Genomic DNA, 72,089 nt, shown 5'->3' on the forward strand with positions numbered 1-72,089 from the left:
GAGGATTTATGTAAACCTGTTTTAGGCAAACATTGCTGTTACAGATATTTTTCTCTACTGTTCAAAAAATTATTCAGTGTTATTTAGGAGAAGAAGAAACTCTGAGGAAAAGCAAAAATGAAACATAAAAAAATAAACCATTATTTTTCGAGGATGTTTTCGTGCTATTCTCAAACAGAGTACATGAGGGTAGAAAGGGAAGATCACTGCTTTAGGGGAAGCTTGAAAAAATTTTGACTTTTATTCTTAGAGGTAAAATCATCCATGGCATGTTGGCTTCCTCTCAGAAAAAATGCCTCAAGAATATGTATCAATTTAAATTAAGTCAATTGAACGATGAAAGTAGATTTAATGTTTTTCAGTAAATACTTCATTATCCAGCAAAGATCTTGTATTTACCCAAAATGAGTATTTCTTCCAAAATTTAGAATATGCTTTCTAATGTAATTTTTCTGGTTTATTATTATTAACATCATTAGCACTATTAATAACACTGTTATTTTTTACATTATTTTTACTGTATGTAATAAGAAAGGAAACTACTATCAATTTTTCTGAAGATCTTGTGTTTGTGTCTCAGTGTTAACAAAAAATAGATGGATAATTTGGGTGTAATAAGAAAGTCTAAAATAGAACTAAAATAGGACATTAGGAGTTTAGCTTTTTATAGCTGTTGCTGTTTTTAGTGTAGCCAGGATACAGCATTTGCTTGTTGTTATTCCTCTGCAGGTATGATCACTGATCTGTCTAATGCCTTGAAGCTCTTCCCACCTACTCTACCATGTCTGACACTTTCTACCTTTAATGTCAACAGCTTGACCAGGTGAGTTTTATATACAACATTTCCTGGGACATGGCTTACTATAATTTTGGACCACTTGGATTTTATAATTTAAAATTACTTTCTACATTTTATAGGGATGCATTACATTTGCTTAATTCTAGTGCACATTTTAATTAAGTTAAGACAATTTTTTATTATATCACAGTTAACAAAACTAACACTTTTTATATTTTAGACACGTTCTGGGCATGGATTTCAAGGGGAGACTGTCAGATGGAAAGGATGAAGTCAGTGAGAGGAATTGGTTCCCCAAGTCTCTGTGGGGGGTTGCATGTTTACAATACTTTAATGGAGCTGAGTGGAAACTAGAGCTGTCATATCTGTACCTTCTCTCTGGGATCTCCAAAAACTCTCTTTCCTGGAATTGTAAATTTCTTTCAGGTGTTGCATTTTCCTAAAAATCTCTAGCGCATTTAAAGTTCTTCCTTGAGAGTTTTCCTTTTGAAAGTCAATTTTTTTTTTTTCTAGGCTACATTTCACAATATTTGAATCATTCTTAGTTATTTCCAGAACTATTTTCTGTTGCCCTCCCTGGATAACACAAGTGTATTTAACACAAAAGCAACTATGTAGATTGAAATTCTGAAATTGAAACATAAACAAACATTTTCTTCTTAATATTGTCTTTTTCTAGAAGATGTAAAGCAGTTAGATCAGAAAGAAAAATACTATTGAAATTTGAAAAAATACTTTTTGTCTATTTAAGTTTTTTAATAAAACATTAAAATATAAATTCGCATCTGCTCATGGTAGGTTTCTTGATGGCTAAAATTTGTTTGTTCTCAGAAAGAAAAATAAAAGGCATGGATAAGGTGGAAAACAAGAATAAATATACATAAAATGAAGTATTTTATTTATATCCAGGCAACCACAAAAATGGAGAAAGAATTGCTTCTATAATCACCAGCTGAGATCATAGGGGATTTATTTATGACACATGGTGGCAGTAAATCTTACCTGGTTGAATGTTTAATAATATATATTACAGAAAGTCAAATCAATCTCTTTCGGTAAAAATAGCCATATATATTACAACGTGAGTAGAATTAACAAGTAGATTTTTTTTTTATTCTTTGTTTACATAATCTTGTAATTTTTTTCTAAAGTTAGAGATCATATAGTAATAATCATAGCTTTTAAAATGTCCTATATTTGTTGACAAGAATAGAATTATAAGTTTCAAAAAGTATTCATTTGCACAAGAGCAAAAATCTCTAATTGTTTGAAAAGCACTCAGCAATGAATAATGCCATTGTCCTTGGGTAGCCCATTTTCAGATCAACGTTTGCTGGCAGAGCGAAAGCTTGGGAAAACATGATGAGAGTAACTGAAGTGACTATTAATAGATAAGGCCAGGAGCAATGACTGAGCTCCTAGGAAGTCAGGACATTGTGCTTCTTCCACAAACAAGTATCAATTGCATTATTTCAGAAAACTGTCATGAAAATTTAATTAAAATAAGCTTTGAAAAGGGGGAGGGTTATTTTTCACCTATGACTATTAAATATTTTCTTTTTCCTTATTTTTTTATCTGTTGATAATTATTAACAATGGAACATATTAGGAAAATATCATTTTTAAAACAGTTTAACAATTGCCTCCCCTCATCAGAATATCCAGCACATTTCCTAGTTGGTGAAATATTTTTTTTTAAGAAAAAAATTTCATAAGCTTTTTAAAGAAACTCTATTTGCAACTCCAGTTAAAATCATATAGCAGAAATATACAAAACCAATAGCTTCCTAAAAAATTTTTGTTCATGCACCGAATATATTTTAAGGCTAAATTTTGGTCTGAAATAATTAAGCCAAATTATAAAGTAGAGAAATTCAATACACTACCATTATGTTACTAAATTCCATCATTTAAAAATTATTTATAAATAATTCCATATTTGAGATTCTTTAAGAGACCATTCGAAAGGGGTGAGAAAAAAGATTTAAATATTATTATAATTTCATCACAAATATAGTATTTAATTATAGTAATTGTCCAGAAAGGATGAATTGAAAGTTCACTCATTGTAATAATAATAGAATTAAGTTCTCAGAAGAGAAAATTATTTCCAAACTTTCTAGGAGAACAGAAATGTCTCTATTATTTCTTTAACAGAGCAGACAAATGTTATCTTCTTCTACCTGACTTCTACATGACTCAATTTAACAGTTAATCTCAGCTAATTCATTAATTTTTACTTAAGGAATACTTTGGAAATATTATTTTACAGATAGACTTGTTTTTATTTCATTAAGAAAAGTGAAACTATCAAACTCATATTCATTCAAATGCCACATACTTTTTCTAAATGCATTTACACCCTCCTCAACTTTGTTTTCTAAAACAAACAAATCACAGGCATTACATTTTATATGAGCTAAAATGACTTTAAAAAATTATAACTTAGCCCTGAAGACTGTAAACCAAAAACATCAGTGATAGGTCCTTCATTAGAGGATACGGAAAGTGTTTTGAAGCAATCATCTACCAATGGCTGTTTTAGAACAGCATCCGAATAATGAAGAAAAATTAAGTGTTCTCAAAATATATTTAAGAAAGGACAGACAGATTGGCTTTTAATATAAGGTTTTCAATTTTTTTTATTTTGGTGTATAAATCTTTTCATGAGTTTTTTTTTAATACTGCTTTAAGTGAAAGTTTACAAATCGTCAGTCTCATACAAAAACTTATACATACCTTGCTATGTTCTCCTAGCTGCTCTCCTGCTAATAAGATTCCCCCTCCTCTCCACCCCGTACGCCCCATGTCCATTTAACCAGCTCCTGTCCCCCTCTGCCTTCTCATCTTGCCCCCAGACAGGGGCTGCCCACAGAGTCTCATGTGTCTACTTGAGCCAAGAAGCTCACTCCTCACCAATATCATTTTCTATCTTATAGTCTTTTTTTTTTTTTTTTTAGTCCAGTGCAATCCCTGCCTGAAGAGTTGGCTTCGGGAATGTTCCACTCTTGGGCAAACAAAGGGTCTGGGGACCATGACCTCCGGAGTCCTTCTAGTCTCATTCAGACCATTAAGTCTTGTCTTTTTATCATAATTTGACATCTGCATCCCACTGTTATCCTGCTCCATCAGGGATTCACTGTTGTGTTCCCTTTCAGGGCAGTCATCAGCGATAGCAGGGCACCATCTAGTTCTTCCAGTCTCAGGCTGATGTAGTCTCTGGTTTATGCGACCCATTCTGTCTCTTGGAGTCATCTTTACCTTATGTCTTTGGTATTCTTCATTCTCCTTTGCTCCACTTAGGTTGAGACCAACTGATGCAACTTAGATGGCTGCTTGCTAGCTTTGAAGACCCCAGATCCCACTCACCAAAGTGGGATGCAGAATATTTTCTTAACACATTTCCTTATGCCAGTTGACCTAGATGTCCCCTGAAACCATGGTCCCCAGACCCCTGTCCCTGCTACTCTGGAGTATGAAGCATTCGGTTGTATTCAGGAAACTGCTTTTGGTTTAGTCCGGTTGTGCTGACCTCTCCTGTATCGTGTGTTGTCTTTCCTGTCACCTAAAATAGCTCTTGTCTACTATCTAATTTTTTACTATCTAATTAGTGAATATCTCTCTCTCTCTCCCCCGACCCTCGTAACCATCAAATAATATTTTCTTCTGTGTTTAAACTTTTTCATGAGTTCTTATAGTGGTCTCATACAATATTTGTCCTTTTGCAACTGACATAATATCACTCAGCATAATGCCATCCGGATTCCTCCATGTTATGAGATGTTTCACGGATTCATCATTGTTCTTAATCATTGCATAGTATTTCCATTATGTGAATATGCCATAATTTATTTATCCATTCATCCATTGATGGGCACCTTGGTTGCTTCCATCTTTCTGCTATTGTAAACAGTGCTGCAATGAACAGGGATGTGCACATATCTGTTCATGTGAAGGCTCTTATTTATCTAGGATGTATTCTAAGGAGTGGGATTGCTGGATCAAGTGATACTTCTGTTTCTAGCTTTTTAAGGAAACGCCAAATTGATTTCCAAAGTGCTTGTACCATTTTACATTCCCACCAGCAGTGTATACATGTTCCAGTCTTTCCACAGCCTCTCCAACATTTATTGTTTTGTGTTTTTTGGATTAATGCCAGCATTGTTGGTGAGATGGACTCTCATTGTAGTTTTGATTTGCATTTCTGTAATGGCTAATGATCCTGAGCATTTCCTCATGTATTTGTTAGCTGCCTAAATGTCTTCTTTGGTGAACTGCCTGTTCACATCCTTTGCCCATTTTTTAATTGGGTTATTTGTCTTTTTATTGTTGAGTTTTTGCAGTATCATGTAGATTTTAGAGATCAGACACTGATCGGAATTGTCGTAGCCAAAAACTTTTCCCAGTTTGTAGGAAATCTTTTTACTCTTTGGTTAAAGTGTTTTGATGAGCATAAGTGTTTGATTTTTAGGAGCTCCCAGTTATCTAGTTTCTCTTCTGATGTTTCTGCATTATTAGTAATGTTTTGTATACTGTTTATGCCATGTATTGGGACTCCTACCATTGTCCCTTTTTTTTTGTTTCATGATCTTTATCATTTCAGATTTTATATTTAGGTCTTTGATCCACTTTGAGTTCATTTTTTTGCATGGTGTGAGGTATGGGTCTTGTTTCATTTTTTTGCAGATGGATATCCAGTTATGCCAGCACCAGCTAAAGAGACTGTCTTTTCCCCATTTAACATACTTTGATCCTTTGTTAGATAACAGCTGCTCATATGCAGGTGGATTTATGTCTGAATTCTCAATTCTGTTCCCTTGGCCTATGTATCTGTTGTTGAACCAGTGCCAGGCTGTTTTGAATACTGTGGCAGTATAATATGTTTTAAAATCAGGTAGTGTGAGGTGTCCTACTTTGCTCTTCTTTTTCAGTAATGCTTTACTTCACTGGGGCCTCTTTCCCTTCCATATGAAGTTGGTAATTTGTTTTTCCATCTCAATGAAAAATGTCCTTGGTATTTGGATCTGAATTGTCTTGTATCTATATATTGCTTTGGGTAGAATAGACATTTTACAATGTTGAATCTTCCTATCCATGAGCAAGGTATGTATTTCCACTTATGTAGGTCTCTTTTGGTTTCTTGCAGTAGTGTCTCGTAGTTTTCTTTGTTTAGGTCTTTTACGTCTCTGGTAAGATTTATTCCTAAGTATTTTATCTTCTTGGGGGCTACTGTAAATGGTACTGATTTGGTGATTTCCTCTTAGATGTTCTTAGATGTTCCATTTATTAGCATAGATGAATCCAACTGATTTTTGTATGTTTATCTTGTATCCTGATTCTCTGCTGAACTATTCTATTAGTTTCAGTAGTTTTCTTGAGGATTCTTTAGGGTTTTCTGTGTATAAGATCATGTCATCTGTAAATAGAAAAATTTTTACTTCTTCCTTGCCAATCTGGATGCACTTTATTTCTTTATCTAGCCTAATTGCTCTGACTAGGCCCTCCAGCACAATGGTGAGTAAGAGTGGTAATAATGGGCATCCTTGTCTGGTTCCCATTCTCAAGAAGAATGCTTTCAGACTCTTTCCATTTAGTATGATGTTGGCTGTTGGCTTTGTATAAATGCTTTTTATTATGCTGAGAAATTTTTCTTCTATTCCTATTTGCTGAGAGTTTTTTTTTTTTTTTTTATCATGAATGGGTGTTGGGCTTTGTCAAATGCCTTTTCTACATCAATTGATAAGATCAGTGGTTCTTTTGTTTTATTTATACAATGGATTACATTGATTGTTTTTCTAATATTGAGCAATCCCTGCATACCTGGTATGAATCTCACTTGGTTATAGTGAATTATTTATTTTGATATGTTGTAGAATTCTATTGGCTAGAATTTTGTCAGGGATTTTTGTGTCTAAATTCATGAGGGGCATAGGTCTGTAATTTTCTTTTTTTGTGTGGTGTCTTTACCTGGTTTTGGTATCAGGGAAATGCTGGTTTCATAGAATGAGTTTGAAAGTATTTCATCTTTTCCTATGCTCTGATATACCTTTAATAATAGTGGTATTAACTCTTCTCTGAAAGTTTGATAGAATTCTCCAGTGAAGCCAACAGAGCCAGAGTTTTTTTAGGGGAGAGTTTTTAAATTACCTTTTCAATCTCTTCTTTTGTTATGGGTTTATGTAGTTGTTCTACCTCTGTTTGTATTAGTTTAGGTAGGTAGTGTTTTTCTAAAAAATCATCCACTTCCAGGTTTTCAAATTTGTTAGAGTACAATTTTTCATAATAATCTGATATGATTCTTTTAATTTCAGTTGGTTCTGTTGTGATATGGCCCATCTCATTTCTCATTCAGGTTATTTGCTTCCTCTCATGTTTTTCTTTTGTCATTCTGACCAATGGTTTATTGATTTGTTAATCTTTTCGAAGAATCATCTTTTGGTCTTGTTAACTCTTTAAATTTTTTTCTCTGTTTCATTTAATTCTGCTCTAAGTTTTATTATTTGCATTCTTCTGGTGCCTGACAGTTTCTTTTGTTGCTCTCTTTCTATTTGTTGAAGTGGTAGGAATAATTCCTTGATTTTGGCCCTTTCTTCTTTTTGGGTCTGTGTCTTTATTGCTATAAATTGACCTCTGACCACTGCTTTAGCTGTGTCCCAAAGGTTCTGATAGGAAGTATTTTCATTCTCCTTTGATCCTATGAAGTTCTATATTCTGTTCTTAATTTCTTCTGTAACCCAGTTGTTTTTGAGCAAGGTATTGTTCAGTTTTCACGTGTTTGATTTCTTTTCTGTGTTGTTTCTGTTATTTGATTTCTAGTTTTATGGCTTTAGGGTCAGAAAAAATGCTTTGTAATATTTCAATGTTTTGGATTTTGTTAAGGCTGCTTTATGACCTAATGTGCAGTCTTTTCTAGAAAATGTTCCATGTGCATTGGAAAAGAAAGTATGCTTGTCTGCTATTGGGTGGAGTGTTCTGTGTATGTCTGTGAGGTGTAGTTGGTTGATTTTGGCATTTAGCTCTTCCATGTCTTTACCTAGCTTCTTTCTGGATGTTCTGGCCTTCACTGTAAGTGTTGTGTTGAAGCCTCCTACTGTTATTGTGGAGCTGTCTACCTCACTTTTAAATGCTGTTGGAGTTTGTTTTATGTGTCTTGAAGCCCTGTCGTTGGGTGTGTAAATATTTAATGTGGTTATAGTCTCCTGGTATATTGTTCCTTTAATCATTATACAGTGTCCTTTCTTATCCTTTGTGGTGGATTTAACTTTAAAGTCTATTTTGTCAGAAATTTATATTGCCACTCTAGCTCTTTCTTGATTGTTGTTTGCTTGATAATTTTTTTTCCATCCTTTGTGTTATAGTTTGTTTGTGTCTTTAAGTCTAAGGTGTGTCTCTTGTAAGCAAGAAATAGATCATTTTTTTAATCCATTCTGCCACTCTCTGTCTGTTTATTGATGCATTCAGTCCATTTACATTCCATGTAAGTATTGATAGGTATCTTGTTGGTTGGATGAGTTTAGTGATGTCATTTTGATGTCTTTTTTTGTGTTGTTGACAATATCATTTTTCCGCTTAATTTTTTGTGCTGAGTAGTTTTTCTTTTATATAGTCTTTGATTTTGTTTTTGCTGAGTCTTTATGTTTTTCTTTTGTTTTGATATGTAGGATTGTTAGTCTCCTTTATGGTTACCCTATTATTTACCCTTGTTTTTCTAAGTTTAAATAAACTTTTTTCTCTCTATATTGCCTTGACTTCATCTGCATGTGAAAGATCTATGACTACATTTTTTTAGTTCCTATTTATTGATTCAATTTTTCGTCTTTTACATAATGATATAGCTGTTTCCCACCTTTGAGATTTCTTTTTTTTTTAATCTTCATTTATTTTTCTGATTTTCTTATCTGGGTTGATATCTGGTTGCTCTGTCCTGTGTTCTAGTCTTGGGTTGTTATCTGATGTTATTGATTTTCTAATCAGAGGACTCCATTTAGTATTTCTTGTAGTTTTGATTTGGTTTTTGCAAATTTCCTAATCTTCTGTTTATCTGGAATTGTCCTAATTTCACCTTCATATTTGAGAGACAGTTTTGCTGGATATATGATTCTTGGCTGGCAATTTTTTTTTTTTCCTTCAAGGCTTTAGATATGTCTTCCCATTGCTTTCTTGCCTGCATGGTTTCAGGTGAATAGTCTGAGTTTATTCTTATTGACTTTTCTTTGTGGGTGACTTTTCGTTTATCCCTGACCACTCTTAAAATTCTCTCTTTATCTTTGGTTTTGGCAAGTTTGATTATAATACATCTTGGTGACTTTCTTTTGGGATCTACTTTGCGTGAGGTTCAATGAGCATCTTGGATAGATATCTTCTCATCTTTCACAATATTGGGGAAGTTACTTCTGCCAAGAAATCTTCAACAATTCTGTCTGTATTTTCTGTTTTCCCTCCCTGTTCTGGAACTCCAGTCACTTGTAGGTTATTTCTCTTGATAGAGTTCCACATGATTCTTAGAGTTTCTTCATTTTTAAAAAAAATTCTTTCATCTGATTTTTCTTTGAATGTATTGGTGCTGATGTTTTATCTTCAGTCTCACTAATACTGACTTCCATTTTTTCAATTCTGCTCCTCTGACTTTCTATTGTGTCTAATTCTGAAATTTTATTGTTGATGTTCTGAATTTTTGACTGCTTTCTCTATGGATTCTTGAAACCTATTAAATTTTTCATTATGCTTTTAAATAACCTTCTTAATTTCCTCAACTGACTATTTCTGCATCTTGCCTGCCCTCCTTCCTGATCTCTTGAAGAGTTCTGTATATGAATCTTTTGTACTCTACGTCCGATAATTCAAGGAAGATGTCTTCTTCCTGAAGATTCCTTCATTTTTTGTTTTGGGAGCTTATTGAAGCAATCATGGTCTGCTTTATGCGATTTGACACTGACTGTTGTCTCTGAGCCATCTATAAGTTACTGTATTACTTTATTTTATGTTTGCTTACTGTGTCCTAGCTTCTTGCTTTGTTTTGTTTTGGTATACCCAAATAGGATGCTCACGAGAGCTAGCTTGTTTATTAGTGCCTTGGAAGCTCTAATGTCTTGTCACCAGATGGCTAGAGCTGTTACCAAGTATATGAGCTTAGGACTCCATTAACTTTTCTTGTATGGATTTGGCTTAGGTGTCCAGGTAGTTGACCACCAAGTGTGTGGTGCAGGCCTCCTTTACAGTCGTATAGGAGCTGTGGTGGTTGGTGTTTGCACAAACATCTGGTTGCAGCAGAGGGTCACACTCTGAGCAAGGCAGGGTGCTGACACCTGTCTGCCCAAGTATCTGTAAGGAATGTGCATCCTTATTCCCTAGAGTGCACAGGTGGGTGGGCTCTGTACCCAGACCATGGGCACCCAATGGTTTTAGCTGTTAGAACTGAGAGACACCACTTATCCTCAGACCCCTGTAGTGAGCCATTAAAGAGGCAGGGTACTCCCCAATCAGCGAGAGTGGTGTCATCAAGCTCCTTCCCCAGGAACTACACTTAGTATTTCAACATCAAGCCATCACAGATTTGAACTGTGTCTGTAAGCATTTGTCCTTCATTTCCATTTGTTTTAGGTTTTACATGTTATTTGGTATGATTTGGTAGGTTATTTTTGTATCTGGGAAGGCTCAAAAACTCTTCCCATATAATTTAGTGGTGATTGCTTCATCATTTTACACCATTTTAGTTTACAGACAGTTTCATAGGAATGCTCTATTTTGGGAAAGAGAGAGAAGTCTATATATTTACATTATGACTACTTTTAAAAATGTTTGCATTATTTTATTCTAGAGTAATTACATTTTAGATTTATTCAGACGTTTAACTTATATTTTGTGATTTATGATCATCTTTACCTTTCGCATCTGGATATTTCCTCAAGATTCAATTTCCTTCTAAAGTCAAATAAAAATGTTTTATTGGAATATTAGCTGAAAAACTCTCCCTAGAGAGCTCTGGGTTTTAGGAAACCTGGGTTCAGCAATTGAGACAGGTCTGTAGAGTCCCTTCTTTGTCCATCTCTGCTCTTCTCTGTAAGTTCTTCCTTTTCAAAACCATGCTCCCTGAAAATGAATGAATGGTGAAGTCCAGTATCTTCAGGATCATTTCTGTCTCATGACAATCCCAGCAGAAAATAGGCTTAAAAATGACTTAGGCCAGAATCTTACTGGATCAATTTAATCATTTGTTAATTCCTGATTTAATAATGTGCTAAAGAAAATGAGATAACTGAGGTGGAAGCAGCATTAAAACTGTATGTACTGGAATGAGTTAGCCTTGGTTCTTCTTTTATTAAGAAGAAGTTGAGAGTATTTTTACTGAGAAGACAAAACCAGCAACTGTCAACTACAGTTAGTAATATTACTTAGATCATCGGACAGTCTGAAAGTCACACCTATACAATCAAAAACATTTCTGGAAATTTTTCAATCCATTTACACACACATTAAAAATTTATAAGTGACATTTACATTAAGGTACATAGTTATTAGACATTGTTAAATACATAATACCATTGGGATTCAAATTTTTCCTATGACATGGCTAGTGGTTGTGTTAATTTATCTTTATTTTACTGGTTTAGAAACGAATCACGTGACTAGTTACCATATTTTTACACAAATAACGTGCACCTACTACATTTGTTTGCCAACTGCACCCTCCCCCTATAAGATATTTTTGAAGTTCTCTATGCTAATTATTTTTTCCAGCAACATGAAAAAAATTAACATAGCAGAACTTACAAAAATAGCTCAAGTAGGGAGGGCTTGATTGGTAAACAAATGTAGAAAGTGTTCATTATTTCCATAAAAACACAGTAGTGGGGAACACTATTTTTAATTTTGAATGCAGGTCTTCTAATTAAAAAATTATGTAATTACAATATGAGTATCTATAATGCACATGTTTTTTCTATGTCTCTAGTGGAAATAACATAAAGACATTTATTTTAATTATGTTAAATTATAATAGAATTGAAACTGCAAGTCAATCTTTTTGTAACATCATTTTTGTTGTATGCTGTCAAGTCAATTCTGACACATAGCAACTGTATATGACACAGTAGAACTACCTTACAGGGATTTCTGGGCTGAAATCTTTATTGAAGCAGATCACAAGGTCTTTTTTCCCACAGAGGCACTGGTAGGTTCAAACTGTCAACCATTTGGTTAGCAGCTAAGCACTTAACATTAATTATGCCCCCAGGGAATGAAACAATTTGATTATCCATTTGCAACAACAAAATATATGTTCTATTAAAATACACTGTTATTTCTCCAAAAATATATACAAATGGAAAAAGAGTGAGTGAGTTAGTGAGTGTGCATCTGTGTGTGTATACATGCAAACTAACAAAGATGTTTTAACACTATATTCAGTTTTTTTTTTTTTTTTGGAATAACCTCATTCCCTTGGAAAGGTAAAGAATATATTAAATGTTTGTAGGTGTAAAGAAGCATTTTTTGTGCAGAAAGAGACATTAGAAACAAAAAAAGGTAAATAATGCAGGAGATAAAACATCTTCCAGGGGTGAGGGGAAAAAAAAAAAAAAACCTAAAATGGAACTCCTTTATGGAAGAAAGGTAATTTAGCTTTATGAATAGCTGTACCTCAGAGGGCCAGGCATATGAGCAATTAAAATTACCGTAATCAATAAGGCAATTTTAATATGCCTTAGTAACTCTCCTTGACCTTATAGTGCTTTTGTTGTCTATACATCAAGAAACAATTTAGAATCTAGCTTAAAACAAAGTTTATAATCCTTTTTTAATGGATTTTTGGCACTTCAGGCAGTATAGTGCTGTGAAAATGATTAAAATGTGCCCTGTATCTGTGTAATCAATAAAACCTCTCTCTAAAATTGGTTAGGTTCCAAAGATTCCTCAGCAGGCTTGGCAGTGCTGCATCTATAGAATTCCAAGTAAACCATCTATCATTATTCCTATACGTAAGGTTCATTAGACATCTTATGACCAGCTTATTAGCATTTAAAGTAAGTTAAACAATCAAAGAAGTCACCTGGTGACAATATGTAGTTAAACCAAAATCTTAATAGAAATATATCAAAATGCAGTGTTAAAGAAAGGGCTGGAAAACATAAAACAACAAACCCGTTGCCGTTGAGTTGATTCAGACTTAGAGTGATCCTATAAGACAGACTAGAACTGACCTATAATCTTTACAAGAAGCTATAATCTTTATAAGAAGCAGACTGCCACATATTTCTCCTGTGCAGTGGCTGGTAGGTGGTGAGTTCAAACTGCTATCATTTTTGTTAGCAGGCAAATGCGTAGCCACTGCTCAACCAGGGCTCTCTTTGGAAAACATTCATATGTATAAATGTAGGGTAATAACCACATCTTTTTACAGTGAGAGGTTTACATTCTGAGCCGCTAAACAAAAGGTTGGAAGTTTTAGTCCACCTTGAGACACCTTGGAAGAAAGGCCTGAAAATACACTTCTGAAAAATCATCTATTGAAAATCTATGGAGCACAGTTCTACTTTGATAAACATGGAGTAGTGATGAGCTGGAGTCCACTGTATGGCAACTATTTCTTTTTTTTTTTTTTTTTTGGTATCAATTACTGCAATCAGAGAAATATAGGAGAATAATGATCCTTACTTGCTATATTACTTAAAGGCACTAATTCTTTACTTACTATGAAATTCAGTTTCTAAATATTTTTTAATGAGAGGATAGACCAAATACTAACTAAATTTTAATTTCCCTTAGAAATTCAGGGATAAGTCGTATATACTTTTGCAAATTACCATAAAAATTTCTGAATTCATTTAGGCATTTTTAAAAGCTTATTTTTTTTTTTTACCAGTGTAAAAACATGTGGTCTTTTTCTCAATTTTGCAGTTCTAATTTTTTTTTTATTATAGACATGTAGATAGATTTTTGATTCCATGAAAGAGCTCTCATTGTGTTGTAAATATTTTAAGATTTTATAATAAAAATGATTTTTAGTTCAAATTTTACATACATCAGGTTATTACAGAGCTATAAAATTTTGATAAATTTCTGGGTTTTAGTGAACCTAGTGAAAAACACATATGTGCTATAGAAATGTGGCAGTTGTAATAACTGCTATAACTTAACGAAAATCAATAATGTGTAAACATCTTTTTAAATAATTATAACTCATTACTTAATCCACTACCTATTTTTCTTAGTTATAATTATAAGTAAGAAGGTTAATTTAGTGGCCAATAATTATTGGATTTATTTTATGGCATATATGTGTAAGTATGGGTATGAGTGTATTCTTATTAGAATCTGGGGTAATCTTTGTTATTTTTCTACATATTTAATGAATAAATGTATGAGAACCTGTTTATATCTACTTGGTGCCTATTTTAGAATATTTTCATAATCTTTAACATAAACAAAGAAAAATAAACCTACTGAATGCTTTAGCATTAATATGCACCTGAAAAATAGAAGTGCTTTATTGGGTGTTCACTATTCTAAGAACATTATATGGATTATAACATTTAACGTTCATAGAATTTCTGCTTTAGATTTTATTATCTTCATTTTATCAATAAAGCGACTAAGGCAAAGATTTTAAGCAATTTGCCCAAGGAAGCACAGCTGATTCATAGTGAAATCCAAGATATAAGCATAAGCTTTTGGACCACAGTAGTTACAGTCTACCTCATGACTGAACTGGCGATATCCTGAACTGCTTCATTATATCCTAAAAACCACAAAAGAGAAGAAGGAGTAAGTTGGGAAGTCTCAGTTTCTATTATTATTATTATTATTACTGCCATCAAGGTTAATTGAGCAGAGTAGGGTGGAAGCAACATCATATTAGGTGACTGATGTCTATGGCCTGTGTCATGGCAGGCTGACACATATTAGATATTTTAGGATCTCTAATAATTGCAAATGAGTTTAGATGCAATTATGTATGTGGAAAGCCTATGGGGCAGTTCTACTCTGTCCTGTAGGGTCACTATGAGTCAGAATCAACTCATTGGCAACGGGTTATATGTGTATGCCAGCAGTTGTAACTTAAATTCAGTAAAATGACCTGATTTTATGCATAAAAGGCATAAGGTATACCCTATTGCAAGTCAGAATATTAATTTATTCTTATTTTCAATGTGTTCGTTATTTTTAAAAGACCAAGAAAATCAGTAATGGCTTTGAGATTAAAAAAAAACAAAAAAACAGGAAGACAAAGTTATGGTGAATAAGTGGGATTAGTACTTTCATCTTTCATTTTTTCTCCAAGTGTACTTACCTGTCCTAGTTGCTGTTGTTCAGTGGTGTCCAGTTGATTCTGACTCATAGCAACCCTAGGTACAAAAGAACGAAACACTGCCCGGTCCTGCACTACCCTCACAATTTGCTACCTTAGAGCCCATTGTTGCAGCAACTATGTCGATCCATTTCATGAGGGCCTTCCTCTTTTTTGCTGACCTTTATGAGTTGGAATCAACGCGACAGCAGCAGGTTTAGTTTTTTTGGTCTACTTTACCAAGCATGATGTCCAACAGGGTCTGGTCCCTCCTGATAACATGTCCAAAGTATGTGAGAGGAGGTCTCGCCATCCTGGGTTCTAAGGAGCTTTCTGGTTGTACATCTTCCACGACATATTTGTTCATTCTTCTGGCAATCCATGGTATACTCAATATTCGTCACCAAAGCCATAATTCAAAGGCATCAATTCTTCTTCAAGCTTCCTTATTCATTGTCCAGCTTTCACATGCATATGATGCGATTGAAAATACCTTGGCTCGAATCAGGCACACCTTAGTCCTTAAAGTGATATCAATGTTTTTTATCATTTTAAAGAGATCTTTTGCAGCAGATTTGCCCAATGCAGTGTGTCTTTTGATTTCTTAACTGCTGCTTCCATGGCTGTTGATTGTGGATGCAAGTAAAATGAAATCCTTGACAACTTCAGTCTTTCCTCCGTTTATCATGATGTTGCTTATTAGTCCAGCTGTGAAGATTTTTTTTTTCTTTATGTTGAGGTGTAATCCATACTGAAGGCTGTGTCCTTTAATCTTCATCAATAAGTGCTTCAGGTCCTCTTCACTTTCAGCTAGCAAGGTTGTGTCATCTGCATATCAGAGGTTGTTAATGAGTCTTCCTCCAATCCTGATGCTGTGTTCTACTTTATATAGCTCAGATTCTTGGATTATTTGTTCGGCATACAGATTTAATAAGTATGGTGAAAGGATACAACCCTGACATACACCTTTCCTGACTTTAAACCACACAGTATTCCTTTGTTCTGTTGGAATAACTGCCTTTTGGTCTATATATACGTTCCTCATGAGCATAATTAAGTGTTCTGGAATTCCCATTCTTTGCAGTGTTATACATAATTTAATATCATTCACACATTTGAATGCCTTTGCATAGTCAATAAAATACAGGTAAATATCTTTCTGGTATTCTCTGCTTTCTGCCAAGATCCATCTGGTATCAGCAATTATATCCCTCATTCCATGTCCTCTTCTGAATCTGGTTTGAATTTCTGGAAGTTCCCTGTTGATGTACTTTTGAATGGTCTTCAGCAAAATTTTAGTTGTGCTTGATATTAACAATATTGTTCAACAATTTATACATTCTATTGAATCACCTTTCTTTGGAATGGGTGCAAATATGAATCTCTTCCAGTCGGTTGGCCAGGTAACTGTCTTCCAAATTTTTTGTCATAGATGAGTGAGTACTTCCAGCTCTGCATCCATTTGTTGAAACATCTTAACTGATATTCTGTTAATTCCTGGTGTCTTGTTTTTCACCAATGCCTTCAACGAAGCTCGGACCTCTTCCTTTAGTATCATCAGTTCTTGATTATAGTCTACCTCCTGAAATTCTTGAACGTTGACCAATTCTTTTTGGTACAGCACTATATGTATTCTTTCCATTTTCTTTTGATGCTTCCTGCATCATATAATATTTTCCCCAAAGAATCCTTCAATATTGCAACTCGAGGCTCTAATTTTTTCTTCACTTCTTTCAGCTTGAGGAATATCAAGTGTGTTCTTCCCTTTTGGTTTTGTATCTCCAGGTTTTTGCACATTTCATTATAATTCCTTGTTTGTTTTCTCGAGCCACCCTTTAAAGTCTTATCTGGTGTTTTACTTCATTTTTTCCTTTCACTTTAGCTATTCTACATTCAAAGGCAAGTTTCAGAGTCTCTTCTGACATCCACTTTAGTTTTTTCTTTCTTTCTTATCTTTTTAATGACCTCTTGCTTTCTTCAAGTACGATGTCCTTGATGTCATTTCACAACTCATCTGGTCTTGGATCATTAGTGTTCAATGCGTCAAATCTATTCTTTAGATAGTCTCTAAATTCAGGTGGGATCTATTCAAGATAGTACTTTGGCTCTTATGGACTTGTTTTATTTTTCTTCAACTTCAACTTGATCTTGCATATGAGCAATTGATGGTCTGCTCCACAGTTGGCCCCTGGCCTTATTCTGACTGATCATATTGAGCTTTTCCATCGTCTCTTTGCACAGATATAGTCAATTTAATTCCCTGTGTATTACATCTGGTGAGGTCCACGTTTATAGTCACCATTTATGTTGTTGAAAAAATTTATTTGCAATAAAGAAGTGGTTGTTCTTGCAAAACTCTATTCAGCACTCTCTGGTGTCGTTTCTATTACTAAAGCCATATTTTCCAGCCACCAATCCTTCTTCTTTGTTTCCAACTTTCTCATTCCAAGCGCCAGTAATTATCAATACCTCTTGGTTGCATGTTTGATCAATTTTGGTCTGCAGAAGTTGGTTAAAATCTTCAATTTCTTCATCTTTGGCCATAGTAGTTGGTGTGTAAATTTGAACAATATTAGTATTTACTGATCTTCCTTGTAAACTTATGGATAGTGTCCTATAACTTACAGCGTTGTACCTCAGGATAGATCTTGAAATGTTCTTTTTGGTGCTGAATGCAATGCTATTCCTCTTCAATTTTTCATCCCCAGCATAGTAGATCATATGATTGTCTGATTCACAGTAGCCAATAGCAGTTCATTTCAGCTCACTAATGACCAGGATATTGATGTTTATGTGTTTCATTTCATTTTTGATAACTTCCAATTTTCCTGGTTTCATACTTCCTACATTCCATGTTCTGATTATTAATGGATGTTTGCTGTTGTTTCTTCTCATTTTGAGTCATGTCTCGTCAGCCAACAAAGGTCCCTAAATCTTGACTCCATCTGTGTCATTAAGGTCAACTCTACTTTGAGGAGGCAGAAGAGACTCTGAAACTTGTTTTTTAACTTAGAGTAGCTAAAGCAACTTGAGGGAGTGATGAAGTAAAAGTATTGAACAGAAATTTTCAAGGGACAGCTCTAGAAGATAAAGTATTAAAGTGAAATGTGTGAAGACTTGGATTTAGAAAACCAAAAGGGAAGAACATGTTTGGTATTTTTCAACTGAAAGAACTGAATAAAAAATCAAGACTTGAGTTGGAATATTGAAGGATTCTCCTGGTGGTACAGTGGTTAAGAGCTAAGGCTGCCAACCAAAAGGTTGGCAGTTTGAATCTGCCAGCTGTTCCTTGGAAACCTTATGGGAAAGTTCTACTTTGTCTTATAGGTTCACTATGAGTCAGAACGACTAGACAACACCTAACAACAACGGTATCTTCAATAACAAATTAGTACAAGCTTAATTGCATAAGACAATATATATTTATTATCTTACCATTTGGAGGCTCCAGAATCCACTACCTTGCTTTTTGCAGCTTGTAAAATCTACCAGCATTCCATGACCCATAGCCCTTTCCTCCACATTCAAGGCCAGCAGAATGGCTGGAATCTTCCAATCTCTCTCACTTGTGCTTCTATTGTTACCTGTCCTTCTCTGACTCTGCTTCTGCCTCCTCCTACTGTGCTTCCATCATCACATTGCCTTCTCACTCCTCCTGATCCTATTGGTCCCCACTTATAAAGACCTTCATGATTACATTGGGCCCACCTGGATGATTCAGAACATTCTCTTCATCTCAAGATTTTTAATTTAATCACACCTACAAAGTCACTTTTACTATATAAGTTAGCTTAATCATAGATTCTGAGAACTGGGGGGCATCTTTTTTGGGGGAGAGAGGAGCATTATTAAGCGTACCACAGGCAGTCTTTTATATAGCTGCAGATTACATTCAGCAGCAAAAATATAAGTCCATGGTGGACACTCACACACATGTCAGCAATAATTGGGACATTTTGGCTTTCTCCTCTCATTGACCCCAAATACAAATAGTTTTTCCTTGACTGGTTAGAATTTCTGTTTAAATTTACCTATAAGTGGGGTAAGAGGATTTTCCAGTTTCATTGAAGCTGTTTTTAAGATAAAGACCTTGGTTTTCAGTTGAAAGTAAGTTCAAAATCTATTATAAATAAGATGTGGTTGTGGAAAAATACTGTTAAAAAATTTTAGGATGCAATAGAATTATGCCACCTAAAACAACAGAGATTCTATATAGACTTTCCAGAAAAATCTAGATAATATTCGTATGTACCACACGCCTTTGTATTTCTGGGCTTTAAAAGAGCACTGTTTTTAAATTGAAGTTTTGGTGAAAAAGGAAGATGAAAGATTTGGAGAAAAAAATTGAATTCTCTCAGAGTTGTTGACACAAAGAAGAAATAATGTATTTGGTACATGATTAGGAAGATATATTTCCATTCAGAAGAATATTCTAAAAAGAGTTCTTTTCAAATGGATTATCTTGATAGAAAGAAAGAAAAAAAAAGACCTTAAATTGTTGTCACTATTTATAGCTCCAATGCATTTTACATCAAGTGCCTCACTGGATGTGTACAACTTTCCTGAAAAGGATACAAGACAATTATTGTATTTCAGAGACAAGGGAACTGGGGTTAAGCATGGTTGAATGACTTATGTAAGGTCACGAAAGCTAGTATAAAGTCAAATTCAAACACTGATTTACTATTCCAAGTCCTATCTTCTACACAAACATCAAACATCATAATGTTGTACTGTTGAGAAAATCAAACTACATAAATATGCAAAAACGCAGAGCAAAGCCTAAGAGGCAATATAGCAGAAAGAATAATATATGGATACTGGAGACAGATTACCTCAGTGCAACTTCCAAGTGTACCAATTATTAGTAGGTTTCTCATTTGTAAAATGAGATAATTAAAAGCAACTCATATTTTTTTTTGTTTGTTTTCCCTTGAGAAGTAAACAAGTTTATAAATGTAAAATACTTCGAAATGGGTAAGAACTCTTTGTTATCTAATGTAATAATAATAATTATTCTCTGGTAATGGAAAGGAATTAAGGAATCTTAGCTCTTTCTAGTTCCAATAAAGAAAATACTACTTAATGAAAAAATTAAAGTGCACATTAATATATATTAATTGTAGAAAGATTTAGACTTCCTTGTGTTATTATTATTATTATTATTATTATTATTATTATTATTATTATTATTATTATTTGTGTTATTAGGAGGGACCAGTCCCTGGAGAAGGACATCATGCTTGGTAAAGTAGAGGTCAGTGAAAAAAAGGAAGACCTTCAACAAGGTGAGCGAACATAGTGGCTACAGCAATGGGCTTAAACACAGCAATGATTGTGAGGATGGCACAAGACCAGGCAGTGTTTTGTTCTGTTGTACATAGGGTTGCTATGAGTCAGAACTGACTGGACTGCACCTAACAACAACAGAAGGACTCGTAGATATTCATTGATTAGAAAAGATTAATTTGAATAAGTTATTAGCTTGAGTTTTGTTTATGATGTGAAAAATTTTCCTATTTATTTTTTCAAAATAAAGTTAAACAGAAGTCTTCTCCCAAACCAGATATTTCCTTGATTTTTTTCTATAAACCTCAATTCCAGGTGCTTCTAAACTAGGTTTTAAATGGAAGAGTTAGGGTTTTAATGCTAGTATGTGTTTTAATGCTAACACGTCTCAGAAAAAAGGACGACAATGGTGGCTATGAATGGATATTTTTAGTGTATTACCATAGCAAGTACAATACACTCGTAATTTATAAGAATGTTTTGATATCTTATTTTGTTCTTGAATAATGAAATAATTTTACCAAAATATTTAATTTTGTTCTTAATATTATTACCAGACTGGAAGAATAACAACTTGGTGAAAAGCAATTACTTGTATTTGCCTATTGTTTGCAGATACTAGTATTCTCTGGAAAATAATTAAATTAGCACATATGACTCATATGCTGTAAATCAACGTGAAGTGAATCTATCTTTTCTTAAAAAAAAAAAAAAAACAAACCAGTGCCATCCAACACTGGAGAAAAAAAAGTTGTGATTTAGTTACAGCACAAATATAAAGAGTTTTAATTTGCTAAGATGTAACCATTTAAGAAAATGTCAATTCACTCACTATACAAATTTTACAGCTATATTAGTATTTTCTGTGTGCTCAAATTTATGAACTAAATGTACTGTGATGAATCATTGACCTTATCTGTACTATAAATGTATTTCTACCAATAAGACTAAAAAATGATTAGAATCTGTAAATATAATACATCCATCCATTATAATCCGAGAAGCTGGACTATATGAAGAATGGGGGATCAGAACTGAAGGAAGATTCATTAACAACCTGCATTATAAAGATGACACAACCTCGCTTGCTGAAAGTGAGGAGGACTTGAAGCACTTACTAATGAAGATCAAAAACCACAGCCTTCAGGGTGGATTACACCTCAACATAAAGTAAGCAAAAATCCTCATAACTGTACCAATAAGCAACATCATGGTAAAAAAAAAAAAAAAAAAATCATGGTAAACGGAAAAAATTGAAGTTGTCAAGGATTTCATTTTAGTTGGATCCACAATCAACAGCCATGGAAGCAGCAGTAAAGAAATCAAAAGACGCATTGCATTGGGTAAATCTGCTGCAAAGGACCTCTTCAAAGTGTTGAAAAGCAAAGATGCCACTTTGAAGACTAAGATGTGCCTGACCCAAGCCATGGTATTTTCAATGACATCATATCCTTGTCAAAGCTGGACAATGAATAAGGAAGACCGAAGAAGAATTGACGCCTTTGAATTGTGGTGTTGGTGAAGAACATTGAACGTACCATGGACTGCCAAAAGAACGAACAAATCTGTCTTGGAAGAAGTACAACCAGAATGCTCCTTAGAAGCAAGGATGGCGAGACTGCGTCTTACATACTTTGGACATGTTGTCAGGAGGGATCATTCCCTGGAGAAGGACATCATGCTTGGTAAAGCATAGGGTCAGCAGAAAAAAGGAAGACCCTCAAAGAGATGGATTGACACAGTGGCTCCAACAATGGGCTCCAACATAACAAAGACTGTAAGGATGGTGCAGGACTGGGCAGTGCTTTGCTCTGTTGTGCATAGGGTCACTATGAGTTGGAACTGACTCGATAGCACCTAACAACAACGACATCCATTATAAGCCATTACTAAATATCCATTTCATTTTGTAAGTGTTTTGATACTTATGCACATATTTTTTGAAATTGGTTTAATTATTCTGAATAATAAAGAATTTAATATTTTAGCTAAGTTAGAGAAAAAGATCTTACAAAGTATTGAAAATAGATTGTATCTGTATCAAAAAAAATTCCTTGTTGTCAGAGAATTTTTTCCCCTATAGTTTTTTCTTCATGGCTAATCATGGTAAATTAGAATTAAGTGATTTGTTTCAGAATTAAGTGTTAGTCTTCCGTAACTTAAGAAAAATTTTCTGTTGGTTAAGTAGTAGAATTTATGTCCAGATATTTCTTATTGGCTTTGTGTGATGTTTAAGTGGTGAAGTAATATAGAATTAAAATGATTAGGACTACGATTATTCAAACAATGCACCTTTTGCAAATTCTTTTGTAACTTGCTTCCATCTCCTAAATCATTTCCAGTTATGAGTACATAGTAATGGGTCAGGTATCTTCTGTTTGTCTTTCCAGAGTCACTCTTGATCTTGCTTTACACAGTTCTCTTGACTTGGAGACCAATTTTTTTGACTAAATCAATAAGCTCACTTTCTGTGTGTCTTCAAGTTGAATTTAGACATTGTGAAAATCAAGCACAAAAAAAGGCAGTAGTTTTAATAATCATTAAAAAAAAAAACTCAGTAGGATGAATAGATTTAAAATTCTCATTTACTAAATCATGAACTAAGAAGACAATCTTTTTGTTGTCATCAAAGTAGTGGTTTGAGGAAGTACTACTGGAACCTAGTGGATAGAGCCCAGTGAATTAAATGGTTAAATATCCCACATTGTGTAGGACATTTCCATACTACAAAGAAGTATGTCAATAGTGACAAGTTAGACAAATTGTGACTTAAATAGATAATTTCAGTACATTAAGATCAGTGAAAAGATGGAAATAAACACTTCGGAGCAGGAAAAAAGGGGCATTTGACCCAATTTGGTACTTCAGGGCAGGTTTCCTGAAAGAAATGATGCCTTAGTCAGATCTAGAGTAGCTGGATATTAGCAAGAAGGCTTCTGCGGTTTAGGTGAGAAATGCTGAAAGCCTGAACAAACAGAGTGGTGGTAAGAATTGATAGAGAAGAGGAACTTAAGAAAAAATTAGTGGATAAAATTAATATTACTTTAAAATTAATAAAACTTTATGACCGACTTATTATGGGAAGAACAGGAGAAGAGGGAAGTAGAATGGCTCTTACATTTTTCGCTTGGTTGACCGGGTGCTGCTAACTGATCTGGAGAGTACAGGTGGAAGAGCAAGTCTGTAGCAGAGGAAGATAATACCTTACATTTTGTAGATGTTAATTTTGTGTGAAATTTACTCAGGGAGTGTCAGTCAAACAATTGGTTCTATGAGATTGAATGAAGCCTCAATAACTAACTGAAGTGGCTAAACACATGAGCGAACATTTAACCTACGGTGACAGTTTGGAAAGAAGAACAGTCCCAACTGGGACTCAGGAAATCATCTGAAACTCACGTAAAGCTTTAGAAAAAAAAAAAAAAAATTTTTTTTTTTTCACATAAAGCTTTAAGGGTATTGAAATTAGACAGTTTATAAATAAGAATGTTTTTGCACAAGAATGTCAAGCAAAGTCAATATATAATATTAAAAATCACCTAATATCAAAACAAAATAGCTAAATTAATATATCAACTGGATAGAATATTATAGTCTTTAAAATGTTTATGAAGCATTCACAGTACTATTGACCATGTTTACTATAAAATACCAAGTGTGTTCTTATCTTTTAATAAATAAATGTAATTTTTATAATGTAAAAATATTTATAGCAAAGTCTAGGAAATATATATCAAAGTGTTGATAGTAATTGTCTTCAGGGTAGTAGTCTATGCAGTTCTTCTTTCTCTTCTTAATTATATTCCAAATTTGCTATATACTACTTTTATAATGGGGAAAAAGAACTGTTAAACATGGCTCAACCTCTGTCCTTCAGAAGGACACCTTATCCTTGGTTACTGGCCCTATATCCTGGTGGACCTTTACCTGTGGCTATCACCAGTTATTGCTGGTGGGTGTCAGTGGGCTTGGCACTACTTTTCAGGTCTCCTGAAAGCTATTTCAGCAGAATTAGGGCATCTATTTCATCTTATAGAAATCAGCCTTTTTTAGAGAAATTGAGATGTTGACCCCAAAATTTAGTCTTGGGGTTCATGAACAGTTTTGACATTTCTAGTACATTGGGCTTTTCAGGAGGAGAACTGAACAAGGTCCCTTACTAAGCCTATGTGTTGACGGCAGTAGGATACCTGGCAGGAAATTTAATTCTTGCACTTGTACAAATGCTTTATTTTCTTTCTATTGTTCGTTGGACAATCTTATTAGGTAGATATTAATATACCTTCATTTAACAGATGGCATCTAGGATTTAGTTGTTAATTCCGAAGGTCAGGCAGACAGTATAGGGCTTATCTGAAATAGACAGCAATTATTATTATGTTTATTATTGTTATCATCGCCATTGAGTCCTGTCAGAAAAGGTGAGTCATGTGTCAGGAAAGGCAGGCCAAGGGTCATATGCATACCTCTAAAGATACTCTGAGGTCAGAGGCCACATATGAGTCCCTAGACCACTCAAAGGACCATCCCTAGGGCAGAGGGGTCATGGAAGAGATACAGCAAAAGTGAAGAGTAACTTAAAATTTCTAAAAATAATAATTTCCGACTTCAAATTCTCTATTCTGACAAACTGTTAATGGGGCAGTTCTACTCTGTCCTGTAGGGTTATGAGTTGGAATCAACTTGACTGCAATGCTTTTTTGTGTGTGTGTATATATATATATATATATATATATATATATATATACACACACACATATACACACACACACACGTATGTATTACCTCCAGATTACAAAATTTGGCATATTTTGCAAGCCCATTACCACTGCTCATCTTAGATGATTTATGTAGTCTCTGACGAATTTTTATTGTTGCTTGCTAAATGATTGCCTCTAAAGTTAAGTTTGACTTGAATTTTCTCCAACTTATGAATTCCTAATAAAAATTCAGGCATTACCAATTACTTAGGTCCATAGATTCTTTGTATGAATGAACCTTTGTAGTTTTTTTACCTTTTATTTATCAACATTTGAGCTTACTGTTATGGTGAGAATAAAACAAGAACAATGTTTTATATTTATAAACCATATCCTTTTCAAGAAGCCTTCACTAACTATGCATTGTGGTTTTGTGATTTATTAAATTCACATTACTAAAATCTTTCGCTATGCTCAAGTTATATGAAGAACTAAGTAAAAATATTTGGCTGCTTTTATCATGGTCAGTTTATATATCCAATTAATGGCACAAATATTTAGAGTTAAAAACAAAACAGCAACAACAAAAAATAACAAACTGATTAATGTAGTTAATATCACTAAATTATACACTTGAAAAATACAGACTTGACAAGTAATGTTATACATATTTTTACAATTAAAGCAACAATGAAAGAAACCTTGCCTATTGAGCTTGAATTTACTGCAACAAAAATTAAATCAGATATTTAATATTTTCCTCATTATAATACATTGTTCTAGTAATCAACAGATTTAAGGACAGCTGGAACGTTCGATGGAAGCCAATAAAATACATCTTAGGTTTACTATTTTTCTGCAGTTCCTGGTTCTTAAACACAATTTTTTTAAAAATCATTACTTGAATATTATTTAAATTTCTTTCAACATTCAAATTCCCATGATCTGTGTAAAGTCTGTCTTTTCCTAGTTTTTTGTAAGTCCGATATCCTGTCACTCTTAGAACAGTTAAAAACTGTTAGTGAGTGTTTGCCTTTGAAGAAGTTCACAAAAATGCGAATAAAGGAGGAAAATATTCATAATAAATTTCAGGCAGAATGAATTGATCTGAAATGCAAATTGAATTTATCTCAACAGGTGTTCAGTTTTATTCAGGAACACCACTAATATCAATCAGGTAATTTGAAAATAAATATAAAAGCTACTTCTCTTTTTGATGGAATGTATATATTTAAGAAAGCATTGGAGACAATGGGAGGCCGTAACTCCACGGTTGTGACAAAATCCGACAAAATGGAAATAATTCACTCAGTGCACTTGCTGAACCAGGACACAATTCAGGTGTGCATATGAACATGAATATACACTGTTTAATTGCCTTCTGGGAGGCAGAGAATTAAAAGACTGATTTTGCTATGATCCTACAATCTTGTCAAAAGTTAGAAGATACTAGTCAAAAGTTAAAAGATGCTATACAGGTCCAGGCAGACTTTCAGAGTTTAAATTTGTTGTTTTTGGTATAGAACTATAATATTCATTGTTTGGGTAAATCTCTTGCAATTACAAGTTTCTGGTTTCTTGGTGATGTGTATTAATTTTGGTATATCCTACCCAGTATGCTTCTGGGTAAAACATATTTTGGTTTTTTAAAGTATGTTTATTGAAAGGAAGATAGAAAATATGCATTCTATAGATAACATATTTTACTTTATAAGTAAAATAACTCATATTTATTGAGTTCTTATGTACCAGGCATTTTCTCTCTGGCAACCTGCTTCTGAAAGGTCATAGCCATGATGGCAGTGGGTTTGTTTTTTTTTTTATAGTAAGCATAGTGTGATAGACTATATAAATTAAAATATTGAAAATCAATGATTGGCAAAAGCTCATATGGTATGACTTTTTTTTTGATTTGGAGGAGTTACTGTGTTGTCAGATTTTTAGGTCTATAGCTTCCAAAGTATGAGAGTTTTGCAAGTGTGGATACAAAATTATATAATGTAAAATGTAGGAAATGTGATCTTAAAATCTATTATATTTACATAAAGATGCACACATACTACCTGTGTGTGGATGTGTGTGTACATATATCTATCTCTGAGTGCCTTCTCTCTCTCTCCCCAGTTGCCATTGAATTGACTATGACTCATAGCAACCCTATAGGACAGAGTAGAACGCCCCGTAGGGTTTCCAAGGAGCAACTGGTTGATTCGAACTAAGGGCCTTTTGGTTAGCAGCTGTAGCTCTTAGCTACTGCACCATCAAGGCTCTTCTGAGTGCCTTAGGAGGTGTGAAAGGAGAAAGAGGACTCAAACATCCCATTCTTACAGTATTTTTACCCAAACTGCTACTGCAAAAAAGTTATTTAAGGTTTTAAAATGAATAGAACCTAAAATTTACCAGATTGAGAGGTGGAATTATACATTAAAATCCTGTGAATGGACTACCTCTAATAAGAGTAAGAAATAAGAAAGTACTTACATACCAACAGATATCAAGCTGTCTAGAATGTCCCTCAAGCACACGTATAGCAGTGGGTTTGCAGAAGATTAATTGTGTGTCCTGCGAGAGAGCAGCTGGAGTATATTCCGATTCTCTCTGGCTCTTTGCTTCCAGGCAAGTGCCATATGGATTACATTTAGATAAGGTTATGTTTCTGGAACTCTTCCAGATGTCTTTGTCCATAGAATTCATGAGTCTTCACTGCAGCACTCTGTAGACAGAATCCTTTGTGGAACTAGAAAATGAAATTTTAAAAGTATTTGTGAACACAAAAAATATGATGGGAATACATTGGGGCTGAGAGAACAGTTTTTTGTTTTTTTTCTTTTTTAAGAGTTGTTTGTTTTAGTGCTTCTAATCACCATATTTTGGGAGTTGCGTAATAAATACTTAATAAGGCTTCATTTTATTTATAATTGAACAGTAAAATATTCTATATTAGCAACATCGATTGCAAGAGAAATCCGTATTTCTTGCCTGGAAAGTGATAGAGCCAAAAGACATTGATTCTGGCATAATGTAGTATAGCCCTCATCCATCTGTTCAGCAACTGATACAAAAATCAATATATTCTTGCCTAGGGAAGCCCAAGGCTTTCCCTGCATTTAGTCAGAGTGCCTCCAGATTGCTGATGTGATTAAAGAGTAATCAAGGTCCTTTTGAAGCTTTATTTTCTAGCATAGTATGGAAAGAAAGTTTTTCCTTCAAAGAGTTTTTGCTGATCAGATTTTGTCTTTCAGCTTGTTGTTTCGGTTTTTGCAATTCAATTATAAACAATTCTAGGGTTGTATCCTTTGAGACCCCTTCTAGGTGAGTTCAACAAAGGGCATGTGCTGACTGGTTTAAAAGTGATCGCTTGTATAATACATCTTAAAATGTCAATGAATATTTATGATAAATTATTTCAAAGCACTTAGAAGAGTGTGCTATGAATTCTGCTTTCAGAAGCAGAGTTTTTAGTTGCTTCTAATGACTTTTATAGATTTTGAGATTGTTTCAATATATTTGTTGATAAATTTTTTTATGACAAAAATGATTAATTCTACATTCCAATTCCAAAATAGTTTTATACCATTAAAAAATTTTCTTGCCTAAATTAAATTCATGTTCTCTATTTTTACAATCTGAATCATAAATGGTTCTTTAATTAATAAACTTCATATAAAATCGCATAATTAAAGACTTAATGTAAATGAGGAAAAATAATACTCGCATCATGATGTGATGTGAAAACTTAATGGGTTTTATTGCCCTCCCTGACCTAAGTGGAAAGGAGCCTTGGTGGCACAATGGTTAAGGGCTCAGCTGCAAAGCAAAAAGTGGGCTGTTCAAATCTACCAGCCTGTACCCAGAAGAAAGATGTGGCAGTCTGCTTCCATAAAGATTACAGCCCTGGAAACCCTGTGGGGAAATTGTACTCTGCCCCATAAGGAATCGACTCGATGGCACCAGGTTTGGTTTGGATATAAGAGGATGCTAGGAATATGACTCTTAAGAATTTGGGAGACAATAACTCCAGAAGCCCATTCCCTACTTATCTGTTGTTTAAGACGCTTTCTCTCCTGTTACAACTTCCAGTTTTTAAATCATGAAATAGAGATGAAATCTTTATGCAAAAATGAATATGAGTTGAGAAAGGTTGATGATGCAGTATATAGGCAAAATAAATTGCTGGAAGTTAATTTAATTTGGAATATGAATATATGAATTGGAGGTTCATGTGGTAATAAATTATAATCTTAAAAAAAATGCAGACTATTGCCCAGAACATAGATACTTACGGCCCAAGTAAATCACCTGTTTGAATTAACATTTATTGCACAGTAGTATAACCTCAAGAATTAAGAAACATAAACATATCCAGAATGAATGCATTCTATTTTTTGGAGAGCTGGCAGAGGCAGTTAATAGGTGACTGGCTAAGTCGCCTTCCCTCCCTCCCTCCCTCCCTCCCTCCCTCCTTCCCTCCCTCCCTCCCTCCCTCCCTCCCTCCCTCCCTCCTTCCCTTTCTCCCTCCCTCCCTCCCTCCCTTCCTTCTTGTTTTTATTTTTCATTATTTTACTTTTTCTTTCACTATACAGTAAACCCAACCCAGTGCCGTTGAGTCGATTCTGACTCATAGCACCCTACAGGACAGAGTAGAACTGCCCCATAGAGTTTCCAAGAACAGTAATGCCTTGCATAAATATATATGTATGTGTGTGTATATATATACATATATTTACCACAACTTTGTCAGTTTGTCACGCTGTGGTGACCCACATGCTGCTGTGATGCTGGAAGCTATGCCACTGGTATTTCAAATACCAACAGGATCAGCCATGGCTAACAGGTTTCAGCAGAGCTTCCAGATTAAGACAGACTAGGAAGAAGGACCTGGGGATTTGCTTTTCAAAAAATTGGCCAATGAAAACTTTATGAATAGTAGCAGGACATTGTCTGATATAGTACTGGAAGATGAGCCCCTCAGATTGGAAGGCACTCAAAAGACAGTTGGGGAATTGCTGCTTCCTCAGTGTAGAGTAGATCTTAATGACTTGATGGAGTAAAGCTTTCAGAAGCTTCATTTGTTGATGTGGCACCACTTGCAATGAGAATAAACTTCTGCAAACATCCATTAATAATCGGAATGTGGAATGTAAGAAGTATGAATCTAGGAAAATTAGAAGTCGTTCAAAATAAAATGAAACACATAAAGATTGGTATCCTAAGCATTAGTGAGCTGAAATGGACTGGTGATTGGAATGCAAAAGTCGGAAACAAGAAGGATCAGTAGTTGGAAATTATGTCCTTATTGATAGAAATGATGTGGGAGATCGCATGATAGAATTTTGAAAGACCAGCGACTTATTCGCTGCAAATACTTTTTTCAACAACATAATTGGTGACTATAAGTGTGTACCTCATCAGGTGGAATATACAGGAATCAAATCAAATACATCTGTGGATGGAGACAATGGAAAAGCTCAATATCAGCAGTCAGATCAGGGCCAGGGGCCTCTTGTGGAACAGACTATCAATTGCTCATATGAAAGTTCACATTGAAGGTGAAGAAAATTAAAACAAGTCCCTGAGAGCCAAAGGACAACCTTGAGAATATCTCACCTGAATTTAGAGATCATCTCAAGAATAGATTTGAGGCATTGAACACTAATGAATGGAGACCAGATAAATTGTGGAATGACATCAAGGACATCTTATATGAAGAAAGCAAAAGGTCATTAACAAGATAGGAAAGGAATAAAAGACAAAAATGGGTGTCACAAGAGACTCTGAATCTTTCTTTTGAACATAGTATAGTCCTCTCATGGATGCTGGGATATATATGTCCCTATTAGATTTTCCGCTTCCTGAAATTTATTGGCATGCATTTGTTCCACTTTAGTATGTTTTGGCATCATGGTGGATACTGTATGGTGCAACTGACTAAAAAAACAAGAAAGTTTGATTGTGCCACATTTGAATGTTATTTTTCAGGTGAAAAGAGTTTGTGATGCACTTCCTGGTCCATGATACTGATGTGTACTGCTTTTGTGATATACTTCATGGAATATGGTACCTGTATGGCCCACTCTAGATCAAACTGATAACACTTAAATGCAGCAAGTGCAATCTTTATTTAGTATTTCATGTATATTTTTGGAAATTTGAGTAAGATAATCTATGGCTCAATTGTAACCAGGAATTGTGATGTACTTCCTGGTCCATGGTACTGATATACCCCATTTTCAATGTACTTCATGGAACACGGTACGGATATGACCCACTTGCATTTGTCATCCCATTTTTTAATAATAAAAAAAGACCAACAAACAATGTTTTGGCATCCATTCAATTAGTAAAATTGCATGGCATAACTAAAATCTCAAAAAAAATTTACTCATGATGAAGTAAAAGAGCTTAACAGAAGGTTTCAAAGGATGCCTTGAGAAGACAAAAAGAAGCATTATAATAAAATGCATAAAGACTTGGACTTAGAAAACCAAAAGGGAAGAATATGCTGTACATTTCTCAAACTGAAAAGGCTGAAGAAAAATTTCAAACCTTGAATTGCAATACTGAAGGATTCTATGGGTAAAATATTGAATGACACAAGAAGCATCAGAAGAAGATGGAAGGAATACATAGAGACACTGTACCAAAATGGTCAATGTTCAACCATTTCAGTAGATAGCATATGATCAAGAACCGATGATATTGAAAGAAGGAGTCCAAGCTGCACTGAAGGCATTGGTGAAAAACAAGATTCTGGGAATTGATGGAATACCAATTGAGATGTTTAAATGCATGCAATACTGGAAGTGCTTACTTGTTTATATCAAGAAAATTCAAAGAGAGCTACCTAGGTATTAAATGGGAAGAGATCTATATTTGTGCTCATTACAAAGAGAGGTGAGCCAGTAGAATGTGGAAATTATCAAATAATATCATTAACATCACAGGCAAGTAAAATTTTGCTAAAGATAATTCAAAACGGTTGCACCAGTACATCGACAAGGAACTGCCAAAAATTCAAGTCGGATTCAGAAGAGAATATGGAATGAAGTTTATCATTGCTGATGTTAGATGGAGCTTGGCTGAGAGCAGAGAATACCAGAAAGATGTTTACCCGTGTTTTATTGACTATGCAAAGGCATTTGACTGTGTGGATTCTAACTAAAAAGAAGTAGTCATTTAAACAGAACAAGAGGATACTGCATAGTTTAAATCAAGAAAAATGTGTGTCAGGATTGAACCCTTTCACCATACTCGTTCAATCTGCACGCTGAGAATTAATACAAAAATCTAGGCTATATGAAGAAGAACACAACACCAGGATTGGAGGAAGGCTCATTAACAACTTGTGATATGCAGATGATACAACCTTGCTTCCTGAAAGTGAAGAGGACTTAAGGCACTTACTGATGAAGATCAAAGACTACAGCCTTCAGAATGGATTACGCTTCAATATAAAGAAATAGAAATCCTAACAGCTGGAACATATAGCAGTGGTCAACATCATGATAAATGCAGAAAAGACTGAAGTCAAGGATTTCTTTTTACTTATATCCACAATCAATGACCATGGAAACAGCCAGCGAAGAAATCAAACGATGCATTGCATTGGCAAATCTGCAGTAAAAAACCTCTTGAAAGTGTTAAAAAGCAAAGATCTCACCTTGAGGACTAAGGGGCACCTGACCCAAGGCATAGTATATTCTATTGATTCCTCTGCATGTGAAAACTGGACAACGATTATGGAAGACCAAAGAAGTATTTATGCCTTTTTTTATTATGGTGTTGGTGAAGAACATCAAATATACCATGGACTGTCAGAAGAATGCACAAATCTGTCTTGGAAGAAGTACAGCCAGAACACTCCTTAGACGTGAGGGTGGTGAGGCTTCGTCTCAATGACTTCAGATATGTTACCAGGAGGGACCAGTCCTTGGAGACAGATATGCTTAGTCAAGTACAGAGTCAGCAAAAAAGAGGAAGAACCTCAGTGAGATAGATTGACACAGTGGCTGTAACACTGACCTCAAACAGCAACAATTGTGAGGATGGTGAAAGGTCGGTCAATGTTTTGTTCTGTTGTACATAAGGTTGCTATGAGTCAGATTTGGCTGGACAGCACATAACAACAACAACAATATATTTGTAATATTTTATATCTGAAGAGAAAAGTATGTCTAAATACATCATTTCAGAATGGTAATCGAAAGTAGAGGTATCAAATGCCTTTCACGCTATCATTTTATTTTTGATGATTTTAAATAATTATACCAAAAAATGATTGCCATCTAGTCAATTCCAGCTCATATGGACACTATGATTATACTCAAAGGAAATTATCTATTAAGCAGTGTAATTTTCTTAAAATATTTGTCCGTTCTGCTCCATTTCTGGATCTCTTTCCGCAGATTGTAGTTTTATAGTTGTGGGTACCCTATTGATCTCAATGAAAAGGTATATCAATCATAAAATCATTGTGTGGGGTCCTGAATTCAAAACAGAGGCACCTAGAGATCATCAAGGATATATAATGAAATAAGCAGATTTCCACATTTAATTTGCTAGTCTCAAACTAGTCAGATTTACAGAAGAGAGAAATTACCGGAAAGAAGAAAAATTTGACTCAGAAAATGATGGATATTTTCTCACAATAAAAGCAAACATCAAACTGCAAATCCAAGAAACAGTAAGCTTTTTATTTTAAAAATGTATTTTTATTTTTATTTTAAACTTACAGTAAAGTTGCAAAGATGGTAGAAAGCTTTCACCTTCATTTCTCACTCTAATTTCTTAATGTTTACATTTCATATAATCACAGTACAGTCATCAAAAATGGTAAATTAGCATTGATACAATATCACTAACTAAACAATAGACTTTATTCAAAGTCTTCATTCAAAATTCACTGTTCTTTTTAAGTGCAGGCATCCAATCCAGAATCCTACATTGCATAGAGTTATTTCTGCTTATTTTCCTTCTGTCTGTAACCATTCCTCAAATTCTCAGTCTTTTCCTATCTTTCATGACCTTGATATTTTTGAAGATTAATGTAAAATATTTTGTAGAATGGCTCTCAGTTTGCTTTTATACAAGTTTTTTTTTTTAATGTTTCTAGTAAGGTTATGGTTTTTGGCAAGAACACCGTAAAAATGATATTGGAATCTCAGTGCATCATTTTGAAGGTTTTATGGCGTTGATGTATTTTATTATTGGTGTTTACCTTTGACTTTGGCTTACTTTTTTTACTTTTGTGTTGCTGAGTTTATCCACAAATTTACTGTTCTTCCCCTTTTAGTTAGTAAACATCTTGAAGGGTATATGTTGAGACTGTGCAATCCTCTTTCTCTTGAACTTTGAAACACAAATTTTTGTATTCATCAGTGGATCTTGTCTGCAACAATTATTACTTTGGTGTTTAACAATGACTCTTATTTCCTTCTACCTTTATTAAATGGGATTCTGCTGTGAGGAAGAATTATTCTTCCTTTGCCATTTATTTATTCATGTATTTATTTGTTTATTAGTAGGGATTCATGGATATTTATTTACTTATTTTTTGTAAATTAAAATCTAATACTACTATTATTTATTTTGTTGCTCTAAGTTTTCTAACTTTGGCCCCCATGTAGACGACTATGCTTGTTTTTTTTTTTTTTAACAAGATTCATTTATCTTTTTATTATTATTACTTTTTAACATTCTCCTTACCTTTTTTTTTTTACTTTATAGCACAACAAGATATTTCAGGCTCATTTGTATTTTCCTTGACTCAGCCTTGGAATCAACCACTTCTCCAACGAACGTTATTCTTTTGGGGTGTGTGTGAATGGCATTTACAGACAAAGATCTGGACCTCTATTGTGCTCATTGTCCTTAGGCTGTTTCTAGTCTTGTCAGTGGACAAAGCAAGAAAATATATGCATGCATACTAATCCACACATGCGCACATATCTGTATAAAAATAAAATGTAGATTATACTGATTCATCTGATTTCAATCCAACAAAGTTAATTTTGACCTTCCTCCTTACCTTATGTGCAACTTCTTCCTCCAACAGGAAGAAACATGGCTGTCGGTATCCACAGGTCTATTTTTTATTCTGGTGAACACCCAACATAGTGTCAGAATTGCTAATTCATAACTGTGAAAACACTATGACTACTTAGATTACAGCATCTATGGACATTATTTTGTCTTTATCCTTAAAGTATACTGTCACAATCATGTTTTCCCCAGTTACTTACTTTAGTTCTTCTTAAACTCCTTCTGTGTAGTTACATTATTTACTAGTAATACAGTTAGATTCATTTCCTAGTGTTTGTATTCGATTTTATGCCCCCCTTTCCTGGTTGTATTGAATTGTTTAATTTTTGAGCATTTGAAGGATATGTAAAATACTACTAGAGTTCTGATAGGCAAAGTTATAAAAAAAGATTTTTCTCAGAGAAGTATCTCTTCATCCATGCTACCCTGTTCCATAACCTTTCTTCCCACCCTTTTCCTGTCCACATGTTATAGGTAACCAATCTCTTCAGTTTTTGGTTTATCCTGCCTGTATTTCTTTTTTCACAAATGAGCAAATACCTTTGTATTTTCTTATTTCCATTATTTCAGCATTGTACTTTTTAATAGCCAACAATTAATCCTTTTAAGAATTTCAAACAACATAGAAGAAAAGTATGAGGTAAAAATAAACTCTCCCATCCCAGCCCTTTTTTTCTCCTCAATCCCATATCCTTGGGTTGTTACTGTTAACTGTTGTACATATAAATTTAGACTAGCTCTTTAAACATACAAATATATAGTGGGTACTGGTTTTGTGTTGTATGAAAGTGGTATCATATAAAACATTCCACACTATATCTTGTTGTTATTGTTGTTAGTTGCTGTCAAGTTGCCCCTGACTCATTGTAAGCCCACACACTATGAAACAAACAACTGCATGGTCCTATGCTATCTACAATGTCAGTTGCTATTGGACTCTTGCAATTCATAAGGTTTCATTGGATGGTTTTTGGAAGTAAATCTCCAGGTCTGTCCTCTGAGGTGCCTCTGGGTGGGCTTGAACCTCCAACCTGTTTGTTAGCAGCTAAGCACACTAAGCACTTTTGTACCACCCAAGGACTCCCAGTATACTTAAAAAAAAAAAAAGGCAACTTTAATTTTTGAAGTCGAGTTGTGTAGAGATTTCTGAGGTTTTGCTGTTCCACATATTCAGTGAATGAGGAAAAAAAAAAGTAATTTTATGAGGAATCACCTTGAATGAAGCTTTCTCTCCAAGTGATTTTGAAATTCTAGGCCAGCACCAGCAAATGTAGAGCTGTTTTATGTAATTATTGGTTAATTAGTTGGAAAGAACTGGCTAATTTGATAAATTGCTGATGATGATAAATTGCTCAAAATGGCAATTTGGTCAAAAATGGATATTTCTAAGCAGCGTTTTTCAATTACTTGTCAATTTATTCTCTGCACCACAGGATTGATTTTGCAACTTTTATGTTGCTTAAAGCATTTTTTTTTTCATTCTTTAAGCAGAAGTGGAAGGTATTTTTGGTAAATTTGGAGGGAGTTTTGAAATTTTGCACGTGTTTCTTAGCATTTGGTTCAACTTTCTACATCTAAACATGTCACTGAATATACACTCAGATTGTACTTGCTTCTTTCTATAGCTTTAATTTTGAAAGCAAAAATTATTTTAAATTGTAGCAATATAATGCCATGGAGTGCTAGAAATTATACTTAATATGACACTGGAAAATCTCTTAAATTCCAAAATAAAAATACTTAGAGAATACTGAAAATATTTAAATAGGTAGTGCAGGCATCAGAGATGGATATGAATTTTTTCTTAAAAATAAAAATAACTAAGAAAATGTAAATAATTACTTTAATAGTTTTTAAAAATCTTAAATGAGAAAAAGATGCTCTTTATCACCACTCTTTCAACATTGTGCATGGGGTACTAGCCAGAAAATTAGGCTAGAAAAATAAATAAAGGGCATCCAAATTGGTAAGGAAGAAGTGAAAGTACCCCTACTTGCAGGTAATATGATCTTCTACACAGAAAACTCCAAAGAATCCATAAGAATACTACTAGAATTAATAGAAGATTTCAACAAAATATCTGAATACAAGATACACACACAAAAATCAGTTGGATTCCTCTACATCAAAAAAGAGAACTTCAAAAAGGAAATCATCAAATCAATACCATTTACAGTATCCCCCAAGAAGATAAAATACTTTAGAATAAATCTAACCAGAGATGTAAAATACCTATACAAAGAAAGGTACAAGACACTAATGCAAGAGAGCAAAAGAAACCTACATAAGTGGAAAAACATACTTTGTTCATGGATAGGAAGACTCAACATTGTGAAAGCATCAATAGTACCCAAAGCAATATACAGATACAATGCAATCCCGATCCAATATCCAATGACATTTTTTAATAAGATGGAGAAACAAATCGCCAGCTTCATATGTAAACAGAAGAGGCCCCAGATAATGTAAAGCATTACTGAAGAAAAACAAAGTGGGAGGCCTCACACTACCTGATTTTAGAATCTATTATACTGCTATGGTAGTCAAAACAGCCTGGTACAGTACAACAACAGATACATAAACCAATGGAACAGAACTGAGAAACCAGATGTAAATTCATCTATCCATGAGCAGCTGATATATGACAAAGGCCTAAAGTTCCTTAAATGAGGAAAAGACAGTCTCTTTAACAAATGTTGCTAGCGTAGCTTGATATCCATCTACAAAAAAATGAAAGAAGACCCGTACCTCACATCATGCACAAAAACTAACTCAAAATAGATCAAAGACCTCAATATAAAATATAAAACTATAAATATCATGGAAAAAAAAATAGGGACAATGTTAGGAGCCCTTATACATGCCATAAACAGAATGAAAACCATAACCAACAATGAACAAACACCAGAAGAGAAACTAGATAACTGGGAGCTACTAAAAATTAAACATTTTTGCTCATCAAAATACTTCGTCAAAAGAGTAGAAAAGGCAGCCTATGGACTGGGAAAAAAATTTTGGCTATGACATATCCAGTCAGTTTCTGACCTCTAAAATCTACAAAATACTATAACACTTTAACAACAAAAAGACAAATAACTCAATTAAAAAATGAGCAAAGGATATGAACAGACACTTCACCAAAGAAGATACTCAGGCAGCTAACAGATACATGAGGAAATGCTCACGATTATTAGCCATTAAAGAAACGCAAATCAAAACTACAATGGACACCATGTCACCCCAACAAGATTAGCATTAATCCAAAAAACAATATAATAAATGTTGGAGAGGTTGTGGAGAGACTGGAACACTTACACACTGCTGGTGGCAATGTAAAATGGCACAACCACTTTGGAAATCAATTTGGCACTTCCTTAAAAAGCTAGAAATAGAAGTACCATATGATCCAGCAATCCCACTCCTTGGAATGTTTCCGAAAGAAATAAGAGCTGTCACAAGAATGAGATGTATGCACACCCATGTTCATTGCAGCACTGTTCACGATAGCAAAAAGATGGAAACCACCTGGGTGCCCATCAACAGATGAACGAATAAACAAATTATGGTATATTCACACAATGGAATACTATGCAACAATAAAGAACAAGGATAAATCCCTGAAATATCTCTTAACATGGATGAATCTGGAAGTCATAATGCTGAATGAAATTAGTCATAAAAGGACAAATATTGTACGAGACCACAATTATAAGGACTCAAGAAAAGGTTTAAACACAGAAGAAAACATTCGTTGATGGTTAGAGGGTAGGGAGGAAGGGAGTGAGGAATTTAGTAGTTAGATAGTAAAAGGTAAGAATTATTTTAGGTGAAGGGAAAGGCAACACAAAGTACAGGGGAAGTCAGCACAACTGGACAAAACCAAAAGCTAAGAAGTTTCCTGAATAGAACCAAACACTTTGAGGGACAGAGCAGGAAGGGTAGGAGTCTGGAGACCAAGGTTTCAGGGAATGTCTAGGTCATTGGCATAACAAAGTGTATTAAGAAAATATTCTGCATCCCACTTTGGTGAATGGCTCCTGGGGTCTTAAAAGCTAGCAAGCAGCCATCTAAGATGCAACAATTGGTCACAACCCATCAGGAGCAAAAGAGAATGAAGAACACCAAAGACACAAGGTGAATATTAGACCAAGAGACAAAAGGGACCACATAAGCCAGAGACTCGATCAACCTGAGACCGGAAGAACTAGATGATGCCCAGCTACCGCCAATGACTGCTCTGACAGAGAACACAACAGAGAGTCCCTGACGGAACAGGAGAAAAGCGGGATACAAAATTCAAATTCTAGTAAAAAGAGCAGACTTAACGGTCTGACTGAGAATGGAGGAACCCCAGAAGACGTGGCCCTCAGATTCTCTGTAACCCAGAACTAAAACCATTCCCAGAGTTGACTCTTCAGACATAGACTGGACTAGAAGGCACAAAATGATACTCAAGAAGAGTGTACTTCTTAGTTCAGGTAGGTACAGGAGACTAAACGAGCAGCTCCCTTCTGGAGGTGAGATGAGAAGACAGAAAGGGATAGAAACTGGTTGAATGGACACAGGAAATTCTGGGTGGAAAGGGGGCATGTGCTGTCACATTATAGGGATAGCAGCTAGGGTCACATAACAATGTGTGTATAAATTTTTCTATGAGAAACTAACGTGAGGTGTAAACTTTCACCTAAACCACAATAAAAAAAAGAAAAAGAAAAAATCTTAAATGATCTTACTTCCATGGAAACTAACATTTAAGAAACAATTTTTAAATGTGTGTTGCAAATCTATTTGCTTTCAGAAAATTCTCCAAGAGATAGAGACAAAATCTAAAAATTCATGAAAACCAGTAGAGCAAGCATAATTTGCTGAAAAATAACTATGACAAATCAGAAAAAGAGACAAAACGGAATATCTAAGGAAACAGAAAATGCCAGAACAAAAATTACATATGGTGGTATTTTAAAATATAAACCAATTACTCTTGCTTTACATGGCAATGAGATATACTAATGTTACTATGATCCAGCAAGTGGCTCTGATCTTAGGAAGTATAGAATCATCCCTTAAGGGCAGGGAACACTGCCACCACACCACCTACTGCTGTCGGGTAGATTCTGACTCACAGCGAGCCAAGCTCTTTATCCACTGAGCCACCAGGGCTCCTTAAGCAAAGCACCTAAGTATCCAGTTCTCTTCCTTGTTAAAAACAAAAACCAAAACCTGAGTGTACTTCAAAGATTAAGGTGTAAGAGTCCTTAAAGAACTGAAAAATTTCTACTGTGTTCTTAGAGTGACCTTATCACCTCCTTCGAAACTTCTTCTCACCCCTGAGCTGTTCCTTTCTTCCTGTTTTGATAAAACCAAATTGCTCTAGTGCTGCTGAGCTGAAAGAATAATTTGTCTCACTTCCTGATCCCATCCTTGGCCAACTGTGCCTAAAACTACTAACTAAAGCTCTTGATACAGCTCTATAAAACCTCTGCCTTTCTTCACCGAGACAGAACACAAGTTCAAAGCCTTCTACCACAGGCATTCAGAATGAAGGCTTATCCTTAACGGTGCTCTGGGTGCATTCCTTTCACCAGCATTTCCTTCCACCCTAAAAGGCCTCTTGCAGCTCTACTACAATCTGTTGACATACTACCAAAGTAAAACGTTTGTTAGGTGTTATGATGTTTGCATATGTTTTGGAGAAATTAAGAATTTGCAACTTAAAAATTGTAAAAGCGTGTGTTACAGGACTTTTTGTTTCATTTTGAAATATCAATCCCATTTAAATTATGATTCTTCCAATATTATACTGTAAGTTACATGTCCATAAAAATAATTTATACTTTATATAATGGCATAATTATATATTAAAAAAAAAAAACAAACCAGTGCCGTCTAGTTGATTCTGACTCTTAAGAACACTGCAGGACAGAGTAGAACTGACCCATAGAGTTTCCAAGGAGTGCCTGGTGGATTTGAACTGCCAACCCTTTGGTTAGCAGCTGTAGCACTTAACCACTACGCCACCAGGGTTTCCATAATTATATATAGATTGTAAATATATAAACATATATAATTTTTTTCATTTTTTCAATAACAACTGAAATTAAAAATTGCATGTTTCAATTATAATTATATACAGTAAATATATATACTTCTTTGAAGTTTTTCAATTTTTTCAACTACAATTACATACCATATATGTGTACGTGTGTATACATTTTTTCCATCTTTCATTTTTTTTTTTAATTACAACCTTGATATCTGGTATAATTTTATTTATTGCAAAATCATGATATGAGGAGAATTCATAGCCCAAAATCACGTTATTGAAACCTGGGCGAACTGATTTGGAAAAAGAGAGATGCCACACATTAGAATGGTAGCACTTGGAAATATTTGTATAACTTTAAGTGTTTAGAAACACGTAGCTCCAATGAGAGACTCTCTGCCAGCTGAAACATTCCATTTTCCCTTTTATATAATGTTGCTCTTGTTTCCAGGAAGAGCCTATTCTCACATTAAAAGACGTAATTGTTTTGTAAGAAAATGAAAATCTTCCCTTCCCATTCCTTCCAGCCTTCATTGCCTCCTGAGCAATAACTTGAATCAGAAATCCAATATGCTGCAGAGAATCAATTATAAAGTCAAACCTGAGAAGGAAAGGGCTATATACTAAAAGTATTAGATTTTCCTTATTTATATTGGTAATCCTGGGAGAAAATCTGTGGGTACAGATTTATGGTGCTAAATCAGGAAGGGGAATAAGGAAAATATTTTAGATAGTGTTGAAATCATGCATTTACAGGCAACTTTGACAGAGGCCCAGAGAAAGAAAAAGCTTTCCAGCTGATCTAAGACGGAAGGGCAATTGATAAGCTAAGTGGCACTTAGAGCCAAGTATATATGATGGTATTCAACGTACCTGTAACTAGAATATTGCATGGATCCTGAGGCAATCTACCCGGCAGTAAATAAAACAAAGATTCATAAATACTATATTATTATGGAAAATGTACATACAACTTTGAACTCAAGTAGCTACTAAAAGCACAAGCAAGTTGTGGTCAGATGTTTCACATACCAGTACATTCCAGCTACGTAGTCAACTCTTCCTTAATTCATACTCGTGGCCACAGAGGAATGCCACTTGAACTATACGTTACAATACGCAAAAAAAATTTAAGACATTGAAACTGTTAAATTCTCTGAGTCTTCAGAGCCAGCATAAGTAGCCTTTGACCTACCCCTTTTCTAGGTGGTTAACTTCTTACTTGAATGTCCTCCTCTGAAGTAGTTTCCATGCATGGATGGGATGGCTCCTCAGGACCTAATCCCACCATTTCTTGACTAGACTCAAGTTCCAGCAGGCCTCAAGGGACCTAGTACAAATTTTGACCTGTGAAGAGGTTCCATATATACAAAAAGACTTGCACGATGTTTAATTTACATAGGAAAACCTGGCAAACATGTATGGAAAAGGCCACTAGGAGTGTTGGGTCAGATTGGCAAGAATAGAATGTTAGATTGAGATGTGTTTGTTTATATAGTGTGCTAACCAGAGATTTGGAGCCCTGGTGGTACAGTGGTTAAGACCTCAGCTACTAACCAAAAGGTCAGCAGTTTGAATCCACCAGCTACTCCTTAGAAGCCCTATGGGGTAGTTTTATTCTGTCCTCTAGGGCCACTATGAGTCAGAATCAACTTGGCAGCAATGTGTAACCAGAGATCTGTACTCAGTGGGCTAGCTTAAGCATGCTGGTAGTTTCTTCATTAGTTTACGTGGTTGATTAACTGAAACTTAGACTCAAAGGTAGGTGTACCTGATAGAAATACCAGACTGAATTTATTACGTAACAACTACTCACACATTGTCTTACTATGGACCCTCCTATAAGCAAAGCTCTAAGAAATGCACTGGTGAGGGAAGTCCTAATATCTCTGAAGAGCTCTGTAAGAATAATATCTTCACAACAAAATGGCTGTAGGAACTGCTTCCTAAAGTCAACGTGGAGGATGGAACACTTGGGTGCCAAGTGGTGACACTTAAAGGCTAGAGACAAGATAATCATAATTGAAAACAAGGTCAAAGACATAATCACAATGTGTTTATGCTCAGAGCTCTTTATCATTTGCTTATAGATTGTAGTATCCCTAGAGCTGAAATAGACAGGCAGCATGCTAAAATCTTACTTGATTTGTTTAAGCTGCAAAACTCTAGGTCTTGTGAACAGGAGTCTGAATTTATTAACTACAGTACAGAGCTGTTGCCATTCTAAAAATACCTTGATATAAGCCAGTTCAAGAACCCAGAGCCTCTTGAATGAAGGGGGAGGGGGTTCCTTTCTGCTTGAGGAAATATTATACTACTCAACCCAAACTGCATATTGCTATTCTTTTTCCTAGACTTTTCCAAGAGTATTTAAGGTCATGTAGCAGGGTGGCTTAACAGAATTTTTGAGGCTTATTTGACACTAATTTTTGGAGATCCAAAATGCTACTCTAGTCCACCAGTCATATTAAAGACTTATTGTGAACAGGAGATTAAATGAAGATTTGACTTGGTTTATTTCTCTATTTGTACATTTTATTACAGAACCAACCCTGTGGCAATTTCTTTAGAGTTGAAATGCATAGTTAGAATAACCATACTCAATAACTGGCAGGATATCCACATCGGTTCTCTAAATTATTGAGTGAGCACTATTATGGTTAGAAAATCAAGATGAAACCCACTCAATCTTCCTCCACTTATCAAGATATTAAATCACAAGTCAGGGAGATATTGCAGAGCTTAATGCCACTATCAGGAACTCCAAAGACTCAGGATTGTTCATGCCTATCACTTCCCCATTTAATTTGAGTTTTTGGTTTGTGTGGAAGGAGGATTGATCTTGGAAAATGGCTATGAGCTATTATAAGGTCTTAATGTGATGACTTCAGTTACAGATACTGTTCTGAATAGCAACTTTACTAGAACAATTCGACACAGACTCTGAAAACTGGTGTTCGGCTATGAAACTGGTGGGTAGTTTCTCTATATATCAGGGACCACCAGAAACCATTTACTTTTACCTGGAAGACTTAACAGTGCATTGTCACAGTCTTGCTTTAGGATTAGGTCAGCTCTCTTGTTTTATGCCATAACAGAGTCTAGAATGATCTTGATATTATACAGAACATCACAGTTGCTGACAGTATCAATGGCATTAAGCTTATTGGACCCAAGGAGAAAAAAAAGAAGCACATACTTTAGATGCCTATCAAGATACACATAAGCCAGGAAGTGAAAGGTACCTGCCAGAAAATTCAGAAACCTGCTGCCTCAGTGAAGTTTCTGGGCATCTAGTGATCTAGGGAATGGTGAAATATTTCTTCCAAGGTGAAAGACAAGTTGTTGCAAAATTTTGTACATTAGAGGAAAAAATGTGCTATATTTGAGTGTACTACTTTAACCTATTTGCCAAGTAAACCATGGCCCTTTTACCTGTGGAGGGGTTCAAAAGAAAAGGTTCTGAAGCAAGTCTTAGATGTCATAAAATAAATACCACACTTGGCCTTTGTGAGCCAGCTAATTCAGTTTTACAAAAATTGTCTGTGGAAAATAGGGACGTTCTATGGGATTTCTTACAAATTTCAGTACATTTATCATAGTGTATATTTTTTTTATACCTCTGAAGTTTCAGAGAAAAGCCATGCCCTCTTCTGCTGATAATGGTTTTATTTTTGAGCAATTGCTCTGACTTTCTCGTAGGCTCTGGTAAAAATTGAAGGCTTAGCCATGAATACCAAGTGAACTTGTGACTTGAGCTTCTACAATGAACAAAATCTAACTGGCTCCACCAAGCTATATGTTAGGCTTACACAAGAAAAACATATAATTAAGCAGAAATGCCATATAAAATGTCAGGCATAAGCAGGGCCAGAAAACACAAGTGAATTTCATGAACTGGTCACTTAGACATTTGCAAAAATTACTCCTTCTGCATTGCCCCTTTCCCCTCAGTCCAGACTTACGGCCTCATGGAAGATTCCTTATTACCAGTTGACCTAGAAGAAAAAGGAAAAAAAATACTTGTGCCTCATTTATAAAATATTAAAAGTAAAATTAGCAAGGACAAACTTTCAAATGAGTTGATATTGGCAATTACAGGGATTGTTTAGTTAGGTGAATAAAAAAATGGTAGAATCACGGCTGGCTTGGAGGACATTGTAATATTAATGGATAATATTGTAAAAGCAGAACCCATTGGTTTCCATTTCCTTCAATCTTCTTTGGCATAGAAAAGACTCTTTAGACTGATGATGTTGTTGTTCTTAAGAGTCGTCAAGTTGATTCCAACTCAAGGCAGCCCTGTGTAAAAAAGGATGAAACACAGCCAGGTCCTGTGCTAACCTCACAATCATTGCTATTCTTGAGCCCTTGGTTGCAGTCACTGGTGTCAGTCCATCTTGTTGAAGGTCTTCCTCTTTTTCACCTGCCCTCTACTTTACCAAGCATGATGTCCTTCTCCAGGGACTGATTCCTCCTGATAACACATCCAAAGTATGTGAGACAGAGTCTCATCATCTATGCTTATAAGGAGCATTCTGGTTGTATTTCTTCCAAGGCAGATTTTTTCATTCTTTCAGCAGTCCATGGTATATTCAATATTCTTCGCCAACACCACAATTCAAAGGCATCAATTCTTCTTTGGTCTTCCTTATTCATTGTGCAGCTTTCTCATGCATAAGAGGTGATTGAAAATACCATGGCTTGGGTCAGGCGCACCTTAGTCTTCAAAGTGACATCTTTATTTTTCAACACTTAAAGAGGTCTTTTGCAGCGGTTTTGCCCAATGCAATGCATCTTTTGATTTCTTGACTGCTGCTTCCGTGGGTGTTGCTTGTGGATCCAAGTAAAACAAAATCTTTGATAACCTCAATCTTTCCTCCATTTATCATGATGCTGCTTATTGTCCAGTTGTGAGGATTTTTGTTTTCTTTATGTTGAGGCGTAATCCATACTAAAGGCTGTGGTCTTTGGTCATCATCAGTAAGTGCTTCAAGTCCTCTTCACTTGCAGCAAGCAAGGTTGTGTTATCTTCATATCAGGTGTTGTTAATGAGTCTTCTTCCAATCCTGAAGCCGAGTTCTGCTTCATGTAGTCCAGCTTCTTAAATTATTTGCTCAGCATACAGATTCATAAGGTATGGTGAAACTATACAGCCCTGATGCACACATTTTCTGCGTTTAAACCATGCAGTATCCCCTTGGTCTTTTTGAACGACTGCCTCTTTATCCATGTACAGATTCCTCATAGATAGATAGATAGGTAGATCACTAATTCTACAGCTGTAGAGAATCCTAAGACACCAGTCTTGCCTGTGGTACTTCCCTCCATGTCCTGGCTCTTTCTATTCTCCACTTCATTTTAATCATCTTGAAGCCAGATGTTGTGAAGTTGGTTTTTATTTCTCTAGTAATATCAAATATGTAGAAAAATACCAATAGAAGTTTATTATTTGTATAAATGGATTGACATGTTGAAAAAATAATTTATAACTCAAAGATTTATCATACTACTGTACATACAAATATCTTTTGCATTAAAATGAATATGATGTAGTGTTACATTATCTTATCTAGACATTAATCCCTTCACACAAAGTTGATGCTGCCTGTTAGATGTCATTTACCTTCCTATCTCTACAAGCATGGAACACCTGGTAACAGGAACTTTCACATACGTAATTTTTCCACTCAAGCTTCACTTAGAATCCCTGGCATATGTGCAGAGGTGTATCTACAGAAAATAGTGCCTGTGGGAAACACTGAAAGTGCACCCTGAGAACCCAGAGGCAATCTCTAAGCTGCAACCCCCCACCCCGCAATTTCAAGATGAATAGATGTTGGTAGTGGTGACACAACAGCAGAAACGCCTTCCCCCCTCTTATCCAGTTGCCTCATTCACGTACCTTTCATGTTTGTGGTGCCTGAGAATGTCATTCACTGCCTTGTCTAGGGCCCACTTAGACTTGTGCCCAGGGGCAAATGTCCTCCTATACCCCTTCCCTTCTCAACACCTTTATGCTGCCGTGTTGGGTCTTACTGGGGCTAATAGAGACTGCTCAGTGGCACCCGCCCTTTAAGTGGCACCCAGGGTATGTGCCATTCTTGCCATACCTTAGAAATGCCTCTGCAATGTGCCTCTCTATTTCTTCTGCATTATCCTCTCCTTTCTCCTTCCCTTAATATCCCTTCATAATAAAAGGGCAAAGCCATTCTTTCTCTATCCCATAATATCCCATGATATTCATGAGGCAATCCATCGTTCCTCTATTTCATCTCAAGTGCATATTCTACCTTCCTTTGCCTTAGTATTCTCATTCCTTTAACCCCAATTTTCACTTTTGTCACTATGTCTTATAAAACTTAATCTATCCCCATTGTTTTCACAAATTGTGCTCAAGCTCTTCAGTTTGAATGAACTTTGTTTCTGTGATATTTCCAAGAATCTACATATTCTCTCACAAAATGTCTTGATCTAGGAAGTGAGATCTGAATTTCCTAACATCTATACTGTGCTTCTGGAGTTGTTGGGTGGCACAAATGATTAATATGCTAGGCTGCTAACCCAAAGTTTGGAAGTTTGAGGAACCTAGAGGCACCTTGGAAGAAAGTCCTCGTTATCTACTTCTGACAAGCCAGCCAATAAAAGCTCAATGGAACACAGTTCTACTATGACACACATGGGTCATCATGAGTTGGAATTAACCCAATGACAGCTTGTATACTGTCCTTCTAGACTGTATGCATTTTTTCTCTTTCAGTATAAAAATCATTTTCTTGGAGACTCACACTATTCAGCAATGTTTTTGATATCACCTGTTCTGGCAGAGAATGCTGGTATTTATCAATGTACATGTTTCTCTTCTTTCTACACACACTACTAAACTGTGTTTCCAGGTCTTTTGCAATTATTTAGAACCATCTGCATTCTAGTCAGTGGAAATTGGATAGATCTGAAGTACACCATGTTCAGGGCTAGACTCTAAAACATCTCACTTAATCCTCATTACTCTCTCCCTATTTTCAATTTCCCTCGTCTCCAGCTCTCTGCTGTTTTCTCTTAAACACACTCCCAAACTGGATCTCTCTAATCAAGAGCTTCTTTCCTCTCCAGAACTTTACTTGAGAAAACTGCATAACTCTGCCAGGTGGGGCAGATTTATGGTTTTCAGTTCAAGCTGGATCTCAAAGTTGCTTGGCAATTCCATTACTTGTGAACAATGACTCTTGGTTTGATAGACCTGACCTATGTAGTGGTCTGAGTACTGCTCACCCTGCCAGCTCATGTGCTTATTTCTGCAAATCTCAGAGGAGCTCTTTACACATACCCATTTGTGAATTTATGAACTGTAGTACCCAAGATGTGTTACCATAGTCTTACACTCTTAGCTCAGCTTTCACCTGCCTACACCTACTTCCGTAGATTTATAGTAGCTTTATGCAGCCACTTGCCACCCTGAAATGTCACTAAGGAAGCTGTCACCCCATGCTCTAAGTACTTCTTCTCTTTGGAGGGACAGAATGATACAGAGGAAAGGGACTGCCTGCCAGCCTGATACCACATGCATTTTTCTGAACACCATATGTGGAGACTAACACAGAACTACTTACAGAGTCCTGAGAGCTTGGAGCCTTCATCCTTTAATATTAGCTGCTCGAATTTAATCCATACTGCCTCAACACCATCATCCTCCCTATATTTCTTTCCTTTATCTTCTAGCCCTTTCTTCAACAGAAATCTCTTCTCTATTACTGGACATAAACAGAAAATGTCTTCAATTTTAATGAAGGCAAAGTGTGCATGGACTATGTAAAGGAGCGTTAATGAAACATGTTTTTTAATTCATGTCACTAGCAGTGAGCCAGACATTCTTATATTTGTCCACATCTATTCCTATGTTTGTCCACATCCATCTCTGTTTACCTTTGTCTTGATTTATTTTCTAATGCATATCATTCTATATAAGCCCTTTTATTTTATTTGTATATCTATACCCATTTGGCTTACTTTAATTTGACATTGTCGCCTCTAACCTTGTCTTGGAAACCCTTGCAGCATAGTGGTTAAGTGCTGCTAGCCTAAACATGGGCAGTTCAGACCTGCCAGGTGCTCCTTGAAAACTCTGTGGGGCAGTTCTCCTCTGTCCTATAGGGTTGCTGTGAGTTGGAATAAACTCGATGGCAGAAGGTTTTCAGTGGGTAACCTTGTCTTAGTTATCTAGTGCTGCTATAACAGAAATACCACGAGTGGATGGCTTTAACAAAGGGAAATTTATTTTCTCACAGTCTAGTAGGCAACAAGGCCAAATTCAAGGCATCAGCTCCAGGAGAAGTCTTTTTCTTTCTGTCAGAGTTGACTGGATGGCAACTAACAACAATAATTATCTCTCCTATGTAGGATTATGGTAAACATCAAAATTGTTAAAACATACAGAATCACATTGTCAAGTAAGGAAGAGTAATTTAATTTTTTTAACTTACAGATATGTATGCATATATATGTGTGTTTATGTGTTATCATAATGAGAAGACTTATTCTTGACCTCCTCTTCATTGGAAAAAAAAAATTCTGTGTCCTCTGTGCTTATTCTAACCATGTCATAGATTATTCTAGCAAATACTGTAGTATCTCTTACCTAAATTTTACTATTTACCCATTTTGACATTCTTCCCAAGGTCTCACTCTCTTAGGGCTCTCCAAATTTAAATTTTAATATTTTACTTGCAAGCAGTTAAAGACCAATTACTTATGTGAAAAGTACTATGCTGTAGATTGTAGTTGAGGAAGTTGAAGGGGATTATATTGATAGATAAGGTGTGATCTTGCTCTCAATCTGGATTACAATAGATGGTGAAGAAAATAATAGCTGAATATGAGACAGACTAGACTCAGTTTTCCAAAAGGTGGGGGATGGGGGGAAGCTGGTGTTTTATCTTTTTTATTTTATCTTAAATACCAATTTTTAAATCTTATGTAATCAAAAGATGATAATCCCTCCCAGTTTTAGGAGAGTATTTAAGTATATAAATGAAATCTCTTAAACCCATTAGGGTGGTATGATCTTAATAGAGACATCAACCCTAGATGCTTTCTTTATACTAACATGTATTGGATTGATAGCAACTTTGAGTACTATCACTCCAAGCATTCTTAAGTAAGAGAAACAAAGTCTAACTAGCAAGGGAGATTAAGCCTAGGGTTTAAATCATTAACCTATAAAAGGATAGAGGACTTAATTGGCTTTTTTTTTTTTTTTTTTTTTGGTTATTATTTCATAGGAATTTTTCCAACTCTGCTTCAAGATCACACACACATAGTATGTACTGACAAGGATTCTTTTGATTACATGTTTGAATCAAAGTGCATCATTCTCAGCTGGGTCAGGGAAAACAGAGCTGTGTTAAATTACATAAGAATAAAGTGTTGTCGTGGATTGAATTGTGTCAACCAAAAATATCTGTCAACTTGGCTAGGTCATGATTTCCAGTGTTATGTGATTGTCTACCATTTTGTCATATGCTATGATTTCTGTATGCGTTGTAAATCCTATCACTATGATGTTAATGAGGTGGATTAGTGGCAGTTATATTGATGAGATCTATAAGATTAGACAGTGTCTTAAGCTAATCTCTTTTGGGATATAAAAGAGAGAAGTAAGCAGAGAGAATCAGAGACCTCCTACAACCAAGAAAGGAGCACTGGGAGCACAGCAAGTCCCTTGGACCTGAGGTTCCTGCACTGAGATGCTCCCAGACCAAGGGAAGATTGATGACAAGGACCTTCCTCCAGAGCCAACAGAGAGAGAAAGACTTCCCCTGGAGCTGGCACCCTGAATTCGGACTTCTAGCCTACTGGATTGTGAAACAATAAACTTCTCTTTGTTAAAGCCATCTACTCGTGTTATTTCTGTTATAGTAGCACTAAATAGGAAACCCTGGTGGTGTAGTGGTTAAGTGCTACAGCAGCTAACCAAGAGGTCGGCAGTTCAAATCTGCCCGGCACTCCTTGGAAACTCTACAGGGCAGCTCTGCTCTGTCCTATAGGGTTGCTATGAGTCAGAATGGACTCGATGGCAGTTTTTTTTTTTTTTTTAGTATAGCACTAGATAACCAAGACAAGTGGCATGATATTAAATTATACTTTACACAAAATTGGAACTAGTTGGAGTAACAAAGGTTGGTAAGGCTATAACTGGGAAGCCAAAAACATAGTTACAGAGGCAGCCAGGAGCAGTGTAGCAAGTGGTTCTCAAAAAAATTGCTAATATACTGCCGCAATTCTTAAGCCTCTGGAAAAGGTACAACCGATTGCCCACCAACTAACCGCTTTCAACCTGCAACAGTGAAGAGGAGACTGCAGAGAACACTGAAGAGTTGCCATATCTTTTTGTCATAACCTCTTGACAGAATAAATTACTTCTTTTTCTTCAGAAATTTTGTACTCTCCTTAATTCTTCAAATTGAATTTAGATCTATTCAGGGAAGGGAATATCAATGAATGCCAGAACTGCTGTTGAGTACTGATAATCCAGCAGTGAAGAGATCATGTATTATAAACAGGATTAAACTTTCCTCCTCACAATCACTGAAATTAATTTTACAGGAAGAAAGAAAATAATGGAATTGCATTCTGTGAAAGTTGCCGATAGTGTGAAAATTTTCCATTGACGCTACCAAGGTCTAAGTTTCCATCTGCTTTTCCCCACTTATTAAACCCAAATTAACTAGCCAATTGTTATTCATTCATTTATCCCATAAATATTTAGTCATTCATTATGGGCTAAATTATAGCCCCAACCTTTCTATCTCTGTATCCAGTCCTGTGATTAACACAACCTCAGTTTCCCTATATGTTTCAAAAATTTAAATACTGAACAATTTTCAGAACAAAAACCAAAGTTCGTCTGTCCTTCTCAATCTATCCCATAAAACATTTAAGCTTCCTGCTGTCAGAATCAACTCGATGGCACTGGGTTTGGTTTTTTGATTTGCTCCCCATAGAACAGTCTTTTTAAGCTGTTCTCAAATGTAAAGTTTTAAAAACTCTCACTAATGGCTTTGGTTGGTTTTTTCTTCCTACAACTCTAAACTTTCATAGTTTCTCATAATAAATTAATTAATTTGGAATTGAAGCAATGATAAAAAGATGCATTTCCTTTTCCTCACAAAATCTAATTTTGAAAAACAATATACTGAAAAATTTTATTTATCTACAAAAATATATTTTTTTGGTCAATATTACACTTTTAATGTATGTCAGATTTTATTTGGTTAGGTAAATGTGATGAAAACTTATTTGATTCTACTTGTCGCTAAATATGTTACATTAAAAATTTTTGTATGTGCTTGTTCCTCTGTAAAATCAAAGTATAATTCTATTTTTATGTCCCTAAATATTTTTATGCCCAGTTAAATGTTTCCTTATTGACACTAGATATAATATGCATAATACAATGCTTTTGTCCTGTATTTATTTTTGCAATAAACACATGTGAGTGTGTAATACCTCTCTTTCTCTACGAACATGTATACACACACACACTTTTATTCAAATTGGTAAAAAAAAAAATAGCAATAGGAATTCTGTAATTATAGCAATTCACTTTTTTTTTTAATCAAGCACTGTTATTTTCTGTATCACGAGCCAAGTCCAATATCCTAAAATAGTAACAGTGCATTATTTTTAAAGAAGTAAGTATTCATAGAGGCAGAGCTGTAATATATTTCTCAAAAAAATTCCACTTTTATGGCATCTGAAGATTTGGAGTCTAGGTAAGACAACGTGGATTTTGTAACTGCAGCCTCTGTGTGTGTGTGTGTGTGTGTGTGAATCTGCGTTAAAATACTTTTTAATTAAATGTCCAATTCAGCGTAGCGCTGGAAACACAGTCTGTGCTTGTTTGAGGGCTGGTTGTCAGTTTGTCTCTAGCCCTGTCAAACTGCCAGAAGCTGCATCGAGATTACTTTAGGCCAATGGCTCACAAAACTCTCTATCAACAGTGACTCAATAAAGTGGGGCAAAATTCAAGTAACCTATTCATTTTTGAGAGATTGAATTTTATACCTTTAATTATTTAAGGATATTTTAGAAACTTTCCCTGCAAATAAATCAATGTCAGAAATCCCATTCAGAGTTAAGAATAAAAAAAGAAGGTGAACTCCCTCTGAGTAGTAATTTTCATGAAAAATTGTATATTTTAGTCTTATATTATATTATAGTTGTTAGGGAAGTTTTTAGTTCTGGTATTTTTTAAAGCAAAATTTTATTTTTATACTGCCTTTTATTTTAAAATTTCCAGTTTGAATACCCAGTTAGATAAAATTTTATCTATCTCTCATCTATCTATATCTATCTATCTGTGGATGATGGTCCCTAGGGGGCAAAAATGGTTTGCACTCAACTACTAACCTAGAGGTTGGTGGATCAAATCCACCCAGCGACCTAACATGCATAATATAGGAAGACAGCTTTGGGAATCTGCTTCGGTAAAGATTACTCCCCTCAAAAATCCTATGGACATTTCTAATCTGTAACACATGGGGTCACCATGAGTCAGAATCAACTCTATTGCAAAGGGTTTGTTCGTTTTTTTTTTTTTTTAACTATCTATCAAAAAAAAATTTTTTTTTTTTAATCTACCTATCCATCCATCCATCTATCTAGTCATCTAACCATTGTATTTTTAGCAGGATAGATATTGGTAATAAGATTCTTGGGCTTTATTTTCAGTTGGTCAGAAAAGTATATGAGTCATTCACAAAGGCAGATCCAGTGGAAGTGAAGAGGGCATTCAGTGATGGCAGAAGCTATGTCTAATAGTAATGTCAGTGTCCAGTAGTGCGGGCTGTGTCTGCTACGACACTGTAGCCTGATTGCTCCTTGCATTTCTATCTTCATTTCTATTTCCCCAAATTTCCAGCCTTCCTGTCAGTTTCATGAAGTAATCAGTAGCTTTTTGACATTTTCTTTCTACTTAAGTTAGAGATTTTTTCTCTTGCTTGAAATGTAAGAATCTATGCTCAAAGAGAAATTTTGAAGCTGTAGTCTTAGTTGCAAACTAAATTAAAATTGTTATATCTTTCTGCTAAATTGAAGTTCTAATCATCTTGAAATGACTATAATTTTCATTAGTATTACTATGTTTTTTTTTCCTTTAAAGCCTGTGTTGTTAGTTATAATATAGCTACAAGAGCTTTTTTTATTCATTTGTTTCAAATTTGCCTGGTATAACTTTTATCAATTTTTTTACTTTCATCATGCCTGTGTGCATATGGTTTAGATGTGTCTCCTGGAAATCATGTAGAGTCGACATAGGTTCCAAAGTTAGTATAGATCTATAGTTACTTCTAGGGACTAGGACAGTGCTGTCAGTCATGACCCTCTTCATATTTAGAATACCATAGCAAGCCCTGGAAGAAAATACCATGTCAGGCCCACCATCGGCACTAATGCAGTAATCAGAGTTAGGTTATTTAAGGTAGTGATTGTCTCTTTACATTGTTGAATATTGGTAATTAATTTCTCAGGAAAACAAAATAAATGCAGGTGCCCAAGCCCAGACTTATGACTTTAGATTAATTATTTAAAGAAGTTTATCATTTCCACGGTATTCAATATTCATTAAAACAGCATTAAATGATTTGTCCGGAATGATGTCACCCCTTAATGGCCCCTTTATTTACTTTTTCACAATTCTATCTTTATATTCTTTTTCATATATGATTCCAACTTACATGTCTGTCTAAAGAAGCAAATATTTGAATTTAGGGAGCGGAGGTTGAGATGTAAGGAACTATTTAAGACTATCCCTCAAAGGAAAAATAATAGTATTCTTTGCCCTAAAAAAAAAAGTGTTTTAAAAAAACAATTGCTGTGGAGTCAATTCTGACTCATAGCAACTCTGTAGGACAGAGTAGAACTGCCCCACAGAGTTTCCAAGGAGCCGTAGCTCTTAACCACTACACCACCAGGGTTTCCATATGTATATTCCAAATAGGATTTTCCAGGCTTTGTATACTGTTGTATATTATATGCCAAATTTTTTTCTATGGGCTTTTATAAATGTCTCATTAAATTCCCACAGCAGCCATATGAATAGAGGTTAATATTATTCTTATGTTGTAGGAGTGAAAACTCTGGCAGAGAAAGGTTAAGTAAATGTTATTATTATGTCCATTTAAATACGTGTTATGTCCATCAAAATATGTGTTGGAGTCCTAACCCCTGTGCTTCCAAATAGAAATAGGGATTTTCTCTTGTTATGTTAATGAGGTCATACAAGAGTAGTCTGATCCTAAACCTAATCCCTTCTGAGTTATAAAAAGTGAAGGATTGACCCAGAGACAAACATAAGCAGGGAGAAGGTGCATTATGAAGGCCAAAACACTTACCAGATACACCTACAAGCTCAATAATGCCAAGAATTGCTGGCTACAGGAAGCTAAAAGAGACAAAGAAGTCCCCCTAGAACCACGACCTGAATTTGAACTTCTAGTATCCTAAATTGTGAGAAAATAAATGTCCGCTCTTTAAAGTTACCCATTTGTGGTATTTTTTGTTATGGCAGCACCAGGTAACCAAAGACAGTATAGTCATCAAGGATTACCAGCTAGTTAGCGAAAGAACAAGGTTTTAAACTGAGGTTTTCTACTTCTGAATCTGTGTCCTTAAGATCCCCTCCGAAAAGACATTTATCTCAGAAGAAATTCTGAAGAGAAAGCATTTTTTGGAACCTATTATTTATTTCATATAATACTTATTTCATATAATATATTACAATGATTTCAGAGAACAAGATTACTTCCCAAAGCCTCCTTTATGAAAAAAAAAAACACACACTTATTTGCTAGGATATATGCTCCCTATCATTTATACTCCATATGCCCTTATAATACATTTCATAAATTAAAAATAACACAGTATTTGTGAGTTATTAATATACTAATTAATGATTCTTATCTCAGGCAAGACCCTGTGATTTGTCAATTTGAATCTAAAAATCAAAATCATTTAATTTTTCAATAAATATGCATTTATTGTTCATTTACCATCCACCAAGCACTGTTCTGAACCCTGGGGGATACAGTAGTGAGCAAAACAGTCAATAAAATCCCTAATCTAAAGAAGATCACATATTAGAGTCAAAACAAACAAACAAAAAAACAAAACCGTTGCTGTCAAGTCGATTCCAACTCATAGTGACCCGGTAGGACAGAGTAGAACTGCCCCATAGGGTTTCCAAAGAGCATCTGGTGGATTTGAACTGCCGAAATTTTGGTTAGCAGCTGTAAAGCTGAACCACTACACCACCAAAATTTCCATAGAAGAAGAGATAATGAAATAAAGAGAAAAATCCATATCATTTAGAGGATGGTTACTATGATGAAGGAAAATAAGGCACATAATTAGGGTAGAGGGTACTAAAGGGTGAAAGTTAAGTTGAAATTTTAAATCCAGGAAAAACTTCACAGAGAAGATAAGTTTTGAACAGTGACAGGAAGGAGACAAGGGAGTAAAATGTCCATGTATTCAGGAAAATAATTCCAGACAGAGGAAATCACAGGAGCAACAGTGTTGATATGGAAGGGAGCCTGGTGTGTTCACAGATGATATTATAGAAACCAATCAGACATATGCAGGGGTAGTGTGCACCTCTCTTTTCTCCTTCCAAAAACAGCAAAATGTGGCTTTTCCTTACAAGAGAGAACAATGAGTATATTCATATTCAATAAAGGCATAGTAAAGGAACAGTTCCTTATTGTTGTAAAAGTTATATATTTTTATGTTTTCTGAGAAAATATGATGAATACATTCTTTTAGGAGTCCTGGTGGCAGAGTGGTAAAGAGCTCGCTGCTAACCAAAAGGTCAGCAGTTTGAATCCACCAGCCACTCCTTGGAAACCATATGGGACAGTTCTACTCTGTCCTATAGGGGCACTATGAGTTGGAATCGACTCAGCAGCAATGGGTTTGGTTTATTTGGTTTATATTCTTTTCAGTTACGTAAATGCAAGTTAGTTGCTCCCAAAAGCTGATTACTTAGCTAAATAAATGCAAAACGTACTATTTTTTAAAAAATTTCTTACTGTATGTTTTGCCACAATTTAGACTATGCTTGTAATATACCTGACTTATCCCATCAAGTTTTTTCTTATATTAAACATGCTTTTTCCCATCATATTAAACATATCTAAATATATGTTTTTTATCATCTTAAATATATCTAAATATGTGTTTTTTATCATCTTAAATATATTAATATTTATCATATTAAGTGAATATAAATATATATTAAAATAAATTTTTGTTATATTAAATATATTCAAGTACTAGCTTGAATATCCAGGGACATCTGCTACATTTGGGGAAATGAACAGTATGATGATTTAGGGCAACTGAAGAAAGCTTAATAAGGTGTCTAGGTATCATTACTAATGTAGTAATGTCTTTAACACAATTAAATATATATTTTGGAGATACATTTCAAAAATAAGTATTTTGCTTTCAGTAGACATTTATAATATAATTTGAAATTCAGTTTCATCGAGTGATTTATGTATCATAATTTTGGAATGTGCATTTCATGGAGGAGAGGCTCCATGACAAGGATTGTTTATCTCACTGCTTTTCTACACATCTGCTTAGACAAAACCACTATCTGCCCATCCCTAGGAACACTGATCAGTGTTTTGGGGGGAAATTTTGTTGTAGGCTGTTTTGTCTTTTCTGTTTACATATTCATTCCTTAGAGATTTTCTATCACCAAATCTTCAGTTAGCATCTGATGAAGACTCTCCAAAGAAACATCTTCAATTGAGAACGTCTATTTCAAGATCCATATACAACTGTTAACAGTCACCAGTATTTTAATAGCATTACATGTTTAATTTCATCTCACACTTAACATAGCTAAAGCTCAATTTTTTTCACAAACCAATTTCTCCTCCTATGTTCTCTAGTTCATAGAATGGCCCCAGTAGTCCCAATGTTGCCAAAGCAGATAGTTGAATGATCACAAATTCTTTTTTTTTTATTATTAACTTTTATTGAGCTTCAAGTGACCATTTACAAATCAAGTCAGTCTGTCACATATAATATACACCTTACTCCTTACTCCCACTTGCTCTCCCCCTAATGAGTTAGCCCTTCCAGTCCCTCCTTTCGTGACAATTTTGCCAGTTTCCAACTCTCTCTGTCCTCCCATCCCCCCTCCAGACAGGAGATGCCAACACAGTCTCAAGTGTCCACCTGATATAATTAGCTCACTTTTCATCAGCATCTCTCTCCTACCCACTCTCCAGTCCCTTTCATGTCTGATGAATTGTCTTCCGGAATGGTTCCTGACCTGTGCCAACAGAAGGTTTAGGGACCATGACCGCTGGGGTTCCTCTAGTCACAGTCAGACCATTAAGTATGGTCTTTTTATGAGAATTTGGGAAATTCTTTTTTTTAATTAATTTATTTATTGTGCTTAAGTGAAAGTTTACAAATAAGTCTCTCATACAAAAAGTTATACACACTTTGCTATGTACTCTGAGTTACTCTCCCCCTAATGAGACAGCACACTCCTTCTCTCCACCCTGTATTTCCATGTCCATTCAGCCAGCTCCTGTCCCCCTCTTCCTTCTCATCTCACCTCCAAACAGGAGCTTCCCACATAGTTTCATGTGTCTACTTCTGCCAAGAAGTTCACCCTTCACCAGTATCATTATCTATCTTATACTCCAGTCCAATCCCTGTCTGAACAGTTGACTTTGGGAATGATTCCAATCTTGGGCTAACAAAGGGTTCAGGGACCATGACCTCCAGAGCCCCTCTAGTCTCAGACCATTAAGCTTGGTCTTTTTATGAGAATTTGACATCTGCTCTCCTGCTCCATCTCTGTTCTCCTGCTCCATCAGGGATTCTCTGTTGTGTTCCCTGTCAGGGCAGTGTGAATGATCATAAATCTTAACACATTTTCTACCTACCCATATTTAAAAACAAATAAACAAAAAACAGTAGTTATGTTAATTAGATGACCCTATGTGTGTCAGAATAGAGCTGTGTTCCATAGGGTTTTGGGGTGGCTGATTTTTTTGGCAGTAGATTACCAAGGCTTTCTCTGAGGCACCTCTGGTTGGGCTCCTACCTCCAACTTTTTGGTTACCAGCTGAGTGTATTAATCATTTGCATGACCTACGGATTTCACATGTAAAAGAACTGAGACCTATTAAGGCTACTTCGTTACTATTGCCTGAATCTGTCCTATTATCTCCATTCTCTGTGATATTACTTTAATATAGACTACTGTAATATTTTGTGGTGTTCTATGAAACAGCCTTTTGTTTGAGTGATTTTTGTCTGACTCACACCAACCCATTCTCCAAAATACAGTTCTTAAATGCAAATATGATCATATTGTTCTCTTGCTAAAAAGTTTCCTCCGGAAAAGCTTTCATCCACTGTTTAAAATGTCTAATTATTCGTTGTATTTTGATTCTCAGTGTAGACGTCAGTTCTTTCAAGAAGACTTCCTTAAACCACACAAGGTTAACTTAGTTTTTTCCATTCTCCAAACATATTGGGTATCACCACATATTATAATGCCCTGGAAACTCACATCTTTCTCTAACAGGTTATAAACTGAAAAAAAGAAGCTGTCTTATAAAATTTTATCCATAGGGCTGAGCATAGTGTTGGATTCAACAAACACTCAATTAATACTTACTGAGTTGAATTACTCTTTTATATCAGGCATGTTTTTGTTGTTAGGTGCCATTGAGTCTATTCTGATTCATAGTGACCCTATGTGCAACGGAACGAAACACTGCCCATTCCTGAGCCATCATCACAATCATTGCTATGTTTGATCCCATTGTTGAAGCCCTGTGTCAATCCATCTTGTCAAAAGCCTTTCTCTTTTTCACTGGACCTCTATTTTACCAAGCAAGATGTCCTTCTCTGTGGACTGATCCCTCCTGGTAACATCTCCAAAGTATGTGAAATGAAGTCTTGCTATCTTGCTTACGAGAAGCATTCTGACTATACTTCCTCCAAGACAGATTTGTTTTAATCCTGGCAGTCCGTGGTATATTATTCTTCGCCAACACCCTATGCATCAACACTTCTTTGGTCTTCCTTCTTTACTGGCAGCTTTCACATCAGTATGAGGAGACTGACCATTGTATGGATCAGGCACATCTTAGTCTTCCTGTTGACATCTTTGCTTTTTAACACTTTAAAGAGATCTTCCGCAGCAGATTTGTCCAATGCAATACATCATTTGATTTCTCGACTGCTACTTCCATGAAAGTTAGTTGTGGATCCAAGTATTATGAAATCCTTGATAATTTCATATTTTCTCTGTTTATCATGATATTGCTTATTGGTCCAGTGTGAGGGTTTTGTTTTATGTTGAGACACAATCTGTACTGAAGGGTGTAGTCTTTGATCTTCATCAGTAAGTGCTTCAAGTTCTCTTGACTTTCAGCAAGCAAGGTTGTGTCATCTTCATAACACAAGTTGTTAATGAGTCTTCTTCCAAGCCAGATGCAAAGTTCTTCTTCATATTGTTCAGCTTCTCAAATTATTTGTCCAGCATACAGTTTGAATAAGTATTGTGAAAGTACACAACTCTGACACACATATTTCCCGACTATAAACCACACAGTATACCTTTGTTCTGTTCCAACAGCTGCCTCTTGGTCTAAGTAAAGGTTCCTTATGAACACAATTAAGTGTTCCGGAATTCCCATTCTCCACAATGTTATTCATAAATTGTCATGATCCAGAGTTGAATGCCTTTGCATAGTCAATAAAATACAAGTAAACATCCTTCCAGTATTTTTTGCTTTTAGTCAAGATCCATCTGACATCAGCAATGATATTTCTTATTCCGCCTCCTCTTCCAAATCTGGCTTGAATTTCTGGCAATTCCCTACCGATGCTGGAACCATTTTTGATTTTACTTGTGTGTGATGTTAATGATATTGTTTGGTGATTTTTATCTTCTATTGGATCATCTTTCTTTGGAATGGGCACACTCAGTTGGCCAGGTAGCTGTTTTTCAAATCTCTTAGCATAGACAAGGGGGTGCTCCCAACGTTGCATCCATTTGTTGAAACACCTCAGTTCGTGTCCTGTCAATTCCTGGAGTCTTGCTTTTCCCAAATGTCTTCAGCGCAGCTTGGACTTCTTTCTTCAGTACCACTGGTTCTTGATTATATGTTATCTCCTCAAATGGTTGAACATCGAACAGTCTTTTTGGTACAGTGACTCTGTGTATTCCTTCCACCTTCTTTTGATTCTTCCTGTGTCTTTCAAATTTTTCCCATGTTGTTGGTGCGGTCCAGTCATTTTTGACTCACAGTGACCCTATGTACAACAGAATGAAACACTGCAAGTCCTGCCCTGTTCTCATGATTGTTGTTATGTTTGAGCCTATTGTTGGGAACCACTGTGTCAATCCTTCTTGTTGAGGATCTTCTTTTTTCACTGACCCTCTACTTTACCAAGCATGATGTCCTTCTCAGGGACTGATCCCTCTTGATAACACGTCCAAAGTCTGTGAGACAAAGCCTCACCATCTTTGCTTTGAAGGAGCATTCTGGCTATACTTCTTTCAAGACAGATTTGTTCGTTCTTTTGGCAGTCCATGGTATATTCAATATTCTTCACCAACACCATAATTCAAAGGCGTCAGTTCTTCTTTGGTCTTCCTTATTCATTGTCCAGCTTTCACCTGCATATGAGGCAATTGAAAACACCATGGTTTGGTTCAGGCTCATCTTAGTCTTCAAGGTGACATCTTTACTTTTCAACACTTTAATGAGGTCTTTTGCAACAGATTTGCCCTATGCAATGCGTCATTTGATTTCTTGACTGCTATTTCCATGGAAATTAACTGTGGATTCAAGTAAATTGAAATCCTTGACAACTTCAATCTTTTCTCTGTTTATCATGATGTTGCTTATTGGTCCAGTTGTGAAGATTTTTGTTTTCTTTATGTCAAGGTGTAATCCATACTGAAGGCTGTAGTTTTGATCTTCATCAGTAAGTGCTTCATGTTTTCTTCACCTTTAGCAAGCAATGTTGTGTCATCTGCATAATGCAGATTGTTAAAAAGTCTTCCACCAATCCTGATGCCACATTCTTTTTCATAATAGTCCAGCTTCTTGGATTATTTGCTCAGTATAGATTGATTAAGTATGGTGCAACAATACAACTCTGACTTTAAAAAAGCAGTACCCCCTTGTTCTGTTTGAACGACTACCTCTTGGTCTATGTACAGGTTCTTCATGAGCACAATTAAGTGTTCTGGAATTCCCATTCTTTTTCATATTATCCATAATTTGTTATAATCCACACAGTCAAATGCCTTTGCATAGTCAATAAAACACAGGTAAACATCTTTCTGGTATTCTCTGCTTTCAGCAAGGATCCATCTGACATCAGCAATTATATCCCTTGTTCTATATCTTCTTCTGAATCTGGCATGAATTTCTGGCAGTTCTGGGCTCATGTTCTGCTGCAGCCGTTTTTTAATGATCTTTAGCAAAAATTTACTTGTGTGTGATGTTAATGATATTGTTCAATAATTTTTGCATTTGGTTGGATCACCTTTTTTGGAATAGGCATAAATATGGATCTCTTTCAGTTGGTTGGTCAGGTAGCTATCTTCCAAATTTCTTGGCTTAGGCAAGTGAGCACTTCTAGCGCTGTGTCCATTTGTTGAAACATCTCAATTGGTACTCCATCAGTTCCTGGAGCCTTGTTTTTTGCCAATGCCTTCAGTATAGCTTGGATCTCTTCCTTCAGTACTGTCAGTTCCTAATCATTTTTGTCTGTAGAATCCTTCAGTATTAGGCACAGTTAAGAAAAATATATTATTAGGGTCCTATTTTGAACAAGGCAACACACTAGTTGCTACAGGCATGTTGAATAATGAATCCTTAAATTGTTGCTTCAAATATTTTGGTTGCTGTCATGGAGTCTGCTCCAACTCATGGCGACCCTATATATAAAAGAATGAAATAAAATCTGGTCTTGAGCCATTCTCAAAGTTGTTAGTATGTTTGAACCTGATGTTACAGCTATTACATTAATCGATCTCATGGAAAGTTTCCCTCATTTTTCTGACCCTATTCTTTGCTATACATGATGTCCTTTTCTAGTGATTGGTCTTTCCTGATGACATGTCCAAAGTAAGCAAGGCGAAGTCTTGCCAGTCTCACTTCTAAGTTGCTTCCTGGCTGTATTTCTTCTGAAACAGGCTTGTTCTTTCTTGTGGTAGTCCATAATATGTTAAATATTCTTTGCCAATTCCACAATTCAAATCAGTCAATTTGCGGGGAGGGGGAGATTTTCCTTTTTCATTGTCCAGCTTTGATATGTATACGAGGTGACTGAAAAAAACTATGGCTTGTGTCAGTTTACACCATGTATTGCCAATCTTAAAAAGCAAAGTGATGTACTCAGTTAGCTTTCACAGTATTTCTTATAAAATGTGTATGAATATTTGTGATTTCTAGTTACAATATTCTCATGTTGACAATTATTTCTAAGCAATCACACAAAAATATTTTGGTTAATTATACACACTTTCTGTATTTTTTTAAAATGCTTTCCATGTGATAGAACTTATGAGTAAATTCTCTTTATTTCCACATCCAGGCCACATCAGCCTGAGGATATATCATTCCCACAGAAGTGTTGTTAATGGTTTAACTCTTCACCAGTGTGACTTCAGGAGTCTTCAACTTCTTTGAGTTTCCTTCTTCTTTTTAATACTTAATATCACACAGTAGGTCTGAGCAGTTCTTCTCTGCTGCCCTTTTGACTTTGCTTGTGATGTTCCTCTTGAGCTAGGGATTATACCATTTCTGTCACTGCCACTTTACCCAGACCACAAATTCCTTGAGTGGTGCACTCTATTTCACAGTCCTCAGCACATCTTCTCCTGTCCATACAGCTGCTGGGGACTCAAATTGTCCAGGTGCTCAAATCATCAACCTCTTGCTTCTGAACAGCTTAGTCGATGCTCTGCTGAAGTCAGGATGTATATTACTTGTCCCAGAGCTGCGCACCATTGTACCTCCTGTGGATTACTTTAAGAAACCGATGCACACTCCACCACTGTATTTGCCTTTTAGTTGCCACTCAGCTATCTGGTTTTCTAGATAGCTTCTGAATACTGAGCTGAAGTGATACTTAAGCTATAAACAGAAATCACCTCTTGACATATTATTTACCATTTTATCTCAGTTGCTTACCACAGTGTCTGGAATCTATTAAGCACTCAATAGATATTTGAAGAATTGAACTTGATTTATTTTAGGCTGCTGAAGCTGAATTTTCATTTGAAGGCTGGTAAGTGGCTCCCCAACTTTTATCTAATACTCTTTTATAGAGGCAACAGAATGTAGTATTAGAGCTTTAGAGATTAGTAGTACAGTCCCTTTACTTATCCAGAGCTTCTTACTTTTTTTTTTTTTTTTAAAATACAAGGGCATATAGCTATCAGAAGGTAAATGGGTTGGAGCTGATTCAGATAACAACCATGAAATTATTCCTAGAACCACCATTCCCTGGAAACATCCTTCGTTGTTACCTTGGTGTCCTTTTTACCTAAGAAATATTTCTGGGAGAACAACAAACATTTTATTTTGCCTTCTTTCAGACCTCTTTCTTTCTCTTTTTCCAATCCCTCAGATTTATCATACATGCCCCAGTCATTGACATGATTTGTGGCATTTGAACAGGGTGTTATTTTCAATGCATTGTTAAATGGGTAAAACAACATTCAAAATATTTCTTTTTTAGTCAATGTACAAAACGTTAGAAAAATTCCAACTCTGAAAATGTAGTTAAATGAAACATTTTAAATAAGTAGTGATAAAAATACATTTTATTATGAATTAGTATAGCATACATGGGAATCTAAAGAGATTAAAAACATTTTTAAATTTTGTTCTTCTTAATGTGAGACTTGAATGAATCCCTTTCTGTCTCTCTGTCTCTGTCTCTGTCTCTCTCTCTCACACACACACACGCAATATATACCTCAAGGAGGTAGAGGGTCACTCTCCACTCTTTAAGGGTTGGCTGTGCATAGTGACTTCATTTCAAAGATTACACTATGGAAAGTGTACGAGGAGGAATTTTACAGTGGAGAAACCTGAGAAACACTAATTTAGCTAAATGATCAAGGTCAATATCAATGGTGATGAATCTATGTTTCCAGCACATACCCTTGGTAGGATGTGATACAAATGGTATTTCATCTCTGTGTTTTTTCTCTCAAAAACCCATAACTCAGTATAATCATAAGGAAAATGTCAGACAAATTCCTATAGAGGAACACTTTACAAAATACCTAACCCATGCTCCTCAGAACTGTCAAGGTCATCAAAACAAGGAAAGTCTGAGAAACTGCCACAGCTAAGAGAAGCCTAAGGAGATACAACAACTAAACGTGATATGCTATCCTGAATGGAATCCTGAAGAGAAAAGGACATTAGGTAAAAATTAAGAAAATTTGAAGAAAGTATGTTTTTAGTTGTTATTAGTTACATGGAGTCTGCTCCAACTCTGAGGGACTTTATGTCTAATAGAATTAAATGCCACTTTGTCCTTTGCCATCGTCTTGTTCTTTGGTATGTTTGAATCTGTTGCAGTTGTTACGTCAACCCATCTCGTTTACTGTTTCCCTCGTTTTTATTGGCCCTGTGTTTTATCAAATATGATGTCCTTTTCTAGCAATTGATCTTTCCTGGTGAAATGTTCAAAGTAAGTGAGTCAAAGTCTTGCCATCTTTGCGTGTAAGGAACATCTGGTTGTATTTTTTCTAAGACTGATTTGTTCATTCTTTTGGCAGTACACAGGAAATTCAATATTATTTGCCAACACCACAGTTTATATTTTTTCAACAACATAATTGATGACTATACACATGGACCTTGCTGGGTGAATTAAACAAGAATCAAATCAACTGCATCTGTGGAAAGAGACACTGGAGAAGCTCAATATCATCACTAAAGACAAAGCCGGGGACCTAATGTGGAACAGGCCATCACTTGCTCACATGTAAGTTTAGGTTGAAGCTGAAGAAAATCAAAACAAGCCCATATAAGCCAAATTATGACCTTGAATATATCCTTCCTCAAGAATAGATTTGATTCAATGAACACTAATGACTGAAACCAGAAGAATTGTGGGACATCAAGGACATCATACATGAAGAAACTGAAAGATTTTTACAAAGTCAGAACAGAAGGAAAAGACCAAAATGAATGTCAAAAGAGACCTTGAAATTTGTTCCTAAGCACAGAGTACCTGAAGTGAACAGAAAAAAAAATGATGACATAAAAGAGCTGAACAGAAGATTTCAAAGGTGACTCAAGAAGAGTAGCTAAAGTATAATTATGAAAAATAAAGTATGGATTTTATTTAACAAAAAAATATAGCAATATTGTTTATTTAATTATAGTACATGTATCATGCTAATGTAAGTTGTTAATAAGGGAAACTGGATGTGGGTTTTAGGGAACTCTGTACTGTTGTGGGAAACCCTGGTGGTGTAGTGGTTAAGTGCTACGGCTGCTAACCTAAAGGTCGGCAGTTCAAATCTGCCAGGCGCTCCTTAGAAACTCTATGGGGTAGTTCTACTCTGTCCTATAGGGTCGCTATGAGTCAGAATTGACTCGATGGCAACAGGTTTGGTTTTTTTTTTTTTTTTTTGGTACTGTTGTGTACTGTTTCTGTAAATCTGAAACTGTTCCAAAAATTTATTAAAGAATATTAGTTTTGCATTTTTTACTTGGTACGTGGTGACTGCATAAAAATCTTCAGAAGAAATTCCTTTGTTAAAGGTTTATACTGGTTGCCTGTAGTTAAGCTAATTTCTGGTAAACCTATGTAGATACCCAGTGTTTGCTTTGCAGAAATTCTCTGAGGAGATGGCTTAGCTGTACAAAGTAATATGGGTGTGTTTAATCAAATAAAAATTACAAAAAAAAAAAACTGATAATGTGAGCATGCTTACTGTTATGAATAATAGTTTTATGAGATATTATTAGAAAGATTTTAAGGGAAATCATAAAAAAACAAAACAAACAACAACAAAAAAAATTGCCATCAAGTCAGTTCCAACTCAGCAATCTTATAAAACATCTAAAATACTCATAGGATTTAATAAGCAATGTGGGCAATTTGATAACAGAAGTTTGCAAAGCTGATTATTGAATAGATTGTCATTGCAAACATTTCTGTAACCTCTTTGATAGCAACTTTCTGTTCTTTTAAGAATTTACCCTCGGTTGGAGTTGACAAGTTCTTCTCAATTGCCTGGCTGAGAGACATCTTCCTGGCTACTAGGGACATAAGTGCATTTTCTGTCAATATCTTGACCAAAGATAAGAAAGTGAGCAATGGTTATATCTGTAACATTATAATTTGAATGAAATTTATCTTTTCCTTAACCAAAGGAAAAAAAAAATTTGTTTGGCTTAAATTGAAGCAGCACCTGCTGGAGAAAAGGCACAAGAAGCAATTAATGTCATTCTTTCAAGAACTATTATTTTTTGTTAATTAATTTTTTTTCTTGCTGGATTTTTACTGGTAGCAATGATAAATCCAATAAAGCACGTAGTATTGTTGTGTGAGGTAATGAATTACCTTACCTAAAATAAGTTGGCCTTTTGTCCGTGGTTCCTGATAGATAACCCTTGAAATTTTCTGAGCAATCAAGGTGCTTTTAATATCTAATACTGCCAGGAAAACAGCTGAGAATTTGTGCAGATAAATGTGGATGTCAAGGCCACAGGGCCACAAAGGCTTCCTGGACAGCTAACATCAGGAAGGGGGTGGAAGGCACGTGATTTAATCAATCCTGCACATTTAATGATTCAATCATTTATGACTATGCAATGAGGTCCCAATTATGACTACATAAGGAAGCCAATGATAGACTTTAAATGCAAAATTTTCTTGGATTTTGTGGTTAGAGAAAGACGTTCATCCACAGGAGAGGGTCACTCCTCCCTGGGCATGTTCCGTGGGTTTACAGAAGCTCCATGCTGGGAAACTTCTTGACCTCACCGTATGCATCTCCTTGGTTTTATTCTTTCTGGTTATAATAAAACAATAGCTATAATTATAGCTACTCTCCATGAATTCTGTGAGTTGTTCCAGGGAGTTATGGAACCCACCAGAGACAACGAGAGCTATCAGGTCAATCTGAAAGGTCATGTCTTTTTAACTTGTGTTTTCTGACCTGGTTCAGGGTGGTTGGGATCAGAGAAGGGCTGTGTGGGCAGCTGGTCTGAAGGATGGTGTCCTTTTCACTTGTGTGCTCTGACGTAGCTCAGGGCGGCTAAAATCAGAGAAAGGCTGTGCAGGCAATCAATCTGAAGGATGATGCCCTTTTAACTTGTGAGCTGCAGTCAATCTCTGAGTGGCTGAAATCAGAGAGAGTATGCCACGTGGGGAAACCCTGATAGCATAATGGTTAAGAGCTATGGCAGCTAACCAAAAGGTCGGCTGTTCAAATCCACCTTGGAAACCCTAGGGACAGTTCTATTCTGTCCTACAGGGTCCCTATGAGTCTGAACCAACTCGATGGCAGTGGGTATACCACTTGGAGCAGCTGGTGACAAGCATAGGGAAGTGGGAAGATGAGGACTGGATCCATTTCCAGGTAGTAAATGGATTCATGCTGATCTTTGCCAGGAAGTTAGCAACGAAGGTGGGGTTTTCCCATCTTGCCCCTTGTTTAGTGCATGTAGCCACACGGAATAAAGGCAAGGATGCATATTTCTTTAAAAATAGTTTGTTTGCAGTTATTCTAAAATCTTTCTTAAATGGAAAATTGTAAGATGTGTTTCAGACAATTTAAAATAATATTTTCTAATTCTATTATGAAAACATTCTGCATCCCACTTTGAAGTGTGGTGTCTGGGGTCTTAAATGCTAACAAGAGGCCATCTAAGATGCATCAATTGGTCTCAACCCACCTGGATCAAAGGAGAATGAAGAACACCAAGGTCACACGATAACTATGAGCCCAAGAGACAAAAAGGGCCACATGAACCAGAGACTTACATCATCCTGAGACCAGAAGAACTAGATGGTGCCCAGCCACAACTGCTGACTGCCCTGACAGGGAGCGCAACAGAGAACCCCTGAGGGAGCAGGAGAACAGTGGGATGCATATCCCAAATTTTCATAAAAAGACCAGACTTAATGGTCTGACTGAGGCTAGAAGAATCCCGGCAGTCATGGTCCCCAAACCTTCTGCTGGCCCAGGACAAGAACCATTACCGAAGACAACTCATCAGACATGGAAGGGACTGGACAATGGGCTGGAGAGAGATGCTGAGGAAGAGTGAGCTACTTGTATCAGGTGGACACTTGAGATTGTGTTGGCATCTCCTGTCTGGAGGGGAGATGGGAGGGTAGAGAGGGTTAGAAACTGGCAAAACCATCACAAAAGAAGAGACTGGAAGGAGGGAGCAGGCTGACTCATTAGGGGGAGAGTAAGTGGGAGTATGGAGTAGGGTGTAAATAAGCTTATATGTGACAGACTAACTTGATTTGTAAACTTTCACTTAAAACACAATAAAAATTATTTAAAAAAATATTTTCTAATCAAGAACCAATATCATGCTTCAACTTCTAATATGCATTCATCTAATTTGGCTTTTCACCTGAAATTGTATTCTCTCCTGTTTTATCAATTTGATTTTTTCTTTACTATTAACATCAGTCTGTAATTATATCATCTACCTTCATTAAAAATAAATAAAAATAAAAACTGACTTCATTTTTTGGTTATTGCTCCACTCCAGAGCAGCAATGCTAGAAAAAAAAAAAAATCGTATGTAATAACATAGGTCATGTCTTCATCTTCCATTTTCTTTTCATCTCACTCAATAGGATTTTCATTTCCACCACTTAACTAAAACTAACAGATTTTGCCAAAGCCTCCAATTATCTACATGTTGCCAAATCCAGCTTTAGTCCTTATTTCTCATCCAGCTTAAACTCAGTAGCCTCGGAGCAGTCGATTCCTTTTTCGACATGATACACTTTCCTTTTGATTTTGGTGATGCAGTTTCCTTGATTTTCCTCAAATCAAAAATCAATTTTAGTTTCTGTGATTCCATGTTATCCGGATCTTTCTAGAATATATTCTGATATGCCACAGCTCTGTCCCTCTGAGGCAGTCTAAGTGTCACTGTAATATAGCTCATGCTTTCCAGGCCTGGACACCAGCTCTATGGACCAGGGCTGCCATGTCCCTCTATACTTCTTGGTTCTTGTAAATTCCTAATCTTTTTTTTTTTTTTTGTCTCCATACTTGAGGTTGGTAGCAACTTCTTCAAGTTAGTTACTAAAATTGTGTCACCACAGCATCCTTTTTTCACTCTTCTTATTTCTGTGCAATTAATTCCTTTCATTAAAAACCCTTAGTTGAAAGTACATATAACATGGTCTCTTATTTTCCAGTCTGAACCCTAATACACCATTACAACTTTTACCATTAGTTTACTATTTTAAATGTTGCAAATTTTTAAAAATAGATTTGGAGAAGCTTTGAGAAGCTTCATACGCCCTTCATAGAACTAGTTGTATTCTGGTCATTTAGTTTTTGTAAATGCTTCCAAATATTGCCTAATAGGAGCCAGCTATTATGGTAATACTATTTTTCAAAACTCTGTTTAAATTGTTATTATTAAAATAAGATTGAAAGGCCATGTCTTTTTAACTCGTGTTCTCTGACCTGGTTCAGGGTGGTTGGGGTCAGAGAAGGGCTGTGTGGACAGCTGGTCTGAAGGATGGTGTCCTTTTAACTTGTGTGCTCTGACATAGCTCAGGGTGGCTAAAATCAGAGAAGGGCTGTGCAGGCAATTATCATTGAATGGCCTTGGTTATTCAAAGGGTAGCAATAAAGAGCTCTTCTTTTCTATTTTAACTTACTTATTTCCAGGGATCTATCCTTCATGGGGACTCTAGTCTAAGCCAAGGAACATTTAGATACCATGATTCTTTTAAGTGTTTTAAAAAATATGTTGAAAAAAATCAAACTTATTTTTATATGAAATGTCTATCACAGTGTGCTCAGTAATAGTGAATGCTTTAAAATTATAAGGTAAAGCAGGTATGTTGGCAAAAAATATACATATTTATATTTACACATTTTTTATTTATATCTATATACTTTAAACTATAATTATCTATATATAACTATATAACTAAATATAACTATCTATATATCTAATATAACTGTAACTATAACTAACTATATATCTAATATAACTGTAACTATAACTAACTATAACTAGCTGTAAAAAAAAAACCTCTGCCGTAGAGTCAGACCTTATAGGACAGAGTAGAACTGCACCATAAAGTTTCCAAGGAGTGCCTGGTGGATTTGAACTGCTGACCTTTTGGTTAGCAGCCATAGCACTTAACCACTACACCACTAGGATTTCCACAACTAGCTGTAAGTGTAACTATACTAACTAACTAGAGCCAACTAACTATAACTAATCAATCAGCTAACCAACTGAATAACTACAACTCACCAACCAGCTGACTAACTAACCAACCAACTAACCAAACCACAACTAACTAATCATAACTAACCAACCAACTAGCCAACTAACCAAACAACTAACTAACCATAAGTAATCAACCAACTGACTAGCCATAACTCACTAATCACAACTAACCAACTAACTAATCATAACCAACTAACTAACCAACCAACTAACCATAGCTAACTAATCACAGCTAACCAACTAGCCATAATTAACCAACCAGCTAACCAACTAACTATAACTTGCTAACCAACTAACCATAACCAACTAACTAATCAACTAACTTATAACTAACCATAACTAACCAACCAACTAGCCATAAGTAACCAACCAACTAACCATAACTAACTCA

Source organism: Loxodonta africana, chromosome 5 (genome assembly GCF_030014295.1).
Source record: "Loxodonta africana isolate mLoxAfr1 chromosome 5, mLoxAfr1.hap2, whole genome shotgun sequence".
NCBI classification, from domain to species: Eukaryota; Metazoa; Chordata; class Mammalia; order Proboscidea; family Elephantidae; genus Loxodonta; species Loxodonta africana.